The following is a 72,089-nucleotide window of genomic DNA, read 5'->3' as shown; positions in this document are numbered from 1 at the left end:
TTGATCCAAATACCCTCATTATGATCATTTCTAGTACAAGATTCATTCTCATTTTGATCGTTTCTTGTATAAGATTCAATGCCAACACCAATATCACCTTGATGTTCAATGTTTTCATCAACTATTTTGTTAGATAAGAGCACTATAGACCATTTCGTACTTGTCGGATCATTGACATAGAACACTTGTTTAGCTTGAGAGGCTAGAATGAAAGGCTCATCTTTGTACCCTACCCTATTGAGATCCACTTGCAAAAATCCTGACTTATCCATTCGTATGCCACTATTATTTTCAACCCACTTGCAACCAAATACAGGAATCTGAAACTTCGCGTAATCAAACACCAAAATGCGCTCGATAACCCCAAAATATGACAAATTTGCAAATTTCGGATTTAAGTCATTCGCACTTGATATGTGCATTGCTTCAGCTACCAAGGTAACACCACTATTTTGCATAGTACTTTTATCATCCTGTTCTTTGGTATAAAATGTGTATCCATTAATTGCGTATGCGCTATAAGAAGAAAGGGATAGTAACCTGAGTTAAACTTGATGTGGGAGACGGGTAGGTTTGAAACGGCGTTGTATACAAGTAGAAACCAGAGGATTCAAAGTAACTGTAAAATTAAACACACACGATGCAGTTAAATACACCACTACTAACACAATATCAAAAAAACCCCAATCTAAATTGAACATATTAAAGTTAGTTTCTATACTGTAAAATTCATCATAATACCAGTAATTTGAGAAAGAAATTTACTAATAAACCAGATTCAACAATTTAGGAATTTACTGAATAAATTATTTAGGAACTCCTAACATTTGCAACACAAAAGTAAAACAATAAGGGAGACCACATGTACCTATATCAAATGGTTAAAACCAATGAAACTAGTATGACACATCCAAGGCAGATAAGTTGGTAACTATTGTTTTTCACTTCTAACTCTTCTTTTTTATTGATATTGAACTCTACTTGTTTGTGATATTTTTCTTTTTGGTAAACTTTTTAATTAAATTATTTACTTTTGATAACTTCAGCAGAATGAATGCATAAAGAAAGTTCAGATTATATCCCTTTCTTTTGTATATCTCTCAACTCTCAAGTATATTCCAAGTTAATATGACAACTCATCATTTAAAATTATCTAACAAATTCTACAAGAGCATATTATGAATTAGAAAAGTAAAGTCCACATAGAATAAGTAAAAACACTGGCTGCTTAATATATGCTTTGGTGGGTTTTATATTTCTCCTCTATTTCTTTTATATATTTTCTACTGCAAATGTGACAAGTAATAGAAGCTTATTTTTCTACTGCAAATTAAATGTGACAAATAACAATCATCCGTATCAGAAAGCAACAATATGCAGTTCAAATTTCGCAACACTATAGCTCTGTACCATTGCTATTTGACAAACCCTAACGCCAATTGCAATGACTGATAAAACCTTTGCTGATTAAACAAACCCTAATGCCAATTGCAATGACTGTATTCAAAATCAAAGTCGAGCATATATAAAACCCAGCTATGCAGAATCAAAATCAAAGATACCTGATGTGAAAATCAAAATCGATTCGAACTCAGCTATGCAGAATGGGAAGATATGGGTTGCAGAGTGGGAAGAACGGGAATATATGGGAAGATACGGTGGCGAACAAGATTTGTTATCTTCGCGTGTGAACTTTGTTGCTGAGCTACGGTGGCGAAGAGAAGAAGATGATTGTAGGATGAATGTGGTTGCAGTGAAGAGAAGGAGATGAACGTAAGGCTCTACGGCGGCGATTTCGCGTGAGAACAGTAGCAGAGCGAAGGGAGATATGGGTTTCGTTAGCTTAGAGAAGAACAGTACTGAAGGCAAATAGCGTGTTTTGTTAATTTTGTTTTAGAAATTTTAATTTTAAATTAGCTACTAGAGCGCTTTTCAAAAGCGCCTTTGTATCCCCTTCTACACCAGCGCTTTTTGAATAAAAGCGCTTTCGTATCCCCCCCTTTACCAGCGCTTTTGAAAGCGCTTTCGTAACCCCCCCTTTACCAGCGCTTTTTGAAAGCGCTCTCGTACCCCCCCCCTTTACCAGCGCTTTTTGAAAGCGCTCTCGTACCCCCACCCTTTACCAGCGCTTTCTAGAAAGCGCTCTCGTACCCCCACCATTTACCAGCGCTTTTTTCCCTTGTTTTTTTTTTGTTTTTAGCGAAACCTATAACTCTCGTAGGGGTGCTGCTAAAGATTATATTTGTTGTAGTGTCTGATCCTAGTGGAGATCTGGAGCGAGGCGAACCTGATTTTCGAGATTGGTATCACATGCATGTTGCATTGAGTCACATTAGTCGATGTGAAGGTTGTGTTTTGATATGAAATATGTGATAATAGATTTAATTGTTACATTGTGTTATTCTGTTTGATTATCTTTGGTATCTTGAATTGTGGAGCAATGTTGCATATATGAATATATGAAATGTATTGGAAAAAGTTGAATAGATGAATATGGTGAATATTTATTATGCATTACTTCTTATTATATATTTTCACGATATGAATTCTCACCCTTCTGTTGAAATGATGTTTTATACGAAATCACTTAGGTACCGAAAATAGTGGTGCTTTTTGTAAGGATTAGTCGGAGAAGCTAGTTCTTATTTATCTATATTTAGATAGTGAGTCACGTAACACGGGAAAACATTTGAAGTCATGTTTTGTTTGAGAGATAATTGTATTAATCTCTTTATTTGATAATGTTTTATGTTGGAGATTATGTGATGATTGACCTTAGTGCCAAAATGCAAGTTTATGCATGATATTATAATGAGATTCATTATTTGAAATCAATTATGAAATGAAGTTTATTCCACAGTGAGATGCATATGTTTATGGACATGAATTTAAATGCGTCTTATGAGCATGACTGTTGTATGTATTTCTGATTTCGTGAAGTATATGTGATGCTCTCTTGAGATATGTATGCTTAAATTTATTCTGATTATGCCATATATTTGTGCGGGGTTTAGAGTGTGTTACAAATGAGCCACTGGATTGTACTCTTTATAGTCCCCATCTTTTTGTTTTCCCATTTAAAAAAAATATAAAGGTAGAGTTGGATTTTTAATAAGGTAAGAAATGAGTTTAAAATAATTTGTTTGAAATAAATAAATGTTATTATAGAATTATATGATATATATATGGGATTTGGATTTAAAAGAATAATATAGGGTTTGTTATGTTATGGGGGCGGGTGAGTGAGAGTGATTATAAATAAGGAGAATAGTAGTTGTAAGTTATTTTAGAGGCGTGATCTGTGATTCTTTGCAGCCGAACAAATATAGGGTTTTGTTGCCGATGGCGGAAAGCAGTGTTGAAAGAGGTAGGCGGCTGAAACGGAAACGGAAACGGAAACATTTGTTGCAGGAAAGTAGTGTTGAAAGAGTTACCCAGCGGCTGAAACAGAAACATGTTGTTAAAAGAGGAACACCGCTGAAATCAGATTTGACATACAAGAAACTAATCAGATTCGTGGCTGATAGAAAAAAACAAATCAGGGCTAAAATGGCGGCTAGGAGAAAAAATCGATTCGGAACGGTCGAGACTTGTGTATGTATCTCTCTTTAACTTAGACGATTATTTTTGTGTTTTGATGATTAATGTTATTGTTTCTCATGATGAATAATTTTGTGTTTCTTTTGATGATTGATTTTCTCTTTCACGTTGATTCATTCCGGACAACTCAGGCATATGAATATGGTGTTATTGACCCTCCAGCAATAATTGTTAATGGTGTTTATAACCCTCCAACATTTTTTACACCACTTGGTGGTATCTATCCCCTTGACATAGACGGAAGAGATAGCGGTCGTCTAACTGGATATTGTATAACTGCTTTGAAAGCATTCAACAAACACAATCATCAGGTTTTAAACCATTACAAAACTCATTCATTATTCTTATTATTATTATTATTGTTGTTGTTGTTTTAATTTTCTTATTTATCTAGGATCCAAAATTTGATTTTGATGGCCTCGTCAGGGCAAACTGTTTGCTTCCTGGATATTTTTATATTACCTTTAAGGCAAAAAAACAAGATGATGCTTCCCCAACAATTTTCCAGGCCAGTGTTAAGAAGAACTTTAACGGTTCCATTAAGGTCCGCTCTTGTGCCATCCAAAAATCTCGTGCCATCAAAAAAGACTAACCAGGTATTAATGTTTTAGACTTCACTTTTTATAATATCGGAATTTGTTTCTTTTCTTCTTTAAACTCTATTCATGTCTTTTACTACTCTGATTGAATGTTTTACATGGTTTGGTGGTCTCATAGAGCTATATAAAATTTAATTTACACCATTTAGTTTTGTATTTAATCAAACTATCTCTCAATATACTTCATTTTTTTTTTTGAAATTTTGCCTCATTTCATGCAACCTTAATTTTAAAACTCTACAACTCAAGGATGAGGATGTAGCATGATTTTTGAGTTTGTGCCTGACTGGAAACAGATGATGATTTGTTCAGGTCTTCTGAAGCTCAGAATGGTGGACAATCGAAAAGAATGTTATCGGTCAAATTCCTCCATTTATTTCCAACCAAAACTATTGATATGTGCTCATCAAACCAAAACTACTGATATGCGTTTTATTGTCTTTTGTTCTTTTGGGCTTAGGTGGCCACATTCTGTATCAATGCTTCTGAACATGCTGAGCATTTGAGCATTTGAGCAGAAACAATGAATATTGACAATTAGTTTTCAACATCTACTAAGACGTTGTGTGCTATGCTCTATGCTTGCGTAGTACAACTATAGTATTTCAGTTTCTTTTATTTTTATATGAATATGCTTTCGTGGTACAACTACAACATTTCAGTTTCGTCGGTCCTGTTTTATGATTGCAAGGATTTTTGTAGATAAAAACCAATCTAAGATAATAGGTGAATAGGTATAGGAAGTTTGAGTGAGGAACAATTTATCTGGATCTTCTGAATATAAGTTAAGTACATCTTGATCATGGGTAGATGCTGACAAATAATGGATGCAAAGGAAACAATCATTTTTGTAAAAATAGCGGTTCGAGTAAAAATAGCAATACGAGGATGTTTCCTCCCTGTGTCCCAGGAGAACCTTTTCGCCTCGAAGGGTTTACCACCCACGCCTCTTCGAATATTTCCGGGATATTTCAGAACAATTAACCCAAGGCACATACCACATACTGGTCTCCACTACACACGTAGACCCTGACAGTCTCCATGTTGGGCTTGCCCATCCGGTCCAATATGGGGACCTTGGCGCAACACATAAATACGGGGTCATATATTCACTCTTTCATTCTCTTTGCTACTTGTACTTTGAATGCTCTCATTCTTACTTTGGTATCGGAGTACCTTCCAGGTACACACCCCCATTCTCAGAAGTTCAAAAGTTGCAGGCCTTGACGATCTATTCTGATTAGGTACGATCAGTGGCGTCGTATGTGGGAAACACTTGCTTCTCCGTCTTTCCTAACACAAAGACCAAAGCAACTCCATTCATCGACTTACCGATCATCATGGCCAATAACGCCAACAACGATCATTTCCACCTCAATAAACTGCTCAACAACAACGGTGCTGCTGTCAATGAGCAAAGCGACTAAAGGGACAAGCAAACTTCCTCTTCCTCCTCAACACATCATTTGCTACACACCCTCAACCAATAGGATGACAATCAAACTTCCTCTTCCTCCTCAATACATCATTTGCTACACACCCTCAACCAATAGGATGACCACGTCGACGCACGAGGACATTCCCAAAATAAGTGTAGTTTAAGATTGTTGCTAACAAATTAAGGAAAAAAAGAATAAATTTATTAATAAAATTATGAATTTTACTAAACTAACCTCATTAGAAACTTATTTAAGTAGTCAAAGTATGACACACATGCAAGAGTAATTATTGCCAAAAAAATAATTTGTAAAGACACTCAAGAAAATTCACAAGAAAGCGGTAGAAATGTGTTTTGAAAACCTAAAATAATGCTGCTCCTAAGACTATCATTTTTAGTCTATTAATAATGCATGCTCCATGCACTTTCAAAAGCCAAATTGAAATCAAGTTTCAATATTTTAAAGCGATTAGCAAATTCATCCCGGCATGCCAAATTTTCTACTTAACTGTACCTCCAAATTTTGGAAAATTTTCACATGATTAATCTATAAATAATGTAGTACTCGTAATAAAATTTTATAGGATAAAATAGAGAGCGACATTTAGAGAAATAGATCTAAATGTAATTCCTAATGAATTTAATATTGACATAAATCAAAGCTCTTCCATTTCATCAATTCAAAATCTTTTATCAAATTATTTTCCATTCGATCTTAATGATGAAGTATTATTGGAAGATGATACACAAATAGGTGAAATATTACCTAAGCCTCTTTTTATGTTTATCTTCTTATATATTTTTATTTAGGGTTAATAGGTATTTACACCCCTGTAATGTTAGCGAATTTTGTTTTTCCCCCTCCGTTGCCAAAAACAGGTTTTGGCAACAGGTTTTTTCAAAAAAATCGTTGCCAAAACCTGCCTTTGGCAACGGGGGAAGCAAAATTCGCTAACATTACAGGGGTGTAAATGCCTATTAACCCTTTTATTTATGTTTTTTTTTAATTGTTGATTATTATACACACATGTAGATGGTGATGTTAATCAGAGTCAGCCCAACACTTCGTGAGGCCTGGGGGAAATTTTAAATAAAAAATTTCTAATAAAATATTTTTTCCTCTCAAAATTGATATATTTTAGATGTTGTAGAGTGTAAAATATTATATTATTATAATCAATTTTATTTTAATTGATAATAAAACTAACTCATCTAACCACTCTTCTTATTATTTAAAAAAAAATCATAATTGAAAAATAATAAAAAAATATTTAGATATTAAATCTCCTATTATATTAAAGAATTTAAAAAATGTATTATCTATGCGTTTGATTTTTAAATTAACAAACCAAATAATACACATTTTAAATAATTGTTGTTATTATATATTTTAAATAAATTTTAATATTTAATTATTATATAATATAATTAAATTAAAAAAACAATGAAATAAAATTTTATAAATATAAAATAAAAATGTGAGGTCCTCTGCGGTAGACTTGGTGGCCTATCCTTAGGACCGTCCCGGAAACGGATCCTCTGTTGCTGGTTTGGTGCATCAGTCTCTCCTGTTCTAATCATGTTCTAATCTAAAGGTTGAAATTATTTTTTTAAAAAATAAATAGAAAGAAATAGTTTGTATGAGAGAGAAAAACTCTCAATGAATGGCTGAGATTTAAGCAGAATGCTTAGCAGTAGAAAGCAAGCGGGAGAGGATCTCAATCCGACCGACCCTGATGTTAATGAAAGTTTAGATGCTCACATAGTACCATCAAACTCTATTTTTTCCCCTTAAATGATGAATTGTTCGTGGAAGATGATATACATATGGAAGACATATTGCATAAATCAAATTTAAATACCGATATGTATAAATTATTTATTTGTAAATTAATATATATTTTTTATTTTCTATGTTACTTCTTATTGTACAACTTTGTATTTTCTATTTCAGTTAAATGGTGACATTAATCAAAGTCAAGCTCATGCAACATCCATTATTTCTTTATCAATGGAATGTTTTTATAACAATATTTACTTAGGGTCTGTTTGGTAAAAATAGCGGTTGACTGATAAGCTAGCTTATAGCTTATAGCTTATGACTGATGGCTGATGACTGATGACTTATAGCTTATAGTGGATTGTTGAGACTGATAGCTTATAAGCTTATTGAAGTGTTTGGTAAAATTAGCGGTTTAATTAACTTATAAATGTAAAATGACATAAAAGATATTTAATATATAATTATTTTATTTTAAATTAAAATAAATTATAAGGGTTAAAAATGGATATTAATTGAAATAATAAGGATAAAAAAGGAAGAAAAAGTAATAAGCTATAAGACATAAGCTAAAACGCTATTTAAAATAGCGTCTGGAAAATAAGCTATAAGCTAGTAAAATAAGCTATAAGCTCGTGATGAAAAGACCGTTACCAAACGGGTCTAAATTATCATATGAGCTTATAAGACATAAGACATAAGCTATAAGCTCGAAAGTATGTCTTACCAAACAGAGCCTTAGTAAACTTGCTAATACTATTATATTTATTGCAAGAAAACTAAAATATATTATCGAATTTGTAGATGAAAATATCATGGATGAAGTCCCAAATTTAGAATTGTTAGAAGCATCAACAAACACTCACTCTAGAAAAAAATTGTCTAATAATGTGGAAAAAAAGTATTGAAAAAAAATTGAAAAAAAGGTGACTAAATTGGTGGCATCACAATTTTCAGTAACCATACATACTATTCAACGCATTTGGAAACAAGGAAAAGAAAATGGTGTATATGATGATGTATCCCATAGAATGGAAAAAATTGGTATATTTCCTTTTATCACACAAGAGTCGGCTAAGAGCCCTAGTGTTAATAGAGTTGCAAGAACACTAGAGACCAAACCAATAACTTTGGTTAATAAACATGTTATAAAGACGTTTTTGCTTGATAAAGTCTTACCTACTATCAAAGCAAAATGGCCAAGAGAGGATTTAAGTCATTCAATATTTATCTAACAAGACAATGCAAGAACTCACATTGATGGTAATGATAATGATTTTCGAAGAGTAGCTTCACAAAATGGTTTTGATATTAGAATGATGTGTCAACCTTTAAATTCTCCAGATTTAAATATTTTAGATCTTGATTTTTTAGTGCTATTCAATCCTTGCAACATAAGGAGTCGAGAAATCATTTGAAGAATTTTCAACGGTGAAATCAAATCATTTATTTTTAAGTCTGCAATCGTGCATGATTGAAATCATTTGAAGAATTTTCAACGGTGAAATCAAACCATTTATTTTTAAGTCTGCAATCGTGCATGATTGAAATCATAAAAACAAGAGGTTCTCATATGCACAAAGAAATGTTGTAACGACAAAGAGAGTTGCATATACAATCAAAATGCGACCCAAAATTAGTGTAAGATGTTCTTAATTATTTAGGATAGTTTCTTTATTTCTTTAACTAAACTTGTCATTTGAAATGTTTTTAACTATTTATAATAGTTTATTTATTTATTTATTTATTTATTTATTTTACTTTTGTATTTTTAAACTTGTGTGTTTTAATTTAAGATTAAATTTAAGATGTTCACATAAAACCTTTAAACTAACTATAGTATAGATATGTAGTCATGTTGTTATGTTTACTACATACTCCACTTAACTTTTCAATTTGATGAAATTAGTGACATATTTACGAGTCTTGAAGGCAGTATTGTTTTAGTGAAATAAGAACACTATGCTACTTAGGGATGCCATGGAGTATGTAAGCACATGTATACATAATGCTTAAGTACAATAGGCATGAATTAAAATTGGAAAACAAGTACTCCTAATGACAGTAAACAATCAAGTCTATGCGTACAATAAACATGCTTTTATAATGTGAATAGAACATGAAAATGGTAGTACCATCAAGTCTCAACAATCACTAATGAAAAGAGGGAGTAACTACAATGAAAAAGGCACTTAGTTAGTTTCATATCAGTAGTTACAGTCTCCTATTCTGAAACATGGAATTAAGTTATCTTCATCAAAAAAAGTAAATACAGTTTTCCCAATAATAGAGATTGCTTGTTCTTAAGGATTTTGACCCCAATAATAGAGATTGATTGTTCTTCAAGGAATTTTGACCACTTCCAATGTGATATAAACTTTTTTGTTTGAATTAACTCTTCCAAGATAAAGTGAAAAATTTATTAATCTTTGAAATTTATACAATACAGATACTAGATTTGAGCATGAAAATATGAATAAGAGATAACACTTGTTCACTCATTGCTCTTTGTGAAATCAATGCCAACAATGAGATTAGAAGATTCCAACCCAATATTTACAGTTAGCATAAAAACAATATCTTTGGTCCCATTTTAACTCAACATAAAATTAGACTAATCATAAAATGATTTTTTTTACTCAAATGCCACTATTATGAAACAAAAATATCAATATACTACACTTTGAGAAAAGAATTTCAAGATGTAACACTTCAAGAACAAGTTTGTATTTTGAAGTTGGTTCGTGGGTTGCAAAATACTGGTCAGAAAATGTGGTGTCAGGATTTAAGAGGTAAGTATCATCGCAACAGTGGTAATGACGAGATTATTGCGAAATCGGCATATTCATATTAATGGTGGAGTATTGTTAAGATTTGGGCAATTTTGGAGGATAACGTAGGTTGGATCGTTTATGATGGCAGGAAAATAGACATATCCCATGATGTTTGAATAGAAAGCTGGGATGAGATTAGTGGACTATGATTTGTATATCCCAGCTAATTGCTTGCATGACAAGTTGGCTAATTTTGTTCAGGATGGCCAATGGAATTGGAGGTTACTGGCGGATTGACTGCCTGCAGATATTTTAGGTAAAATTGGTGCAATTCTTCCCCTGGGTGACGGTTATAGAAAGGATGAACATGTCTGGTTGTGAGAAGGTATAATGAAGGAGAATTTAACGGGGAAAAGTATGACGTTACAAGTTCACTTTGAATTCTCCAAGAAGGGATGGATATGTATTAATATAGATGGAGCCTGTAAAAATGGCATCATTGGTTGTAGTGGAGTCATTCTAGGGGATGTAGGAGAATGGATTTCTGGGTTCTCCAAATGTATTGCGTGAGGGGATCCTTATATGGAGGAGCTTTGGGGATTATATGAAGGGTTGCAGCTGGCTATGAATTTAAAGTTCGATAAAGTGGAAATTCAGGTAGATTCAACAGTTGTGGTGCAAGATGTCAAAGGTAAGCGGAATATTCAACACAATGGAAACAATTTGGTGTCAACGATCATTAGTTTATGTGTGTTAGATTGGGAGGTGGAAATCAAGCATATTCATAAGGAAGTGAATCAGTTGGCTGATGCTCTGGCCAATTATAGTTTCTTGATCGCGACTTTATGTGTCTATTAGTCGGAAGACTGCAAGTGCACATTCGTGTCGTGTATTTTTAAAAGATATCGAATCCACAGGGACTATGAATTGATCTATCGTTATCTAAGGTTACTATGTAAAGCTAAGACTAGTGATGTTTCAATTGTTCGTAAAGGGGAAACTAAAATCTTAAATCTAGATAAAATATTAATGCGGATATCGATATGTAATTCGTCTAACTTAGGTGATCCGAAGTTTCATTGGCCAGATTCTTTATCAAATCAAAAATCTTTATTAAATACGTTAATATAAAAGTCCTCCTCTCAAATGCTCGCTCTATTGATTTAGACTATGCTCCTAACTCGTAATGTACGCTCTCGTTGTCCCATCGGATTTAGAAACACTTTTTGAAAACAACAGAATTAATAAAATGCCCTTTTCATGTAAATATTATTTACTTAAAAACCTTTGTCTCAAACTCTCGCTCTATTGACTTAGACTATGCTAATATTTCCTAACGTACACTCTCGCTGTCCCGCCGAGTTTAAAAACACTTTTTGAAAATAAATAAATATCTAATTAGTTTTAATACGCTCTCGATGCCCTTAAATCTAATGTCCAGTGTCTACTATCTGGTTAAATATCTCAAACTCTCGCTCTATTGACTTCTAACCTTAGTCCAGTTTTAAAATCTCAAACTTTCGCTCTTTTGATTTTATAAACTTTTATAAATTCAATTAGACACTAAAACCAGAAAAAGGTGATTTTCAATAAAATATTATTTAGGCCAATTTATTTCGGATCCCTTCGGTTAGATTAATTTACATACTGATACCAGATCGATTTAACTAAACTTATTCATTAAATTAAACATGCATAAACAATCATAATTAGTATATTCAGGCATATTCGATAACATCCAGACAAATAGCATGCAATAATATTAAACAAATCAAAGCTATTATAAATATGAAACATGGAATTAAGTAATATTGGAATTAAACTTCAACTTTAAAATACTTGAGTACAAATGCTTGAACGGAGAAAATAAAACAAGGAAAATAAAAACCAGAATCTAACGTAAGGTTAGATCTAGTATAAAGTACACAATAGTCTCCGATATAGAGACTATTGTGAGAAAAGAACCGGAAAAGAAGTAAGACTGGAAAAATAAAGCTGGAAAAATAAATTTTTGGAATGTAGAGAATAATGCTAAAAAACTATGGCTGGGACAAAGCATGGTCCAACCCCTTTTACATGAATATTCCCTTCTTTATATAGTGAAAATGGTGATAACTTCCTTTCCCAAAAATCCGCACGTCTCGGTCTTTTGTTCTTGAAATATAGGCACTTAGTGGAGTTCAACGTGGCAAGAAAATAGGAGGCACTTGAATGAGTTTTGAGACAGGGGTCTCAAGTAATTGGAGACGGGCGCCTTTGGAATGTGGGCCAGACCTCAAGCATGGAGGCGGGGGCCTCAGGTTGGAGGCGGGGGCCTCAGTTGGAGAAGATTTGGATATGTGTATCTCCCATTACTTGAGACGTGGGACCCAAGTCACCTTGGAGGTGGGCGTCTCACCTTTGGGTGGTGGAGACGTGGGCCTTTGTGGCCTTGGAGGCGGGCGCCTCCACTTGTGAGGTGGGCTTCCACTTCGTTCTTGGGCCTTCATCTTGTAATTTGTTCTACTTATTCAACACCCCTCTTTTGCTATTTATACCTCCTTTCATTTCTTTGGATTTTTGAACGATTTCTTCTCGATTTCTTTCCTTTTCTCAATCAATCTTCGAATAACCTAATTAATCAGAAATAGTGAAAATATCAGCATACTACTAAAATAAAATAAAATACAAACATTATTTATGTAAATCAAATTAAATATACTATATAATTTCGTGTTATCATTTCTCCTTGAAGGAAAGTTATAGGATGTCCATGGTTTGTCTAGGAGATATTGAGGATTTACTTCGTGCCAATGAGAATAGAATAGGTGTTCCTAGAGTTGTTGTGTTGTACCCCAAAATTTTCTCTCACCTCCTTAAGATGCATTGAGTCAAGAAGTCTCCTCATACTCATAGGGTGCTCAAGAACTCAAGACATCTCAACGATTTGAATGTGTATCCCTCCTCCTAATCAATGATCTTGATAAGAATGTGAGTAGTAAACTCTCGAAAGCCATTGAAGCTTTGGGAGTGGTGGAGGTAAAGGGAGGAAAGAATGTTGTGGAATTTATAGGTAAATTAGAGACGGTTGAGAGAAAGTGTGTGCTCTCTAGGAAGGAGAATAAAAACCGTGTTCAATGATTATTGGTTCTCTTAATATTAGGGGGAGAGGTAATGCGATCAAGAGGAGAAGAATTATTTGTTTAATCAAGAAGGGCATGAAAGACATTTTCTTAGTCCAAAAAACTAAGATCTCCAAAATGCAAGAATCTATGGTTAAAAGCATGTGGAGTAACACGGATATTGGATATTCCTTTATTAATGTTGGAGGGATTTTCGGGTGGTCTTTTTATTATGTGGAGGGAAGGAGTGGTGGAGGTGTTATATAGCTTCAAAGGGGAAGGTTTCTTGGGGATAAAGATGGCGTGGAGGTCGAAAAACTATTATATTGTTAATGTATACTCTTCTTGTATTTTTTCCCAAAAAAAGGCGTTGTGGAAGGCTTTGTTGGAACTTAAGAAGAAATATTGTGATAGGGAGTGGTTATTTGGGGGTGATTTTAATGCTATAAAAAGTTTTAGAGAAAGGAAAGGAAGGGTGGGGTGGAGGAGAACAGCGGGATGAGAAAGTTTTCAGAGTTTATAGAAGAAAGCTTATTGGTAGATACTCCTTGTAAAGGAAAGAGGTTCTCGTGGTATAGTGGGGATGGTAAGGCGATGAGTAGAATCAATTGTTTCTTACTTTCAGATTCCTTAATAAATGATTGGGGGTGGTGGTTCAACTTATTGGGAAAAGAGATATCTCAGACCAATGTCTTATTTGGATTGTTAAGGATGTTGTGAATTGGGGACCTAAAACCTTTCAAATTTAATAATGAATGGGTTTCTTTCGATTCCTTTATTCTGTTTGTGGAAAAAGAGTGGAATGAGTTTAAGGTGGAGGGAAGAGGAGACTTTATTTTAAAAGAAAAATTTAGACTTTTAAAAGAGAAGCTTAAATGGTGGAATAAAGAGGTGTTTGGTAGGATGAATTTGAATGTGGAGGATAGTGTCAAGGATATTAATATTGGGGATGAAAGGGCGGAAGTGGAGGATAGTGTCAAGGATATTAATATTGGGGATGAAAGGGCGGAAGTGGAGGATAGTGTCAAGGATATTAATATTGGGGATGAAAGGGCGGAAGTGGAGGATATTGCTCTTAATCCCGATATTATTTTTAAGAGGAAGAAATTGTCTTGTCGTTTTTGGAAGGAATTGTGAATCAAAGAAAATATGTGATTGGATGATTGTAGACCCATTTTTCTTATGGGTTGTTTGCATAAATTGGTTTCTAAGATTTTAGCGAGCAGATTGAAAAAAGTCTTGAACAATTTAATCTCTTCTTGCCAAAGTGCCTTTGTTCCGGGTAGATATTTGCTTGATGGTGTTTTGGTCGCAAATGAGGTGGTGGGTTATGCGAAAAAATAAGGAAGGAGTTGTATTCTCTTTAAAGTTGATTTCAAAAAAGCTTATGATAAGGTGAATTGGAATTTTTCGAAGTACATGTTGGAGAGCATGGGTTTTTGATCTCTATGGTTGAAATGGATGGAGTTGTTAGTATTCCAAAGCAAGATGTCGGTGGTTGTTAATGTTAGTCCTACTAAGGAATTTGTGGTGGAAAGAGGATTGAGACAAGGTGACCCACTTTCACCTTTTCTTTTTGTCATTGTGATGGAAGGGTTAGCGGGTTTGGTTAGAAAATCTATGGATTTGGGCGAGTTCGGAGGGCTTAATGTTGAAGGCAAGTGTTGTGTTGATATACTCCAATTTGCGGATGTAACTTTGTTATTGGGGGAGGGGAGTTGGAAACATATTTGGGCTATAAAGACGGTTTTACGCGCTTTTGGAATTGTTTCGAGGCTTGGAATCAACTACCACAAAAGCAAATTAATCGGTATTAATGTCAATAGGGTCTTCTTGAAAGCGGCCTCCTATGTTCTTTCGTGCAAAATTGAAGAAATTAAGTTCTCTTTTCTTGGAATTCCTATAGGGTCCAATCCTATGAATTTTTTTTACTTGGACTCCTCTTTTGGCCAAAATGAAGAAAATGTTACTGGGATGGAAGAATCGCTTTCTTAATCTTGGTAGTAGGATCACTCCTTAAAAGTATATTTTATGCTCGTTAACTATTTTCTCTATGTTATTTTAAAAAATGGTGAAGAAAGTGGCTAATGAGTTTATAAAGTTGCAAAGTAATTTTTGTCGAGCGGAGTGGAGGAAAAGAGGAAGATTCATTAGATTAGTTGGAAAGTGGTGTGTTTGCCTTTTGAAAAAGGGGGACTTGGAATAAAAAATGTGGCGGATTTCAACATTGCCCTCCTTAACAAATGGCGTTGGAGGATACTACAAAGGCCGAAAGCTCTTTGGTTTGATTTGTTGAAAGTCCAATATGGTGATGTTTCCATTAAGGCGTTTTGCGGGGAGGGCAAAAACAATAAAGGTTCTTTTTCTCAATCCTCTTGGTGGAAGGACATTTTGAATTGTGTTTTATTTTCCAAAGTCGACCCAGTTGTGTCTAATAGTAAGTTTTTGGTTGGGAATGGTTTCTCTATCCCTTTTTGGGATGCTTAATAGATAGGGAATTTTTCTCTAAAAGAGGAATTTTCGACTCTTTTTGAGGCTTCGGTTCTTAAGAGAGTTTCAATTGCTTGTATGGGTTTTTGGAGTAATGAGAGGTGGTTGTGGGGTGACTTTGGCATTCCCGTTGAGGTATCTTCTATTCCTAGTTTTAATTCCGATTTGGCTATTTTGAGAAGTAGGATATTGGTTCATGACATGTCGGAAAATGGTATTGATGGTGTTTTATGGGAATATGGTGTGGAGGACCAATTTTTGGTTGCTTCTTATTATGCTTCTCTCTCTTTCTACCGCATTTCTTTCGGACCTTTTAATAGGAATGATGAGGTGTTACTTTTAATTTAGAAGTTGGAAGTTCCTTTTAAAGTGAAGGCTTTTGGTTGGAGACTCCTTGTGGGTAGATTACCAACAAAGGACCTTTTGTGTGGTAGAGGTATGTCCTTTTGTTGTGAAAAACGATACCAATAACGAAGTATAATAGGGAATTAGGGAAGAAAACAAGAACACAAGAATTGGTTATAACTGTTATTCTTTTACTTTCTCTTTAAACAAGATTACAAGTTTACAAGAATAACAAATAACCTCTCTCACCCTAAATTAGGATTTGCAGCTTAGCAATGATGAGAGACTAGTATGCTATTTATAAAAAAACCTAACATACTAACTAATGGGCTTTTTCAGCAAGGCCCATTACACAAGCCAACTTAATAAACAAGCTAACTTAACAAATTAGGGTTTAAACACTAAAACCTAATTTAACATGCTAACAACCCTAGCATCTTCGACATCTGCATGCTAGACCCACCTTCGACTACAGCATGCACACTTCGACACCAGCATGTGAACAATCCTTCGGCTTCATGCTTAACTCTGTCGAACTGTCGAACCAAGAAGCTACCCTTCGACAATACTAGAGTTCGATCCAATATCTCACAAATCTCCACCTTGGACCTAACTCTACAACGTCAAGGAACAGACTAGCTTTTTTCATGCAGCTTTATCAACTGCATACAGTGGAAAAACTTGCAACTCGGCAATGTCTTGGTGATCATATCAGCAGCATTGTCTTCAGTCGAAACCTTCAGCACTTGGACTTCTCCACGCTCGATTACTCCTCTGACGAAATGCAGCCTCACATCAATGTGCTTAGTTCGCTCATGATAGGCTGAATTCTTCGACAGGTGTATTGCACTTTGACTATCACATTTAACAGTGATACCTCGACCTTGAAGTTTCAGCTCCTTCGCAAAACCTTCAAGCCACAATGCTTCTTTCACAGCTTCAACATTGTTGCTTGCTATGAGAATATCATCCACATAAAGCAACAAAATAACAAATGAATTACCAGGTCGAAATCTGAAGTAAACGCAGTGGTCGAACTGACTTCTAATGAAACTTATGCGTGCCATGAACTTGTCGAATCTCCTATTCCACTGTCGAGGAGATTGTTTCAGCCCATACAAAGATCTCTTTAACTTGCACACACAATCTTCCTTCCCCTTTTCGACATACCCTTCAGGTTGCCTCATCAGGATCGTTTCATCTAGATCACCATACAAGAACGCAGTCTTCACATCCATCTGTTCCAGTTCAAGATCGAACTGTGCCACCATGGCAAGCAACATTCGAATGGACCTATGCTTCACAACAGGAGAAAACACATCATTGAAGTCGACACCTTCTTTCTGAGTGAAACCCCTTGCAACTAACCTTGCCTTGTATCTTTTCGACGTCACTCCTTCAATTCCTTCCTTAACTTTGAAAATCCATTTACAGCTGACTAACCTTGCCCCAACAGGTTTCTTGATCAGTTCCCAAGTATGATTATCATGAAGAGATTTCATCTCATCATCCATGGCCTTCAGCCATTCAGTCTTATTTCGACTCCTCATAACTTCCTTATAGTCTCTAGGTTCTTCGTCTAGAACCTCACTTGCAGAGATTAAGGCATAAGCTATAAGATCTGCATATCCAAGTCTCTGAGGTGGCTTGATGACTCTTCTCGACCTATCTCTCGACAATAGGTAGTCATCGTCAGTTTCCTCAACTTCAGCATCTTCTGCTTCTTCTTCGACTTCATCTGGGATATGCAATTCAGCATCAACATGCTCCACCTCAACAGGAATCTCTACCTGTTCCAGCTCTTCGTCAGATGTTTCTGTACTTCGACCAACATCATCAGTTTTCTTAAAAGCCATTTCAGCTTCATTGAAAACTACATCTCGACTGGTGATACACCTCCTGTGACCTGGCTCTAGGCACCATAGCCTATAAGCTTTGACTCCTTCAGGGTATCCCATGAACATGCATTTCAGAGCTCTAGGTTCGACCTTGTCTTGCCTAATGTGAGCATAGGCTACGCAGCCAAATACTCTCAGTTTGTCGAGATCTGGTGGATGTCCCGACCAAACTTCTTCAGGTGTCTTCATATCTAACGCTGTCGAAGGACATCTGTTTATCAGATATGTTGCTGTCGAAACAGCCTCAGCCCAGAACACCTTCTTTAACCCCGCACTAGTCAACATGCATCTGACTCTCTCCAAAATAGTTCGATTAAATCTTTCAGCCAAACCATTTTGCTGTGGAGTACCTGCAGTAGTTCTATGCCTTGCAATACCAGAGGCAGCACACAAACTGTCGAATGCCTCATTGCAAAATTCAAGGCCATTGTCGGTTCTCAACCTCTTGACTTTTCTGCCAGTCTGATTTTCAACCAGAGTCTTCCAACTTTTGAAATTCTCAAAAGTTTCATCCTTAGTCTTCTGGATGAATACCCATAATTTTCTGGAATAATCATCTACTATGGATAGAAAATACCTTGCTCCTGAATGTGATGCACACCTTGCAGGCCCCCAAAGATCAGCATGGATGTAATCAAGGGATCCATGTGTTCTTTGTTTGCCTTTGTTGAACTTCACTCTGCAAGATTTTCCAAGTACACAGGGTTCACAAAACTTCAGCTTTTCGACTTTGTCTCCACCAAGCAGATTTTGTTTCCCTAATTCGACCAGACCCCTTTCACTGACATGGCCCAATCTCATGTGCCAGATTTCTGTCTTCGACAAAGGTTTCGTGGATACAACATTTGTCGAACCACTTACAACTTCAGCCTCAAGGGTATACAAGCCTTGTTTCTTCACGCCTCTCAAGACTTCCTTCGACCCCTTCATGACTCTTAAGATACTTTTCTCTCCTTGGAAAACATATCCTTTCTTGTCGAATTCACCAAGAGAAAGCAAATTTCTCTTCAAATCAGGAACATACCTGACTTCAGTCAACAACCTTATTGACTCATCATGGAGCTTGAATCTCACAGATCCAACACCTGCAATCTTGCAAGCCTTGTTGTTTCCCAGCAATACTGATCCACCATCTTGATCACATAATTCCTCGAACAAGTCTTTGTTTGGAGTCATGTGCCAAGTGCAACCTGAATCCATAATCCACTCCTTCTTAGAGTCACTGCTTGAAACCACAAGAACATCAGATGATTCGAAATCATCTTGAACAATGGCAGCGTTGCCATTATCCTTACCTCCATGATATTTCAGGCGTTCAGGGCACACCTTTCTTGTGTGACCCTCCTTCTTACAATGGTAGCATCGAATGCCAGATGCTTCGCCACCGTAAGACTTCGACTGGCTTTTGCCTTTCTTCTTGTCAAACTTACCATCCTTTCGTAAGAGTTTTCCTTTAACGGCCAAACCTTCGCCAACAGTCGAAGGTTTATGCTCCTTTCGTTCATTCAAGTCCTTAGAGTACAAGGCTGATTGAACTTCTTCAAACGTCAGGGACTCCCTTCCATACAAGAGAGTTTCTTTGAAGTGAGCATGTGATCGAGGCAAAGAACACAGTAGTAATAGCGCTTGATCTTCATCATCGATCTTCACATCAATATTTTCAAGATCAAGAATTAGCTTGTTGAACATATCCAACTGCTCAGCCAATACTTTGTCTTCAATCATCTTGAATGAATACAAAGCTTGCTTCAGGTAGAGTCGATTTACCAGCGATTTGGTCATATACAAACTTTCAAGTTTCACCCATAACCCTGATGCCGTCGTCTCCTTTGATACCTGCCGGAGAACCTTATCACCAAGGCTCAACAGAATTGCGCTGTGTGCTTTCTCGATCATAGTTGTCTTCTCCGCTGCCGTTAATGCAGCATTCATGGCTGCCTCTCCCTTCAACGCTTCCAAACAACCCTGCTGAACCAGTAGGGCTTTCATCTTCAAGCGCCACAGACCGAAATCATTCACTCCGGTGAACTTTTCAATCTCATACTTTGTTGAAGGCATCTTCTCCACGCTCACCGCACCAATTTGTTGTGAAAAACGATACCAATAACGAAGTATAATAGGGAATTAGGGAAGAAAACAAGAACACAAGAATTGGTTATAACTGTTATTCTTTTACTTTCTCTTTAAACAAGATTACAAGTTTACAAGAATAACAAATAACCTCTCTCACCCTAAATTAGGATTTGCAGCTTAGCAATGATGAGAGACTAGTATGCTATTTATAAAAAAACCTAACATACTAACTAATGGGCTTTTTCAGCAAGGCCCATTACACAAGCCAACTTAATAAACAAGCTAACTTAACAAATTAGGGTTTAAACACTAAAACCTAATTTAACATGCTAACAACCCTAGCATCTTCGACATCTGCATGCTAGACCCACCTTCGACTACAGCATGCACACTTCGACACCAGCATGTGAACAATCCTTCGGCTTCATGCTTAACTCTGTCGAACTGTCGAACCAAGAAGCTACCCTTCGACAATACTAGAGTTCGATCCAATATCTCACACCTTTCATAGTGATGCTTTGTTGTGTACTTTTTGTGGAATTGAATTATAAAATAGGAACCACTCTTTGTTTTCTTTATAGTGTGGTCAAAAGGATTTGGAAGGAAATAACCAATTGGATAGGTAAATTGGATGGAATGGAGGATGAATGCCTTTTGAATTTTATGAGTTGGTACAATTTTTGTCGTGTAAAAAAAGTTAAAAAGGAGAAATTAGGGGTCATTTGGCCTGCTTCTTGTTGGATCCTTTGGTTAACTAGAAATGAGGTTTGGTTTCAAAACAGAGTGGAATATTAACAATACAGTTTGGAACATTAAGATTTTAATTTGGAGATGATAATTTCTTTGTGATATTACTCAAACCAATTGTAGTTTTTATGAGTTTAGTAAAGAGTCTTTGCTATATCTCTCATAACTTCAATTGGTTTGTAATTTTTCTTTTTGTCGAGATTGTCCTATTTTTTATGTAAACAGGTTGGAGAACCTTTAGTTCTCCCGATAATATAACTTGCTTGCTAAAAAAATCTATCTATAATTCTTTAGAGAATAAACCTTTAACCCTAAATTAACCACTGAGACCGTTAGTGAATTACATATAGAATTAAACTTTTTGATTAATAAAAACAAAATAGTTTCATGGTTTCATCATTAACTTATACGATAATGAGTAAGAATATTTGTATCAAAACATTATAAGTTGAAATTCATTTTTAACTAATAATTGTATAATAATTAGGGTGATCAATTCCATAAAAGCATTAAACACTAATTAGAAGTAAACCATACATGTTTAATAAACTTTAGATTGTAAATATCGATTTAGAATATAAAGATAATCAAATACATGATGTCACCTCTAACACTATATAATATAGTTACTCATAATTAGGGGTGTTCAAAACCAAACCAACCCAATAGAAAATCGCAAACCAAACCAAACCGAAACCGCAAAAAACTGCATTTGGTTCGGATTAGTTTGGGTCATCTTTTAACTAAACCGCACGGTTTGGTTTGGTTCGGTTTGTGGTTTGTATTTTGTAAACCGAACCAAACCGAATCAAACCACATTATGTTACAACCTAAATTTTACTTAACTCACATCCAACCCAAACTTAAACCTATTATACCTTAGCCTTATGATTACCAACAATTTTCTCATCCTTACACATAATTTCAGTCCCGATCTTCTCAAATCTCTAATAACATTATCGCACCTTCTTTGCCACATACATTTTTTTTCTTCTTCTTCTATATTCTCTACTCTCTTATATTCTTTCTTTTTCACCTTCTCATTTTTATGTAAATGTTATGTATTTCAGTTTCGTTTTTATCGCACATCTTCTTCTCTAATCTCTCAACACTTTTTTTTCTTTTTCATCTTCACTAATCTCTTGTCTCTTATATTTTTTTGTTTCATTATAATAATTTTATATTGTTTTATGATATTATTTTATGTTTAATATTCCACTTTTGTCTAATTTAACTTTTACATATTAAATAAAAAATTGTTGTCAAAATATGACGAGTTTTTTTATTTGACAGTGTATAAATGTCTAAATACAAAATTATGTTGTCATCTATATGTATGTATGACTCAGTCATAATAACTTCAAGTATGAAAATTAAATCAATTAGAAACAAATGAATAATATTGGAATATTATTTGATATGATGAGATCAATCATCTCTTAAATTATTATTATTTTTTAATTTTTATCAATTATAATTAATTAATAATAACTTTGCTATTTTATTTTAATTAATTCTTCATTAATATCCAACCAATTTCCTGTCTATTTGGTTGAACCTTGGTTTAACTAATAGGTGTTTAACTGGTGCTCCAAGAATCCTCAAGAATCTTCTCTTCTTCTCCACCTTGTTCGTTTCTCTTCTCCCTTGATTATTCTACTCTCTTTCTCCACCTTTGGGTGTTATGTTTTTTGATTTGGTTTCGTGACTCGCTTTGAATCGCTTCATCTTGAGTTGTGTGCAAATTGCTTTATTTGTTCTTCGGTGTTGTTAATCTCTGTTATCCGGCTCAAATCTCTGCCTATCAATGGCTGAAGGAAATTCCAGAAACCAACTAAACCAAGTTCAAAATCTGTCAACAACAAACCAAGATTCTGGGGGCAGAGTCATTTGCAATAGCATACATATTCCAAGAATCTCCATACCTGCACAAGTGTTTCAAGAAGAAACATCAAATTCACCCAACTATCAAGATCAACCAGCTTCCACTGATACACTAAATTTTATGTTGTATGAGGATGATGAAATTCATACACCAGGGCAAGCATTTTCCAGAAGTCTTCTTGGTAAATTATTACAGAAAAACCCATTCATAGAGGTTTTATGCAGCAAGCTTTGGCAAACATATGGTGCAACCCGATGAATATGGAGATTAGAGAAATATTATAAGGCATCTTCCAGATTAATCTTGAAAATGATAAAGATTACTATCGGATTCTAAAAGGGAGCCCTTGGATTTTTTGAAATGCCTGACTCATTCTACAGGATTGGGATGGTAAAAAAGCTATGTTTGAACTAGATTTCTCTAAAGCTCCGGTGTGGATTCAGTTTTGGGGTCCGCCATTGAATGGGAAAACAACACAGATGGCCATAAAGATAGGTCAAACTATGGGGGAATTCTTGGAAACTGGGATATTTGAGATGCCAGACAAGTCCATCATTGCTAAGGAAAAAATAAATCTGAAGGTTTCTACTCAAATCTCTCCAGGAATGTACATTGGGAGCAAGAGAAATGGCATAAACTGGATTGATTTCAGATATGAAAAGATGCCCATGTTTTGCTTCTATTGTGGGAAGATTGGACATAATGAAGAACATTGCAAAAAAGATCTAAAGCCTGCTCATGGTATAACTTAAGTAAACCCTCTAGGAACTTGGCTAAGGGCCACTCAATCAGACAGGAAACAAGTGTCAAAGGAAGATAAGAGTTTCAGTAGGATTCCTACAAAAAGCCTACTCTAAGCCAACATAGCCCCGTCCCTAAAGAATTGATTTAACAGATGCAAATGCGGCTAGTTCAGGAAGAAAAGGAACAACATGAAACAGTCAATGAATTTAGAGGACCTATAGTCTCAGGAGCAGGAATAACCAACAAAAAAAGAAGACTTATAGAGAAAACAACTACAAATTCAAGCATTAACAACAAACAGGATAGCATGAAGATCTTAGCTTGGAACGCAAGGGGGTTAGAAACCCCCAAACTACTCGAGTTCTACTACACATGATAAGCTCTCATAAACCTAATATTGTTTTCATCTCTGAAACAAAAAAAATAGCTCTGACAATATTTTTGATAGGACATGCAATAGTAGCTTACTTTCAAACAAATTGGTGGTGGATTTTAATACCAATAATAATGGTAAATCAGGAGGCCTTGCCTTTCTCTAGACAAAGGATACTGTAATACGGTTGAAGAACTGACTTTTTTAAATGTGTGGATAGCAAGAGTCGCCACCGACTTTTATTTTACCCAATTAGGAAAGGTAAAAAGAACGGGAAAGACCTTTTTTGAAAGAGATTGAGTTCGGGGGGTATGTTATACAAAGGGAAGGTGTAAGCACCCTTTGTATCCACGATGTAATACGGTGGGAGAACTGACTTTTAGTTTTGTTTTACCAAAACGATGTTACGGTAAGCTAGAGTCGCCACCGACTTTTATTTTATCCAATTTTTTGAAAGGTAAAAAGAACAGTAAAGTCCTTTTAAAAAAAGATTTGGATTCAGGGGTAAGTTATGAAAAGGGAAGGTGTTAGCACCCTTTTCATCCGTAGTTACCCACGAACTCTTAATTTGCTTAGCTCATTTTTGTTTTGTTTGAAAAGCTTGAAAACGTAGTGTGTATGTGTATTTTGAAAAAGAGGTGCCAGCAGTAAGGCAAGACTTCGCAATGATCCCTGTGTTAGTCCTCAAGGATGTATGCGAAGTGTTTTAAAATTTTATTTAAAAAAAAACAAGTGGTGTGAAAAGCAATTTTTTTATATTTTATTGTTGAGCAAACAATTTAGGAGTAACTTACCCTAATGTTTGGTCTTTCCTAACTTTCTTACTTTCTTTAAGGGATATGACTATCCATACCATTTATGGGTAGGTAACCCTATCTATTGGATTTTTAAGTGACAAGCGAAGGGTCATCTATGGTCATTGAAAGCAACAAATAGAGATTCCTTAGCAATTTAGTGGAACTATCACCATTTTTCGAAGGAACTCCGAGGGACAAGATCTTTTATCGTAGGCAACTCTGAGGGACTATGATCTTTCTATGATGATATTTTCGAGGGTCATGGTTTGCTAAGGTGACATTGGGAGGTACTATCATTTAAAAATAAAACCCAGTAAATTTGACTTTTCCACTTGAATTTCTCAACCAATTAGAATAGGGCATATACCCTAAGATCAAAGTGAGAATAACAGTAAACCAATTATAGCCACATATTATAAATCTGAGACAGCAAAAACCATGATATTTAACTCTCTTTCTCTTGTTCTACATACTTCTTCTTCTACCTCTTCCTTTCTATCCATCTTATTTTCATTTTCTCATCCAAAATCAAATTTTCATTTTCACATCCAAAATCAAACAAACACGAGATAATATTTAACAAGCAAACATGACTTAAACGCATTGAAATTTAACATTTGATGAAAAGAAAAAGTCTAATAAATACCGGTGGCGGATTCCACGGAATTGAAAACGTTGGGAGTTGTTGTCGGTGGTGCGTCGAAAAAATTTAAACTAATTGGACTGATGAAATTGAAGGAATATAAAAGAAACAAAATCAGAATTCTTTCTTTATTTTGTTTTCACCTGTCAAGTACACTTGTGCGTGAAGGCATACATACGTGCATATTAGTGTTTAAATTGTTGAATTTAACTAATTGGAAATGAAGGAACATAAAAGAAACAAAATCAGATTTCTTTTTTAATTTTGATATATCTTAGTTTTCATCTATCTTTAATTATCATAATGCACTCAATGGTCAAGTTTATTCTTGTTTAGTTCTAATTTTTCTCAGGACTTTGAAGTTTATTCTATTGTTTTATCTGAGGCAGACAATGTTATCATCAGATGTTGAAGTACAGAATTCAGATTCGTCATCATCATATCCAAATGTTATTAAACTGCAGAATTCTGTAATCGAAAATGTTATAGACCCTTGGGGTAGATATCTTCCATCTGTCTTGGATCAAGGAGATACAGCAGGTTGCAGTATTTTTGCCTATGCGGCTGCATTTGAAACCATGTGCAAGATAACATTAGAGAAAAGTGTCAGAATATCAAGACAGGACCTATTAAACAATCTTCTCAACACTACTATCTTAAAAAAACATGGGTGTTCAATGGCTAGTTGCTTATATTTGTTGCGAAAGAAAAAGGCTGTTCTAAAAGAGGATTGCCCTTTTAGAGGGAAAATTTCATAAGTCGGGAGCTGAGGATAGAAAGGGAAACATAAGGAAGGTGGTTGCCGAAATTCAGAGATATTATAAAGTAACTGAGCTAGACAGAGTGAAGTATCAAATCAGAATCTCTGGACCAGTGATTGGAATATTCAAGTGTGACAGTGATTGTGTATACTTGAATTCGATACTACTTTATTTATTTGAGTGTTTGTTATTTTTATTCAAAATATATTTTACTAATTTAGTTTTTAAACTGTTTTTGTAGGATTTTATTTACAGAAGAAATTATAAGTTGGAAGTAGATGATCATGTGGTATTGATAATTGGATTCAGAGAGGTAACTATTCAAGGAGAGGAGGTAACCATACTTTGATTACTTCCCCTCCTAGAATAGTTACCTCTCCAAATCCAATTATCAACACCACATGATCATCTCTTCCAACTTTTAGTTTCTTCTGTAAATAGAATCCTACAAAACAGTTTAAAAACTAAATTAGTAAATTGTATTTTGTATAAAAATAACAAACACTCAAATAAATAAAGTAGTACCAAATTCAAGTATACACAATTACTGTCAAACTTGAATATTCTAATCACAGATCCAGAGTTTCTAATCAGATACTTCACTCTGTGTAGCTCGGTTACTTTATAATATCCCTTAATTTTGACAACCACCTTCCTTATGTTTCTCTTTGCTTCCGACTTATAAACTTTCCCTCTAAAAGGGCAATCCTCTTTCAGAATAACACCTTTCCTTCGCAAGAAATATAAAACTAGCAATTGAACACCCATGTTTTTTTTAAGTTAGTATTGTTGAGAAGATTGGTTAATAGGTCCTGGTCTTGATATTCCGACACTTTCCTCTAATGTTATCTTGCACATGATTTTAAATGCAGCCGCATAGACAAAAATATTGTAACTTTCTGTATCTCCTGATCCAAGACAGGTGGGAGATATCTACCCCAAGGGTCTGTAACATTTTGCATTACAGAATTCTGCAGTTTAATAACATTTGCATATGATGATGACGAATCTGAATTCTGCACTTCAACATCTGATGATAACATTGCCTGCCTCAAATGAAACAATAGAATAAACTTCAGAGTCCTGAGAAAAATGAGAACTAAACAAGAATAAAATTGGCCATTGGGTGCATTATGATAATTAAAGACAGATGAAAACTAAGATATATCAAAATAAGGAAAGAATTCTGATTTTATTTCTTTTATGTTCTTTCATTTTATCAGTCTAATTAGTTAAATTCAACAATTTAAACACTAGTATGCACATATGTATGGCTTCATGCACAAGTGTACTTGACATGTGAAAACGAAATAAAGAGAGTTCTGATTTTGTTTCTTTTATATTCCTTCATTTTCATCAGTCCAATTAATTTAAATTCAACAATTTAAACACAAATATGCACATATGTATGCCTTCATGCACAAGTGTACCTGTGGCAAGTGCAAGTGCAAATAAATGCAGTTCTTTGTATTAGCTGGATTGTGATTTCACGTGTAAAAGTTTCAGAGCCAAATAAAGTTAATTGATTCCAATACATACAACATGTACATAAAAAGCAAGAAAAGTTATCTTGTCTTTAAGCAAGTTCATACAAAACAGAGCATATGCATAAAACTGACAGGAAAACAAAGCATATTCACAAATGGGATTTAGGCAATTCATATTGTGTTTTAGCTATAACACAATATAAAGATTCATGTATTATTAGATATTCTTAATATTGTTTATTAGACATTCTTAATATTGTTTATTTGGGGGTGGGCATTTAGTGGCTAAATTCATAAATTAGGACTTTTAATTTAGGATATGTTTCAAAAAAATTTATTAATTTGAACTCAAGGACTGAATAGGCATATTTGAGTGCACTTTCAAGTGAACATCACATTAACCCACTCTCAATCACCAGAAAATAAATGAAGACGATAAATGTGATGTTATCACAAAAATTGGCTCATTGATTAGAAAGTAAATAACTACTACAATTTTAAAAGCAGCAATATGAAACATACGGCGTAAGCATATATGGATCCATCATTGTTGAAAGCACCACAAGGTATGGGCAGACCACACCTTTGCATAGCCTACAAAACACATTAAAAATGAAATATCAATAAATACACTACAAGAAAAATGTGATATAGCCACCTAATTTTGCGACGTGATTATCACGTGGCTCAAAAAAGTGAGTTGCGACATGATAATCACATCACTATAAGTTTTTAATATTAAGAAACTAAAACCAACGTTGGCACATGGGGTGTCAGAAATATTATTTTAAAAAAAACATTTGCGAAGTGAAAAACACGTCGCAAACACTAAATAAAAAAAAAGAAATTCAAAACAGGTAAAGTAGACTGACAAAGGGGGAATTTCAAATTTTCATTTTTTTGTTGCGGCGTGTATATCACGTCGCAAGCGTTTTTAGAATACCACGCCAAGTTATCTGTGCAGTCATGCGTGCAGTTGACTGACACGTTTATTACTGTTAGGCTGTTGCGACGTGATTTTCACTTCGCAACCTAGACACGTGAAAATCACGTCGCTAAAATTAATATACCCATTCGCGTACAGCTCCTCTTCCCAGAACCCCCATTTCAATCTTCATCTTCCCCCAAACCCTCTTCCTCTCCTCCCTCTTCAACCCTCCTCCCTCTTCAATCCACCATTTTCAGTCTCAAATTTTGCATACAATCCCCCATTTCCAGGTATGCAATCAATCTTCACTTGTTCTTGTCCATTTTTTTTTTAATTTTTTGCTAATAATCTGATTTTGATTTAATATGTGTAGGTGAAGAATTTTTTATTTTGATTCAACTATAAGAGCTCACTAAATATTGTTCAAGTTCATTGAGGTATCTTTTTTCAATTTTATTTATCTAATTTTATTTTTTTTTTATGTGATTATATGTTATAGGTTAATTTGATATATAATTTATTTTTTGATGTGATTATATGTTATAGTATGTACTATTTATATGTTATAGTATGTATTATTTATAGTATGTATTATTTATTTTTTAATGTGATTATAGGTTAATTTGATATATAATTTATTTTTTGATATATAGTTATTTTTATATGTCATTATTAGTTAATTTATCTAATTAGAAACATATATAGATTTAATAAAAATAGATTTTATGTTATAATTTTTAGAATGTATATATATAATTTATAAGAATAGATTTTAATAAAAATAGATTTTTATATGTGATCATAGCACTTTTCAGCAACTTCTTGATTAATTTTTCAACATAATTATAAATTCATTTTGCTGACAAAGATGATTGATTAACTAGAGGAGGATATGAGTGATGATAAGAAGAAGAACTATCATTTATAAGAATAATTGATAGAGAAGAAATTGATAAAGTGATCGTGTGTGATACAATGTATTGTATAGTTTTAATGTATTTTTTACTTTAATGTATTTTTGACCTTTTAACTTAATTTAAGGTTTTATTTTAGTCTTTTATTTAATAAACCTTACATATTAATCAAATCATTCTTAGTCAAGTTGATTTTTTCGGTTAAATTTTATAAAAAAACATTAAGTTGTGGTTGTGATAAGGTGAGAATTTAAATAGATTTTATGTTATAATTTTTAGAATGTATATATATATATAAACAGAATATTAGGATGTTATTATAATTATAGAATATTAGGATGTTATAACTTTTAGAATGTTATAATTATAGATTTTATAAAAACGAAAAAATATTATATATAATATGTATTATTTTTATAGAATGTATATAACAAACATATCTACGAGTTGGTGTACACTTACTTGGACTCGGAAAATAAAGTTGTCTTGTTTTATTGTGAATGGTATGATCCAACTAGAGGCACAAAAATAGATAGGACATATGGTACTGTTGAGATTCAAATGGACCGGAGGTACAAAGAGTATGACCCTTTCATAATGTCACATATTATTAGGCAAGTTTACTATGTTCCTTATCCTTCATTTGTGCCACTTAAACGAGGGTGGTGTGTTGTCATAAAAACAAAACCAATGGGTCATATTGAATCTGACGATCTAGTGGAAGAAGATCTTGCTTTCCAAGTTGATGAAGTGGAACAAATTAATGATGTGATTGCAGATGAACAAACTACAAGTTTGTCTGATACAATGGTTGAGGGGCATCTAGTTGATTCGTCTATATTGGATGAAGAGCGTGAAGATATTGCATCTGAGGACAATATCACATCAAATAATGAGAATGATGTGGATGACGAGCATGAAGATTTAGAATAATGAATATGTGTTGTTGAAAATGTATTTTTATAATTTCACTTAATGAACTATGTATTGAATGTGTTAATGACAACCAGTTGTTGAGATTATATTTTTATAATTTTACTTAGTGAACCATTTGTTGAATATATTTATATTAATTGTGTAATCTCTATAAATAGGTAAAATGCCACCCCGACCTGATAAAGGTAAGGGTGTAGCTAATAGTGGTAAGAAGAAGCACCAACGCCCACGAGTAGTAGTATGTCAGTCACCTCAGTTGGCCACGTGTCCTCCCCCGCAGAGTCAGGTTAATCGTATGTCCATGGCCAGTACTCAGGGTTTTCTGCCACTACTCTCCTCTATGTATCCATATGACAGTCCGTCTTTTATTACCCCACCACCACCTGGTTACCCATCCTTCCAGCAGACACAGATGCCCCCATCCTTCCAGCAGACACAGGTGCCCCCATCCTTCCAGCAGACACATGTGCCCCCATCCTTCCGGCAGACCGGAGGATTTGGTTTTCCACCTCCCACACAGACTAGTCCCTCATCTTTCCAGCAGACTGGAGGATCTAGTTTTCCACCTCCCACACAGACTGGTCCCACCCCACCATCTTTCCAGCAGACTGGTCGCACCCCACATCCCCCACATGTGCCCCCACAGGATGATGATCAGGCGGAGGATGAGACTGCGGAGGATGAGACTACGGATGATCAGTTGGATGGGAGCGATCTTCGAGGGGATGATGATCCGAGTCAGATTCATATCATTGACGGGAGATTTTTTATTAGGCCCGAAGGAAGCTCGTAAGTTTCTTATTTATCAATTTTTATTTAAGTATACGTTTCCATTTTTTATAACTTTATAATTAATGTTAATTCAATTAATGTTGTTTAGATTCACGCCGAGTCGGACTGCTGCCAAAGTTATAAGTTATATAATTCAACAAAATTATAAAAAACTTATAAAGACTTTTAAAGATGTTAAGGGAGATGATAGCGAACATTGGTTTACGCATTTTCAGGTATACTTAATTTATTGTTTAAGTTATTGTTATTTAAATGACTTTTTCACTACATTTATCTAACTTTTATTTTATCTACTTTTATTGCAGGAAAAATGTGTGTGGGAACCAATGAAAGAGAGACAGATTAAAAAATATTATTATGGTAGAACTGCAAGGCGACTTTCTGACATGCTACAACGTGTTAGAAAGCGTTGGGAACTTCATGGCATCCGTCCCAGTTGGATAGGAGAAGAAATCTTTCGGGAACTTCTTAAATATTGGGAGATGATGAGTTTGCGGCCAAATCTGAAAATGCAAAGAAGATGAGAGCATATGAAAAGGGTGGTTGCCTTAATGCTGTTGGAAGTATAAGCAGTGCTGAGCATGTTCGACGCATGGTAATAATTATTACCACTTCTTAAAGTTATAATTTCAATTAATAATTGATATTATTAATTATAGTTTATTTTGTTATTTAGACTAAGGAATTAAATAGACCACCACTTATGACCGAGCTGGTTGCGAGGACTCGAAAAAAGAAAACAAGAGCTTTTGTTGACAATCATACACAAAAAGCTATGGTAAGTTATTTAAGCTATCAGTATTATTTTTTTAAGCTATCTGTATTATTTGGTTAAGTTGGGTATTATATTTGGTTAAGCTATCGGTATTATTTGGTTAAGTTGGGTATTATATTTGCTTAAGCTATCGGTACTATATTTGGTTAAGCTATCGGTATTATTTGGTTAAGTTGGGTATTATATTTGGTTAAGCTATCCGTATTATATTTGGTTAAGCTATCCGTATTATTTGGTTAAGTTGGGTATTATATTTAGTTAACCTATCGGTATTATTTTTTTAAGTTATCGGTATTTCTGTAAGCGATGAATTGTGATGTATTTGGTGGCGATTGTGAAGTGCCGATAAAGTGTTGATATATATGAATTAAATTGGTGATAAAAGTGCCGATTCTGAACTGATGTAAATGCTTATGTATGGCATAAATGATAATGTATCCTCTGCCGTGTGCATATATATATATATATATATATATATATATATATATATATATATGTGTGTGTGTGTGTGTGTGTGTGTGTGTGTGTGTGTGTGTGTGTGTGTGTGTGTGTGTGTGTGTGTGTGTGTGTGTGTGTGTGTGTGCTTATATGATAATTGATGATATGATCGGCATATCCGAATGAATATTAACCTGATGATGCAAAAAATATTGCAAAGTGGAAACCATGAATATGTGATTCCTTAATTTGTTGATGAAGTTTTATTATTCTGATTTATTAATTAATTCCGACAGGTAGAATTGGGGTGTTATAATTTTCATGTGGCATGTGAGATGTTGTGGCGTGAAAATCATGTGGCAACTAAATTTGTGGCGTGAAATTCATGTGGCAACTAAATTATATTTAACTTTTTTTGTATGTGTAGGATGATTATCAGGCATTGCTTGTACAATTTCTGACTGTTAATCCTCAGTATACTCCAAGACCGGGAGAGCCGCTTCATCCGGATGTGGATTTTTATCTTTGGAGTAAAGTCATTGGCGGCAAGGGGCCTAACGGGTGTTTTTTTGGTGGTGGAAATTTGGTAGGCACCTTGAGACCTGATGATAGAACTCTATATCAAAGAGTTCTCGACGGGGAAGGAGGCTCACGTCCTGTAATTTTAACAGATGAACAGAGAGAAACCCTAAGACAATTGGCGGTAAATGAGGTGAGGCGTGAGGCGGCGGAACGTGAAGCGGCACTGAAAGCCCAAATGGAGGCCCAAATGATGGCAATGCGGAATGATCATCAGCGGGAAATGGAGGTCATGGCGAAAAGACAATCGGATATGGAAGCACAAATGCGACAATTTATGCAATCTTTTAGTGGAAACCAAAATATGGGGGGTTTGTTATACCCCGAAATTTGCCCGCATCTTTTTTCAAGAAAACTCCAATCTGAAAATTAAGAGTCTCATATAATCATGGATTTTTATTTCAACAAATATCCTGACATATGAAATACTTAGTTTTTAGAATTTTTCTTATACAGTAATTTGGCTTGCAGTTGAATTTATTCTTACGCAAACGCCAAATACTGTTTATTACTTCACACATGCTATTTATTTATTTACAGATAAATAGTACTGACACAATTGGTACAGAGTTAAAATCTTTTTGCAGGCGCAGAATCAGGAAACTCAGACTGTACTGGTAACAAGTAGATTATTATTATCTTTTGTTTCCCACTAATTTTTGTACTATATTCCATTATTTTCAAAAATCTTTTCAAATCTCTTTTTCAAAAATCAAATCCTAACTTTATTCTCTACATCTCTCTTTTTCCCAACACTATCATACACTTTCTTTCAAATCTTACTTCCACTCAAATTTTCCTTTTGTACGGAATCACATCATTCCCCAACGTCTCTATCCTTCTTTCCACTCTATAAATACCTCTCATTTTTTCATAAAAATATCACATCAAATTCTAATTCATCTCTCAAATTTCTACTTCATAATCCATCCTTTCTTCTTCCCCGACAAAATGGCGAAGCGGTGGCAAACGTGTTTTCTTATGGTCATCACCATTGCTACGGTGATCATGTCTTTCTTCTGTCTACATAGCCCGGAACACTGTGGACCTGGGATGCTTATGCTCCCAATCATCTACATGTTACTATTTGTAGCATGGGTTATCAATCGTCATTCTTAAAATTTGCCGTATTTCTTATTTCTTAAATGTACCATTTATTCGTACTATTCAATATAGTATGTAATATTTGTACTGTCAGTATTAAATGTTGTACTATTTGTCATAATATTGCTTAATTACTCAGATAATATTTTGTGTGTTTTCTGCCAGTCAAATATTCATTTTTTCTGTGCATTAAATGATTTTCAGGGTTATTATCGGTAATTTTGCCCGCATACAGTAAATATTAGTTATTTATTATGTCTGTGTTTTTTTAACAAGTCATGTAAATAAACTTTCATTTTTCACATAAAACAAAAAACAAAAACAACAAAAAAAAAAGAAAATTAACTTTGACTGTTGATTTTTCACTCTAACTGCTACGTCAATACCTGAACAGTCAGTTGACAGCCAAACTGCTGGCAGTATAATTCTCAGTGTTTTGTACCATCAATCAAATCAATCTTTTACAATTCAAAATTCCAAGATTTTTGTTCTAGAATTCTTCTGAATATCACGCGATTAGCAGAGACTCAACACTGCACAAAAATCAGGTACGCTTAACTGTCTCCTACACAAACAGTCCCTGACTAGGGTTTTATTGTTTTTACAGGAGAAACAAGTTTTTGATACCTCAAATGGATTTCATGCACATCCGTATATCTCAAAGTACCATCATACAAATTTTCAAACTTCAATTCACACAGACGCACCGTCAGCAGCTCAAACAGTCAACAGACGACCCGTTTGACCAAAAAGTCAACAGACAGTCAAAAATGAAATTTTTTGTCAAAGTCCATATTTTGTCAAAGGATTCATCATTTGATCATTGGATGATCATAATTCATCAAGGAAAGATCAAAAATCAACAAAACCCTAAGATTCAAAATTAGGGTTTTTGCCTGAAAAGTCAACTCAACTTTGACTGGTCATAACTCTCTCATCCTTCATCCAAAAAATTCAAACCAAAGCTCATTTTGAAGGAAATTCAATTATCTTTCAAATGCAATTGATCCCATGGTCATTGCATTCACCATTTGAAAAATATGACCAAAGACATTACAGGTCATTTTCAAAGTCAACAAAAAGACACTTTTTTCAAAAGGACACACAAAGAGCATCAAAAATCATTTTGACATGAGACCAAAGACATTGGTTAGAGGACTCTTTGAGGTTTCCAAAAAGTGCAAGAACTCCTTCATATGACAAAAATTGAGGGATTTACACCTTGTTGAAGTTGGCTAAATTTTGGAAAATGCATAAAACCAACATTGCTCAAAAATGCATTTTTTCCAAATGGGGCCAAGTTTTCATGGTTCAAACATCATTACCATAATATTATGGGCCTCCCACGACCAAGACAAGGCCCACTCCATTTTTTATTCATTTTTGGTTTAATTTTATCACATATAAGATTAAATTAAAAAAGAAAAATGGATGGATAAAGAATAGCTTACAAACCAAGCATGACTCATCAAGAGAATCATTCAACTCTACCCCAAGCCAAGTACAAACAGAAGGAGGGTGGAAAATCAAGCCATGGTGGCTTAAATGCAAAGCTACTCATGTTGAAAAAGTCAAGATTCCACAAAGCTAATGAATGCTTCTTAGCTTCACTTCCAAGCAGCTCTTGGCCTATAAAAGAGCTATCATACTTCAGCAATCAAGGAGACACGAGTTCATAGCCAGTAGAATGCTTGTAACATATTTGTAACAACTTGAATTTTTCAAAGAAATTTAAAATTCGAATTTTAATTTCTAGCTCGTTTCAGTTCAAACTAAACACTTAAATACAATCCTCAATCATCATTGAACATATCCCAATCAGTTTCAAGCCTTGAAGCACTCAGAATCATCCATTATACCTCACGGTTTGTTCAAACTAAAACCAACTTATATCTCATAACACACGCATATCTAGCAAGATGTAGATATATATTTGAACTTAGTGTGGTGTGTAGATCGTTTCTGGAAGTTTAATTGAGCTTTGGATGCTTGTATACGAATCTACCATTTTAGGGTTTTCCAGCTCAAATTTAGGGTTTTTAGTTAGAGCCAAAATCAGAACAAATTAAGAGCATGGTTGAATTCAGTGGAACAAGACGAATCGAATGGACATATCGCGCCAAATTTCTTTTCAGGTTTACCCCTATTCGCTATTTTGCAGGTCTGAAGCTCATCAATTACAGCGCTTTTTTCATAAAAGCGCTATTAAAGGTCCTGGCGAGAGGTTGAAGACGATGAGGTGTCCTCACCTCATTGGACAGCACGCGCGCGTTTTTTTTAAATTAACCTTTGGTTTCAGTGTTTGCAGGCGTGTCACAAGTCGTGGACCCTCACAATCTGAGCCATCAGATCTCATTTATTAATTCATCCAATGCATCAGAATGAAGCCCTATACCATGGACTTTATTTAAATACCACACTGGATCATTAATTATATATTTCTATTTTTATTTTAATTTCTTTGCAAAATTAATTAAAAATAGTTTCAAAAATCCAAAAAATACACAAAAAATATTTTTAAGTTTCTAAAATAATATTTTATTTTCTGAAATAAAAATATTTTATAATTTCAATATTTTGCATAATTAATTAGTATATATTTATATATTTGCTTTTTAATTATTCTAACCAATCAAAAAATCATAAAAAAATTGTTCTTTATATAAAATATTGTTTATATATTATAGACTAATTTTGTACATATTTTGAATAATTTTCTCTTTAAGTTTTAATTATTTGTATAATTATTTGTATAATTATGTATTAATTAGCTTAATCAATTTCAAATCAATTTCAAATCAATTTCAAAAATTCCAAAAAAATTAGTTTTGTTTTAAAATTAATTGACAAATATTTTGTACATATTTTAAACTTAATTTCTAGGTTTAAATCTATTTTCATCTTTTTTCTTCATTTTAATTTAATTAATCATGCATTAATTATAATTAAAATCAATCATAAAAAATCCAAAAATATGCCTTTTATTTTTCTTGCAATTTAAATTCCTAGATAAATGTATAGGATGTCAAAATCATGTAAATAGGCTTAGTTTACATTTCCTGCACAATCGATGTAATAGCGTAGATTTACTTTCCGCACTTTACATTTCCGCATTTTAATTTCCAGCAAATATAAACTGCGTGTATGTCAAAGATAAAATTGAACCGTTAGATCACTAACTTCAAAGATAAAATATCTGAATCCAATCACAATCACACTTGCACCTTTTAAGGTAATCCCTTCTCATTCTTTTCAAAATCAAAGTCAAAATTCTACTGTTTCGAGTACAAAATCGAACCTTTTGTTTGTATCCGGTGAAAGGATAGATTTTTAAAGGAAATAGGATAAAGACCTTACAACTCAGGGTAGACCTCCTAGTTTGCTTGCTCAAATCAAAACAAACAAAATTCTCATACACTGTTGTTTTTCAAAACAAAACTTTCCAAAAAGACAATATTTTGTATACATCCAAACACGGATCATTACGAAGTTAACGTTCTTTTCAAAACATCTTTCGAAAGATAAACAAACATTTTGTATACATCCGCACAAGGATCATTACAAATTCAATTTACAAAGGTATTTGAAACCACATATGAGCATTCTAAAGCAATTGAAAAGTGATCGAAAAACAAGTGAGCTAAGCAAACTTAAGAGCCCATGGATAACCATGGATACAAAGGGTGCTAACACCTTCCCTTTGTATAACCTACCCCCTTACCCAGAATTTCTTAAAGGTCTTTTTTCTGTTTCTTTTATAAACCTTTCCTTAATTGGATAAAATAAAAGGTCGGTGGCGACTCTGTGAATTTTCAAAAATGCGAAAGCATAAGCGATAAAAAAGAGTCAGTTCACGTATCTCTCCCGCTCAGAGGTATGGCCCGAAAAACGGAGGTCCACAGAACTGGCGACTCTGCTGGGGAATCACTTTCAAAAAACAAAATGTTTTCTAAAGGGGTTACCTTAAGAGAATAGATTACTTCGATGTTTTCAATTGTTTGACTTGATTGCTCTATTTTTCAAAGGTTTGTTTGGGTATTTTGCTTGTGTGAAAGATTCTAACCCGAATCTCGAGATACCTTAAGTATATGACAATAGACCAAGGAAACTGTATGGCATGTACCGATACGGTTGATCTGGTAGTCATCGTTAGTGCGATACTTTGGTTTATACTGATGTCCCTTGAAAACGATCAAGGAGTATATTAGGCTTCCGAAATGTCATTAAACACTAATTTGTCTTAGAACCTTTTTAGTTGAACTTGACTTATGGCCTATTAAGTGGCTAGCTTTGAAATTGATCGAAGTTAGTTATCCTCGAGGAATATTTTGATCGGCCGCTCGAGCGCCGTATTGAGATGTTACTTCCAAGGATCATAGAACCCGAATACTATTCTAGGACAGGTTTTAACCAACTCAACTTCAGTGGGGAGGGTATCACCTATCAGCTCCATGCAAGCCTTTAAACCTAAGGCTATTGTTTGATTTGTTTTTGTGTGCCACATGTTTGCATCATAAGCATATCATTTTCTCACAAAACACTTCAAGGATCAAAGAGTTTACCTTTGTTTTTGCAGGTAATGGCTCCCGCCAACCGAGATTACATCCGAATCAACATCTCAACGGTACCATCTGAACTAAAAGACTTAGTATCAGAATTCCCCAGGAATGTTCAATTCACCGAAAGGCATGGTCACCTACTCCATTTGGTTACCTCAAAATTTGAAGAAGACATGATGCGGGTCCTGTTCCAGTTCTTTGACCCTGAACATCATTGCTTTACCTTTCTTGATTACCAGTTAGTACCCACTTTGGAAGAATTCTCTGAACTAATTGGATTGCCTGTTCGAAATCAATTACCTTTCACTGGTTTAGAAAGGATTCCAAAACCTGAAGTCATTGCTGCTGCTTTACATCTGCGAAAATCAGAAATCAAGTCCAATTGGGAAACAAAGAGTGGAGTTAAGGGTTTGCTTGCCAAGTTCTTATTGGAAAAGGCTCGACTACTGCTAGAAAACAAAAGTTATCCAGCTTTTGAGGAGGTTATGGCCCTTTTGATCTATGGGTTGGTTTTTGTTAGAACAAGATTTGTTCTTATCAATTATCTTAGTTTTGATGATAACAATAATATGAATTTTGCTTAAGATAATATGGTACTCTAATCCAATGCAATTTCCCTTTCAGGAAATATATATAAAGAGTACGCATAATTCAGCGCTCAGAAGTTGTGTCTCAAATGGTTCAGCATGCAACATCAGAACATGGTCTGGCAAGACATCAGAAGATGGTCGAAGCAGAATCAGAACATGGCATCAGAAGAACATGAGATCAGAAGCACTGAAGATCAGAAGATGGTATCACGCTCAGAAGCACTTCAAGGTCAGAAGATCAGAAGATGCTATGCACCAAGCTGTTTGACTCTGATGATATTCAAACGTCGTATTCACAAACATCAGATCAGAAGGAAGTACAGGTGGCAGACTACGCTGACTGACAAAAGGAACGTTAAAGCTACTAAAGGCAACGTCAGTAGACACAGCGTGAACAAGGCTCGAGGTAGTTGACAAAAGCGTATAACATTAAATGCAATGCTGTACGGAACACGCAAAGCATTAAATGCACTCAACGGTCATCTTCTCAACGCCTATAAATATGAAGTTCTGATGAGAAGCAAGGTTTACCAATTCTTAACAACTCTGAACGAAAATAAACTTGCTGAAACGCTATTCAATCAAAGCTCAGAATCTTCATCAACTCACTACATTGCTGTTGTAATATCTTAGTGAGATTAAGCTTAAACGATAAGAGAAATATCACAGTTTGTGATTATAGCTTTTAAGAAGCATTTGTAAACTCTTGAATAGATTACATTAAGTTGTAAGGAACTAGAGTGATCGTGTGATCAGTATACTCTAGGAAGTCTTAGCAGTTGGCTGAGCAGTTTGTAACTAGAGTGATCAGGTTGATCAGTAGACTCTAGAAAAGTCTTAGAAGTTGTCTAAGCAGTTGTTCCTGGAGTGATCAAGTTGTGATCAGAATACTCTAGAAGACTTAGTCGTGGACTAAGTGGAAAACCATTGTAATCCGTGCGATTAGTGGATTAAATCCTCAGGTTGAGGTAAATCATCTCTGCGGGGGTGGACTGGAGTAGCTTCGTTAACAGCGAACCAGGATAAAAATAATTGTGCAATTTATTTTTATCGTCCAAGATTTAAAGTCACACTTATTCAATCCCCCCCTTTCTAAGTGTTTTTCTATCCTTCAATTGGCATCAGAGCGCCGGTTCTAAGGTGCAAGCACTTAACCGTGTTTAGAAAAGATTCAGGAAGAGAAAAACGCTTCAGTAAAAGATGGTTGATGAAAGTGAAAAGACTACACCTACACCTGCATCTACATCTGGCTCTGCTGAGCAATACAACGATAACAATGGTTATACTAGACCGCCGGTATTTGATGGTGAAAACTTTGAATACTGGAAAGATAAACTGGAAAGTTACTTTCTGGGTCTAGATGGTGATCTATGGGATCTTCTGATGGATGGTTACAAACATCCTGTAAATGCCAGAGGCGTAAAGCTCACAAGGCAAGAAATGGATGATGATCAGAAAAAGCTTTTCAGGAATCATCATAAATGCAGAACTGTTTTGCTGAATGATATCTCTCATGCTGAGTATGAGAAGATATCTAACAGGGAAACGGCCTATGATATATATGAATCCTTGAAAATGACTCATGAAGGAAATGCTCAAGTCAAGGAGACAAAAGCTCTTGCCTTAATCCAGAAGTATGAAGCCTTCAAGATGGAGGATGATGAAGACATTGAAAAGATGTTTTCGAGATTTCAAACTCTGACTGCTGGATTGAGAGTTCTTGACAAAGGATACACCAAGGCTGATCATGTGAAGAAGATCATCAGAAGCTTACCCAGAAGATGGGGTCCTATGGTGACTGCATTCAAGATTGCAAAGAATCTGAATGAAGTTTCTCTGGAAGAGCTGATCAGTGCCTTGAGAAGCCATGAGATTGAGCTGGATGCAAATGAGCCTCAAAAGAAAGGTAAATCTATTGCATTAAAATCTAATATCAAGAAATGCACTAACGCGTTTCAGGCCAAAGAAGAAGATCCTGAAGAATCAGAATCTGAAGAAGAAGATGAACTGTCCTTGATCTCCAGAAGGCTAAATCAACTCTGGAAGACCAAGCAAAGGAAGTTCAGAGGCTTCAGAAGTTCAAAGAAATTTGAACGTGGAGAATCTTCTGATGATAGAAGATTTGACAAGAAGAAAGTCATGTGCTATGAATGCAATGAGCCTGGACACTACAAGAATGAATGTCCAAATCTTCAGAAGGAAAGTCCCAAGAAAAAGTTTCATAAGAAAAAAAGTCTTATGGCAACCTGGGATGAGTCAGAAGATGATTCAGAAGATGAGCAGGCCAACTGTGCGCTGATGGCGACAGAAGATGACGGATCAGAATCTACATCAGAATCAGATTCTGAAGAGGTATTTTCTGAACTTACTAGAGATGAGTTAGTTTCCGGTCTAACTGAACTTCTGGAACTCAAGTCTCAGATTAGTCTCAAATACAAAAAGCTGAAAAAGCAATTTGAATTTGAAACAAAGAAGCTTGAGTTGGAGAATTCTGAATTAAAAGAAAAACTCTTAAAATTATCCAATAATGTTGGATCCCCTTCTGATTCAGAAAAATCCACTCCTAGTCTAAACCATATTCTGAAAGAATATGATTTAAGTTTCAGGAAGTTCTTATCTAGAAGTATTGGCAGAATTCAGCTAGCTTCTATGATATATGCTGTGTCTGGAAACAAAAGAGTCGGCATTGGTTTTGAGGGTGAAACCCCATACAAACTTGAACCTGTTGATGAAATGAAAATCACATACAAGCCATTGTATGATCAGTTCAAGTATGGCCACTCTCATGATATTAGGCACACTTCACATGCACAAAGTTTTCACATAACACACACCAAGAAGCATGTGACACAACCCAGGAAATATCATGAAACTCATATTAAAAATTATCATGCTGTTCCTCTTATTGCTTATAATGTCAAACCCAAGTTCAATCAGAACTTGAGAAAATCTAACAAGAAAGGACCCAAGAAGATGTGGGTACCAAAGAAAAAGATTATTTCTTTTGCAGATTCTCTTGATAACAAAGAAGACAACATTCAACATGACATGACACCTGGACTCAAGTTGCTCTCAACACTTGAAGGGAAGAAAGATTGTCTTCCAAGTTCTGGTTCTTAAATCTGTTGAAGAAACTATGTTTGTAGGAATTCAGAAAAGAAGCTTATTAGTCTTGGAACCATCTATGATGTTTGCCTCTAAGGCTTTGATGTTTCTTTCTTGAGTATTCTGAATGCTCTAAATGCTACAGAATATACAACATTGAAACATTGATTGTGGACAAATCAATAAACATCTGTTTTGATGATAAACTTGTTTCTGATGAATCAAAGAGCTTAAGAATTTCTGCAGATACAGTTTTGTCTTATCAGAAGCTGCAGAACAAAGAAGTGAACCTCCAGAAGCTGTGTACATCAGAAGTAATGGATCAGAAGATCATTCAGACTTATATCAGCACACTTCAGAAGGAGTATTTCCAGAAGAGAAATTAGATCATTTCAGAAGCAGTAATCAGAATTTGAAGGCGTAAAATCTCTCTGATATTTACAGCTGTCATCTATTATCTGATGATGAACACGTGTCTGTACGGTTTGTACAAAACGTGCAAGTGAAAAGACACCGACCTAGGTAACTGTATTAAATCATTTCATTTACTGTGTTCTCTCTCCTAATGTCATTTCTCATTAAATGCATAATGATTTCTTTTTAAATCTTTTAAATAACCCGCTTCATCTTCATTCCCACTTTTTCTCTCTTTCTCTCTTTTTTGTGCATTCACCTCGTTGCATCTCTCTTCAAACCCTAGTTCTTGATTTGATCTCAAAGCATTATCATAATGAATCCATCTTCTCGTTCATCAATCTCTAAAGATAGTATCACTTCCACACAGAACCGTTTAAGCAAAAATGATGCTCCGTTGAAAACATGCTTAATACCCACGAAAGAACTGGAAGTTCTATGTGAATCGGCTGTGGACGTCAACAACCTTAAAGCAAATGGCTTTCAGTGTGATGCAAGAATCTTTGAGCAAGGATGGTCTAAATATCTTGATAGATTGGTTGGTCCAATTTATCCTGAACTTGTAAAGGAGTTTTGGGTACATGCAACAGTTACCCCAACTGCCATCATTTCATTCGTGCTAGGGCATGAAGTGACTATCACTGAGAAACTCATCAGAAAGCTGTACAATCTTGATGATGAAGAAGGTTGGTCTGAGTTTCAACCCCATACAGTTGACTGGACTTTAGTTGAAAAACAAATCTCTACGGTTGTTGGAACTGATTCTCATTTTACGGGCAACTTAAAGCCTTTTTATAAAGTATGGGCTGAGATTATTCTGGGTTCTCTTCACCATAGAAAAAAGATGCGCTGCTCCTCCTACATCAGTCCGACTCACAAGTATACTCTTTTCTGCATTGGAAAAAAGATAGAGATCAACATCTCTCATATTCTATTTGAGAATCTGAAAACCTCTATCTTTGATTCAAGAGAAGATGAAAGGGCGAAGTACCCTCATATTCCAAGAACAACCATTCCTTTCGGAAGGATGATTTCAGACATTCTGATTGAAAGCAAAGTGGTGGACTCCATCAGAAATTGTAATGCCTCGCATTTTCTTGGAGTAACTCAAGGTCCCATCTTCAATGGTGTTGATCTGTTCGGACTGGAAGTCATTAAGAATGTACCTGTTATGTGCACAAGCTTTCCTGACATTCTGTCAAGAAGAATTGCTGTTGAAGGATTCATATCTTTGTATCATAAAGAACTTGATCAAGTTGTCAAGTTTTACTTGGAAGATTGTGTGAGGAAGCAATCAGACGTTGATCCTGCTTGGATCCGTGGCAGAGTACTTCCATCCAAAGATGATATTCTGAAGAAGGATAAAAAGGAACGTCAGGCAAGGCTAAAAAGAAAGGCACAAGAAAATGAGGCTGAGAGAGCCAAGAAGTTGAGGGTCACCTATGATCCTGACAAGGTGGACTCTAAAGAACGAAGAGATAAAAGGATCAGAGATTCCTTTCGCAGAACCAGATCTTCTTCTTCTTCTGTACAAATCTCCAGAAATGTCTTTACTCCACCTCCTTCTGTCCCTAAACCATCTTTCCAATCACCTCCATCTGAACCAAAAGTAAACTTCACTCTACCAAATCCTTCTCCATCATCCTCCTCCTCTCCCATTCTAAACCCCACACCTTTAAGTATTCTTCCCCCAACTCCTTCTGATAAATCTCTCTCACCAATTCCCTTTACAAACACTCCATCCTCGTCTCAATCCATCATTTCTGATATTCCATCCTCATCAATCATTCTCTCAGATATCCCTTCTTCCTCATCCACCGTACTTCCAACTTCTATATCTCATCCCTTACCTATCGAAAATTCCGAACCTTACTGTCTTCTCTATCCTGACTACAAATTCACCTTCAATCCGCCTGAACCTGAACCCTATACCTTCCTGGAACTTTTCAGACTTGAGGTGATTAGCAGTCTAGACCTTCTGAAGGATGCATTCCTAAATGGTCTGGATGATGTTTCTACAAGAAATCTCTAGAGAAGATTTCGCAAGGATTTTCAAGTAGAAGCAATAGCAGTACAGAAAAGACTAGTGGCTGCTGCCCCTGGTTACCCTGGTTACCTTCTGGAGGGAGATAATGGTATATACTACCATCCTCTCAGAAATTGTGTTGCTGCTGAGGAGAAGCCCTTTGTGGATGAGATGGAACAGTTGAGACTGGCTGCTGCAATGGAAGCAAACCCATGCAGGGACATGGTTATCTGGATTCCTGATTATCCTGTTCTGCTAGGAGATTTCAAGACTCTCTTTGACTATCTGAGGGAAAACCCGTCTGAGAAAGATCCAAACTTGGTCATTCCAGAAGTTGTTGACCCACCAGAAGTTGAAGGTCCTTCTGCTCCAAGGAATCTAGCTGCCATTCTTCAGGCACTTGAGAATGGAGACTCGGAAATTCCTGCTGCAGAATATGGTGATGCTTCTATGCAAGAAGCAGATGCTGAAGATCATGTTGCTGAATCAGACCCTGTTGAGGATATCCCAGCAAATGATACTTCTATGGAAGCTGCAGATCAAGTTGTCATTCCTGTGGATCAAAGCTGTGAAGCTTCTTCTGATGAACCTTCTCGTCTTGCAAAAACGCTAGAAGAAATTCAGAGGAGACAGGATGAGCAAAGCTCACTCAATGATCAGTATAGCGCTTTCATGGTGAGGCAAGAAGGACACAACAATATGGTTCAAGAGATGCTGACCAAGATCTTGTCAAGACTAGGGCCATCTTAGATTGAGTCTGTGTTGTTTCTTTCTTCTCGTTGCATCTGTCTTTGTGCATCTGATCTTTCTTATCTTCATGTACTTCTGTACCTGCTGGTTGAACTTCAATGAAATCATCTTCTTCCTTCGTGTGTTTCGTTTTGTTTGTCTCTGAATCTTTTTTGCTTTTTGATGATACGACAAAAAGGGGGAGAAGATAAATGATAAATGATTTGATTAAATCTATCAGTTGCTGGGTAAAGAGGCTCCCATACATTCACTAACAAGAACTGCAAGTTCTATATGGTTTAAGTGTTTTGCAGGTACAGAGAAGTGAAGTGAATCTTCAGAAGCAAACACTAGAAGCAAAACCATAAGAAGCGTTATTCTGTAAAAGGAATAAGCTCTTGGAAACTGAAGCAAGCTGAGTGCTGTCAAGCTTCAGGAATCAGAAGCACGATCAGAAGCACTGATAATAGAATTTGAATATCATTGTCTATCCTGTTCTGACAAAATTCTATTTGCTCTGATACATATAATGTTATGGCTCTGATACATTATTTGCTCTGATACATTATTTCAGCCTATATGGCTCTGATACATATAATGTGTTCAAACATACATTTTATGTTCTAACTCGTTCATGCTGACTTTTGTCGTTTAGTTTTTGTTCTGTAACATTTCAGGATGTAGAGATGCTCTGATGATGCTCTGGTACATTCAACAATGTTCTGATACAAATCTAGCATGAAGTGATGATTGGTAGACATTCAAAGTTCTGAAGCTATCCGAGGGAAGCAGAAATCAGAAGATGTGAATGTTCTAAAAGATCCAGAAAACTCAAGTTCTGAAGCTGTCCTGAATGGAAGCAGAAATCAGAAGCTGTGAATGTTCTGAAGATCAAAGAAATTCAAGTTCTGAAGCTGTCCTGAATGGAAGCAGAAGTCAGAAGCTGTGAATGTTCTGAAGATCAAAGAAATTCAAGTTCTGAAGCTGTCCACGATGGAAGCAGGAATCAGAAGCTGTGAGTGTTCTAAGGATCTAAAGAAATTCAAGTTCTGAAGCTGTCCAATGGAAGCAGAAGTCAGAAGCTATGAATTCTCTAAAGGCAGAAGCTTATATGATCGTCTCTACCGAAATAATCAGGGAAGTCTTTTATCAAAGTTCTTCGAGTATTTATTTCAGGGGGAGATTATTTATCTCAGGGGGAGATTGTTAATCTCAGGGGGAGACATATTCATATGCTTATGCTATAGCTGTGTAATTTGTCTTTTGCCGTCTACTCTTTCTGATCGCAAATTCATATCATTTATATATGTTTTTGTCATCATCAAAAAGGGGGAGATTGTTAGAACAAGATTTGTTCTTATCAATTATCTTAGTTTTGATGATAACAATAATATGAATTTTGCTTAAGATAATATGGTACTCTAATCCAATGCAATTTCCCTTTCAGGAAATATATATAAAGAGTACGCATAATTCAGCGCTCAGAAGTTGTGTCTCAAATGGTTCAGCATGCAACATCAGAACATGGTCTGGCAAGACATCAGAAGATGGTCGAAGCAGAATCAGAACATGGCATCAGAAGAACATGAGATCAGAAGCACTGAAGATCAGAAGATGGTATCACGCTCAGAAGCACTTCAAGGTCAGAAGATCAGAAGATGCTATGCACCAAGCTGTTTGACTCTGATGATATTCAAACGTCGTATTCACAAACATCAGATCAGAAGGAAGTACAGGTGGCAGACTACGCTGACTGACAAAAGGAACGTTAAAGCTACTAAAGGCAACGTCAGTAGACACAGCGTGAACAAGGCTCGAGGTAGTTGACAAAAGCGTATAACATTAAATGCAATGCTGTACGGAACACGCAAAGCATTAAATGCACTCAACGGTCATCTTCTCAACGCCTATAAATATGAAGTTCTGATGAGAAGCAAGGTTTACCAATTCTTAACAACTCTGAACGAAAATAAACTTGCTGAAACGCTATTCAATCAAAGCTCAGAATCTTCATCAACTCACTACATTGCTGTTGTAATATCTTAGTGAGATTAAGCTTAAACGATAAGAGAAATATCACAGTTTGTGATTATAGCTTTTAAGAAGCATTTGTAAACTCTTGAATAGATTACATTAAGTTGTAAGGAACTAGAGTGATCGTGTGATCAGTATACTCTAGGAAGTCTTAGCAGTTGGCTGAGCAGTTTGTAACTAGAGTGATCAGGTTGATCAGTAGACTCTAGAAAAGTCTTAGAAGTTGTCTAAGCAGTTGTTCCTGGAGTGATCAAGTTGTGATCAGAATACTCTAGAAGACTTAGTCGTGGACTAAGTGGAAAACCATTGTAATCCGTGCGATTAGTGGATTAAATCCTCAGGTTGAGGTAAATCATCTCTGCGGGGGTGGACTGGAGTAGCTTCGTTAACAGCGAACCAGGATAAAAATAATTGTGCAATTTATTTTTATCGTCCAAGATTTAAAGTCACACTTATTCAATCCCCCCCTTTCTAAGTGTTTTTCTATCCTTCAATTTTATTCCCAAATCCCGACCAGTTCATAAGTGTACACATCATCAACCTTTTCCTAATCCGTAACCCGGGGTACCAACATTGCTGGGAGACATTCTACATTCTCTACACACTCGTACCATGAAGAAACGAGGAACTCTCATGTGCTGTATACCACTACTGGCTAGGTGGTTTACATTTCATCTTCCCGATCAATGTTGAGAAATGAACAAAGAATGCAATGGTCTCGCAGGATTATGTCTTTGTCTCATTCAGATATCCGGTGGAACAACTTCTTTCAAAGAGACATTACTATCATTGATCATTGTGGAGAGTGCCCTAATGTACCACTCCTTGGCATCAAAGGAGGCATCACTTACAATCCCTCTTTAGCTCTACGCCAATTCGGATATGCAAGGAGCAACGGTCCTCATGACATGATTATCCGTGGCATTGTGTTTGATTACGAGAATGATTCTCATAGACACCGACGAAGGTTCATACATGCATGGGATAGTGTCTATAGAATAGAAAGCAAAACTTTGGGGCAATGGAATTCTATCCCTATGGAACCTTACCTCAGATGGGTCCGCACTCATGCTCAGAAACTCATTATGCCATATCCCGCTATTCTACCTGTGACTATTGAGCCAAAGGTCGAAGGAGACGAACCCCAAGTTATTCTACACCCGGATATGCCAACTGACCTAGAAGAGTTGCAAAAATCTTGGGTTCAACTAAAAGAGGAAAGAGACACCTTCAAAGCACACTGTCAAGACTATGAGAGAAGGATATTAGAGCTCACCGGACAGCTTCAAGAAGAACAGCAGATCAACACATTCCTGGGGGCAAAGAGAAAGCGTCCATGGGAGACCTGAGGGATCATTCATTTCCTTTATTTCTGTTTTGTAAGCCCAAATGAGGCAAAGAAAAAAAAAGCAAAAAAAAAAGAAATAAATTGTTTAACTAATGTTTGTTTCTTCTTTGTTTTAACAAATCTAAACTCTAAGATCCTTGAAAACATTGCACACACATTTCATTCATATACATTGCACACACATTGCATTCATATACATTGCATTCATTACATTGCATATACATTGCATCCAGTCATACACATTGCATAACAGGTTCACATGACGTATTTCTCATCTTCTCGCTGTTTATTTCAGTCAGAAGAGATGGAATCTAAAATGAGCATCAAGAATCTCGAAGAACAGAATGCCCAAGTTCAAGTGGCAATTCTGGAACTGGCAAAGGGGCAACAAGAACTGAAAGCCCTGATAATCAAGAAGAAAAAGAAGCCCAAAGGATCTGTAGGCTTGAGTCACCTGAAAAGGAAGATCAAAATCCCAGTCAAAAAGTTCAAAAAGCCACCGATCCCTGAAACAGTCGGTGATGGTGAACAAGAAGACAATCAAAGCAACCAGGGTTCTGCTAAACCCTCTCTCTCTTCAAATGAAGAAGATGATCATTCTGGGGACGAACCGGATGATGACAAATACCAACAGCTGGAAGACCGTATGAAAGCTATGGAGATACAAAAAGTACCTGGTTTAGATTTCAATGATCTGGGGCTCATCTCGGATGTTGTTATCCCTCCAAAATTCAAAGTTCCTGTCTTTGCAAAATATGATGGAGTTTCTTGCCCGAAACTACATCTGAGATCCTATGTGAGGAAGATACAACCTCATACAACAGATAACAAATTGTGGATTCACTTCTTCCAAGAAAGTCTGTCGGGTACACAACTCGAGTGGTACTACCAGCTGGAAAATACCAAGGTTCATACTTGGGAAGAATTAGCTGCTGCTTTTTACAAACAGTACCAATACAATGCTGATCTTGCGCCAACCCGTACTCAACTAAGGGGCATGTCTATGGGACCAAAAGAAAGTTTCAAAGGATATGCACAAAAGTGGAGAGATATGGCTGGAAGGGTTCAACCACCCTTATCTGATCGCGAACTAGTCGACATGTTCATGGGCACTTTAACTGGCCCTTTCTATAGCCATTTGCTGGGAAGCTCATCATCAGGTTTCACTGACCTGATACTGACCGGAGAACGTGTCGAAAGTGGCATTCAAAATGGAAAAATTCAAATAGGTTCCTCCTCTGGTACTACAAAAAGGCCCATCAGCGGGAGAAATGAGGTCAATGCAACACAAATTCAGAAAAGTCGCAAAAGTGAGCAGCATCAATCTGTAGGGGCAGTTCTGATCTCCGCATCTGCACCTCAAAAAGATCAACAGCCAAAATATACGCATCGACCAGATGCACCAAGAAGAAATTTCACCAGAATCAACATGCCAATCTCTCAGGCATTGCAGCACTTGCTAAAAGCAGATCTGATCACATTAAAAGGTCCTCCAAAGAATGTCAACACTTCCTCTCCGAATTATCGCCCTGATGCGACATGTGCCTATCACTCAAACTGTCCAGGACATGACGCAGATCACTGCTGGGCCTTGAAAAATAAAATACAAGATATGATAGATGCTGGGGAAATTGAGTTCGATCCTCCAGAAACTCCAAATGTCATCACTGCACCTATGCCAAAGCATGACAAAACTGTTAACGCTATCCTGGACACTGTTTACATCTATGATGTGAACGAATTATCAACTCCACTCTGCGAAGTCAAAGGAAAGCTAATCCAAGCTGGTTACTTTCCAGGGTGTGACCCCGACTGCTTTTATTGCTCATACCTGCCCAATGGTTGTGAAAATCTGAGGATGGGAATTCAAAAGTGGATGGATCGCCGTATCATTATGTTTGAGAGGCTCCCTTCTATGGACGTGTTGTGCGAAGTCTTTGCAAACGGGATGAGAATAGAGGATGCCTCAGTGATCTCCAGCTTACCATTCAAAATCTCTGCCAAGGCTCCATTCAAAATTTCTGCTACACTCAAAGTGGCATCAGTAGTCATTGCTAGTCCAACTCCATTTCCATACTCCTCAGACAAAGCTGTCCCATGGGGATACGACACTAATGTTTATGTTCATGGAGTTAAGCAGGGTACCTCGACTGAAGAGGCCGCAAAGTTAACTACTCCAACTGTGGGTAATATTGTGGGTACCAGCAAGATCACGAGAAGTGGAAGAATCTTTTCACCAGAAATTTCTCCAAATGTTGCTGCTGGTCCAGTCCGAGTCCCAGTTCCTAATCAAGATAACAGCGCTCGAGGCAAAGAGCCACAAGTTGAACAAGTTCAAACCCCGGTGGAGATCACTGCTGAGGATCCATCAAAGCAAGAAATGGAGGAAATATTGAAAATCATCTGCAAAAGTGATTACAATATTGTTGAGCAACTGGGGCACACCGCTTCAAAAATCTCAATGCTATCTCTGCTAAAATATTCAGAAGCTCATGCCAAAGCTCTGATGAAGTTCCTTAAAGCTGCGCATGTGCCTCAAGAGATCTCAGTCGACCAATTTGAGAATTGTGTTGCCAATCTAACCGTGAACAATGGTCTCGGTTTCTCTGATGTGGATCTAACCCCTGCTGGAAAAAATCACAACAAAGCCCTACATATCTCCATTGAATGTAATGGCACCACTTTATCTCATGTGCTAGTAGATAACGGTTCTTCTTTGAACGTGTTACCGAAAACAGTACTAGAAAAGCTTGACTTCGAAGGAATTGTGTTACAACCAAGTGATGTTGTGGTAAGAGCCTTTGACGGGTCAACAAGAACGGTATACGGAAAAGTGAATCTCCCAATCAGAGTGGGTTCTCAAATCTTCGATTCTATCTTTTACGTAATGGAAATTCACCCAGCCTACTCCTGTTTACTTGGACGCCCTTGGATACATGGGGCAAACGCTGTAACTTCTACCCTGCATCAGAAGTTAAAATATCCAGTAAAAGGAAAGATTGTCACAGTCTATGGCGAAGAGGAATATGTGGTTAGTCACCTAAGCAATTCCAAATATGTTGAGTTGGAGGACGAATTCATCGAAACTCCATGCCAATCATTTGAGGTGGTCTCCCCAGATGTCTCTACCACCAAGCATATTCCTGCTACTCCAACTACAACTATGGCTTCTCTCAAAGATGCCAAAGCCATGATTGAACAGGGTGATTGCACAGTATGGGGACAGCTTCCCGATATACCCTACAAGTCTGACAAGCTAGGCCTGGGCTATGATAGTGAAGATCAAAAGAATGATCAAGGTCCTCGTTCTGGAGGATTAATGTCACACTTCGTCAGCCAAGAAGTAAACGCTATTGAAGATGAAGGAGTGTTCTTGAACCATATCATTCAGCCATATCCAGATGAGATTCCACCCATTTCCATGGGAATGTGGGATGCTGTGGGAGAACCAAGTGACGGGTATAATTATCAGTATACCGCACCTCAGAATTCTTATGTTGCTATGGAAGACATTACCCCGACTGGATGGGGTGATCAAATTGAAAATGACGAAAGTTTCACAAGTCCCGTCACTGAGCAATATCAAAATCCACCCAAAGAAGTATGGGACACGCTAGGAGAACCCAGCGGCAAATATGACTATATGGTGAAATATTCCGCTCCTCCGAGCTCACAAATTGCTATGAAGGACATTGTCCCAACTGGATGGGATGAACATTACGATGACAATTTCACTTTTGAAGAAGCCAGGGAAATACCAAATAACGAGGGTTGCTTTCTGTCAGCATACACTCCTCATCAGGATGCACAATTCTCTATTCAAAACATCATCCCGACTGCATGGGACGGCCTTATCGAGCATCTTGCTCAGCCAACAGAGATATCTCAGCCTGGGCTCTCGTATCCAGCAGAGTATATCACTTATCCCGAAGGATCACCGGCTCATTTTCCCACTAATGAAATCAATGCTGTGGAAGATGAAGAAGACAACTGCAACTGGAACAGCTGGATACTCCCTGCTCACAACAGTGGATTGAACAACTGGAAAGCTGAGGATGTGATCTCCTTTGACCAGGAGTAAATGCCATTTCCTGTTTTCTTTGTGTATATTGTGCAAAGATAAAAATGGTTCCTGAACAATCGAACCATGAGCCTGAAAGCCGTGTGCCTTGCCCAAAGCACACTGGCCCTTCTATAAGGGCTTATCATATCATGATCATGTGCATTCAATAAAATCATGGGACGCTTGCATATTTAAAATTTTGTGATCCTTTTTCTTTCTTTCTTCGCTTTCAAATAGCTATGTTTTTTCTTCACACACACTCACATAACTAACATGCAGATTCACATACACTCTGGATCCAGTCAACAACGATTCTGCTATTGCCCGTCATGACTTTGAAAGTCCGATCTACCAAACTGAGGACGAAAGTGAGGAAGATTGTGAAGTGCCAAGAGAAATTGCAAGGCTGCTAGAACAAGAAGACAAGGCCATACAGCCTCACGAGGAGCCAATTGAGGTCATCAACTTGGGCAGCAACGAAGAAAAGAAAGAAGTCAAAATAGGGGCTGATTTAGAACACAGCATCAAGCAAAGACTGATTCAAATGCTGCGAGACTACGTCGAGATATTCGCCTGGTCCTATGAAGATATGCCAGGCCTTGACACGGACATTGTAGTTCATCGCCTGCCAATCAAAGAAGGTAGCATTCCAGTCAAACAGAAACTACGAAGGAGTAGGCCTGATATGTCAAAAAAGATCAAAGACGAGGTTGAAAAACAGTTCAATGCCGGATTCCTAAAAGTTGTAAGTTATCCTCCTTGGATAGCTAACATCGTGCCTGTACCTAAAAAAGACGGGAAAGTCAGAATGTGCGTGGACTACAGAGATCTGAACCGGGCAAGCCCCAAAGATGATTTCCCTTTACCACACATCGATGTACTGGTTGACAATACCGCACAATGCAAGGTATTCTCCTTTATGGACGGATTCTCAGGGTACAATCAAATCAAGATGGCACCCGAAGACATGGAAAAAACAACCTTCACAACACCCTGGGGAACCTTTTGTTACAAAGTAATGCCCTTTGGTCTGAAAAACGCAGGAGCAACCTATCAACGTGCAATGGTAGCGCTATTTCATGATATGATTCATCAAGAAATAGAGGTGTATGTCGATGACATGATTGCAAAATCCAACACCGAGGAAGAACATCTGGGTCATTTACACAAGTTGTTTGACAGACTCAAGAAATACAAGTTGCGACTGAACCCAAATAAGTGTACCTTTGGAGTAAGATCCGGCAAACTCTTAGGTTTCATCGTCAGCAGCAAAGGTATTGAGGTTGATCCCGCCAAGGTTAAAGCCATTCAAGAAATGCCTATACCTCGTACCGAGAAACAAGTCAGAGGATTCTTGGGACGTCTAAATTACATCGCCCGATTTATTGCCCACATGACTACTACTTGTGTGCCGATCTTCAAACTGTTGAAGAAAGATCAAGTGGAAAGGTGGAATGACAAATGCCAGTTAGCCTTTGACAAAATCAAAGAATATCTCCAAAAACCTCCAATCTTGTTGCCACCTGTGGAAGGCAGACCTCTGATAATGTACCTAACTGTGTTAGAAGACTCAATGGGGTGTGTACTAGGACAACATGACGAATCCGGCCGAAAGGAGCACGCAATCTACTATCTTAGCAAAAAGTTTACCGATTGTGAAACAAGATACTCACTACTCGAAAAAACTTGTTGTGCCTTAGCTTGGGCGGCTCGCCGACTAAGACAGTACATGCTAAATCACACCACTTTCCTAATCTCCAAGATGGATCCCATCAAATACGTGTTCGAAAAACCTGCTCTCTCTGGAAGAATAGCGAGATGGCAAATGATCTTAACAGAATATGACATTCAATACACTTCACAAAAAGCAATCAAAGGAAGTGTGGTAGCTGATCATCTGGCTCATCAAGCAGTGGATGATTATCAAGCATTGAACTTTGACTTCCCAGACGAAGACATTATGCTAGTCAATGACTACAAACAACCAGGACCAGAAGAAGGACCCGAGCCAGGATCCCGGTGGACTATGGTTTTTGACGGAGCTTCTAATGCACTTGGCAATGGCATCGGAGCTGTGATCATTTCCCCCGCAGGAGGTCATACACCATTCACTGCCAGGTTATGCTTCAATTGCACTAACAATATAGCCGAATACGAAGCATGTATTCTGGGTCTTAAAGCTGCAATCGATCTAAGAATCAAATTCCTGGAAGTCTACGGAGACTCGGCCTTGGTAATCTACCAAGTCAAAGGGGAATGGGACACGAAGCACCCGAATCTAATTCCTTACAAAGAATATGTGCTGAGTTTGATTCCTTACTTCGAAGAAATCACTTTCGAACACATCCCACGCGAGGAAAATCAACTAGCTGATGCTTTAGCTACCATGTCATCCATGTTCAAAGTCAGGTGGGACAACGAGGCGCCTATGATCACCATTTACAGGCAAGATGAACCATCATATTGCAATGAGATCAATACCGAGGGAACAGAAGAAAAACCATGGTTCCATGAAGTAAAAAGATATCTCGAAGCTCAGGAGTACCCTGAAGGGGCATCCATTAACGACAGAAAGTTTCTAAGGAGATTTGCTGCCAAATTCTTTCTAAGCAATGGAACCTTATACAAACGCAACCATGACTCGACTTTACTTCGCTGTGTAAACAAGAAGGAAGCAGAACAGATCATGAAAGAAATACACAATGGTGCCTTCGGTACTCATTCCAGTGGACATACAATGGCTAAAAAGATCCTTAGAGCAGGTTATTACTGGTCTACCATGGAAACAGACTGCCATCATCACTCCCGAACATGTCACAAATGCCAGATATACGCTGACAAAGTACATGTACCTCCAGTTCCATTAAGCGTCCTGACGGCTCCTTGGCCTTTTGCAATGTGGGGTATTGATATGATTGGAGAAATCAAACCTACTGCCTCCAACGGACATCGCTTTATCCTGGTCGCTATTGACTACTTCACAAAGTGGGTAGAAGCAGCTTCATTTGCTTCTGTTACCAAGAATGTGGTGGCCCGGTTCATCAAATACAATCTCATTTGTCGGTACGGCATCCCTGAACGGATTATCACGGACAATGGCACAAATCTAAACAACAGAATGATTACTGAACTTTGCACACAGTTCAAGATCAAACATCATAATTCTTCTCCATATCGACCAAAGATGAACGGCGCGGTGGAAGCTGCCAACAAGAACATCAAGAAAATCATACAAAAAATGACAGTAACCTACAAAGACTGGCATGAGATGTTACCTTTTGCTCTTCATGGTTATCGCACATCTGCGCGTACTTCAACAGGGGCAACTCCATTCTCCTTAGTCTATGGTATGGAGGCAGTTCTTCCAATTGAAATTCAGATTCCTTCCCTAAGGATTATGAAAGAAGCCAATCTAGACGAAGACGATTGGATTCAAACACGGTTGGACCAGATAAACTTGATTGATGAGAAAAGGCTCGCAGCTATTTGTCATGGTCAGCTATACCAAAAGCGTATGATCAAAGCCTTCAACAAAAAAGTCAAAAGTCAAGCATACCAAACTGGTGGCTTGGTTGTCAAACGCATCATCTTACCACAAGGTGATCCCAGAGGCAAATGGACTCCCACCTACGAGGGACCATTCATAATCAAGAAAATATTCTCCGGCGGCGCCATGTTGCTTACCACCATGGATGGCGAGGATTTCCCACACCCTGTGAATGCTGACATAGTCAAAAAATACTTCGCTTAAAAAAAAAAAAACAGCTCGCTAAGTTGAAAACCTGAAAGGGCAACTTAGGCAAAAAATGAGCGTCTCGGTGGATTGAAAACCCGAAAGGGCGGTCCAGGCAAAAATTAGAGACTAAACAAATACTATCCCGGTAGGCTGAAAACCTGAAAGGGCAGCCTAGGCAAAAGTTAGGGAATGAAGCATACAACTATGTTCCGTTCAGCTGCCTACTCACCATCAAGATTCAACACCTCAAAGACACCGATCAGTCCAATCACTTTCTTCCAACAAGTGAGGGATGAGATGCTCGAAGACAGATTGGCAATAGCAGAATTGAAACTTGACTGGATTGTTTTCACATAGCTATTTATCTTTATAAATATTTTCCAAAACTTTATGACAGTTTCCTACTTCTAGGATTGTTGTCTCCCTGTGCTAATCAGCCTATCATGGCTCTTTTTCAAAAATCAATGCAGCTTAGGCTCAAAAATCACTATTTTCACTTTTTCTGTTTTAAATACGTAAACGTCCCAATGATAATTCTGAATGAACATGTGCATTTGAATATGATTGATGTTTACCAGGAAAAACAGGAATAGCATTCAGGAAATGTCCCAATTATCTGGACATCATTCCATCAGAAGAAAATCCCCAAGAGAAACGCATTTCTCAGCAAATTCCTCAAAAAGATTTTCTCTTCAAAAGAAGTCTTATCCCCCAGCAGGGTTGTTCCAGATTACTATCTTCAGAAGGTGTGATCCCCGCACCCGGACTTGGTCAGATAGTGCATCGGAGGATTATGCATCTTCCTCATTCCCATTTGAAAGGGCATCAGAACTTCCAGCTACCTTTCATTCCCAAGTGATAGTCAAAGATCCTTCAACAGAGTACCATGGTTCTCAAAGAATTTCCCCAGCCGAGGGTACTCAAACAAGACAAAAGATCATCAACAATCACAATATAGTCATATCCAGATGACTGACGGAAATTTATTTTCCCAAATAGAAGCTTGACATCATATTCATACATCACATATCATCATATTCATACATCACACATTCATATTCATATTCATACATCATACATCATACATCATACATCATACATCATACATCATGCATCATGCGCATATTCATACACATATTCATACACAACATAACATGCATATTTCTCCTTTAGCTCGAGAATATCTCACATTACATGCATCATAAACATTGCATATCACTAACTTGATTTTTCAGGTAGACGGATATCTTCAACAAAGATGTTCTCAATCACATGCAGTGTTCACCTGAATTCCATGAACGGTTCTCTCAGATATAATCAAGCCGAAGATTCATTCTGATCACTTATCAACTCAAAAACAAACATCGAAGATCTAAAGTTGATACCTCAGACGGTTCCAGAACGATCTAACATCGCAGATCTAAAGTTGATACCTCAGACGGTTCCAGAACGATCTAACATCACAGATCTAAAGTCGATACCTCAGACGGTTCCAGAACGATCTAACATCGCAGATCTAAAGTTGATACCTCAGACGGTTCCAGAACGATCTAACATCGAAGATCTAAAGTTGATACCTCAGACGGTTCCAGAACGATCTAACATTGAAGATCTAAAGTCGATACCTCAGACGGTTCAAGAATGATCTAACATCAAAGATCTAAAGCTGATACCTCAGACGGTTCCACAATGATCAACTTTCAAAATCTAAAGCAGGAAAAACTTTGGACAAGTTCCGTAGCAATCATCCTCCTAGACTTAAAGCGGTAACCTTGGACGGTTCCGAAACAGTCAACACAAAGACTTTCAAATCCTTCATCAAGATATAATCAATGGATTCATTCTGATGAACAAACCATCAACCCATTTACCAGGTGGCATCTGAAAGCCCATCTCAGGTAATGTTCCAATCTGCCAACAACATTTCGCAGACGACATTCAAATGCAACTTCCAACATCTCTTCTGATCAAGGTAAGTGCAAATTTTCAGGGCATCTAAATATTCAATCATCTTCTACCTTCAGATTTCAGACAATCTCTTCAGGTTTAAGAAGATTGAATAGGGGCAACTGTTATACCCCAAAATTTGCCCGCATCTTTTTTCAAGAAAACTCCAATCTGAAAATTAAGAGTCTCATATAATCATGGATTTTTATTTCAACAAATATCCTGACATATGAAATACTTAGTTTTTAGAATTTTTCTTATACAGTAATTTGGCTTGCAGTTGAATTTATTCTTACGCAAACGCCAAATACTGTTTATTACTTCACACATGCTATTTATTTATTTACAGATAAATAGTACTGACACAATTGGTACAGAGTTAAAATCTTTTTGCAGGCGCAGAATCAGGAAACTCAGACTGTACTGGTAACAAGTAGATTATTATTATCTTTTGTTTCCCACTAATTTTTGTACTATATTCCATTATTTTCAAAAATCTTTTCAAATCTCTTTTTCAAAAATCAAATCCTAACTTTATTCTCTACATCTCTCTTTTTCCCAACACTATCATACACTTTCTTTCAAATCTTACTTCCACTCAAATTTTCCTTTTGTACGGAATCACATCATTCCCCAACGTCTCTATCCTTCTTTCCACTCTATAAATACCTCTCATTTTTTCATAAAAATCTCACATCAAATTCTAATTCATCTCTCAAATTTCTACTTCATAATCCATCCTTTCTTCTTCCCCGACAAAATGGCGAAGCGGTGGGAAACGTGTTTTCTTATGGTCATCACCATTGCTACGGTGATCATGTCTTTCTTCTGTCTACATAGCCCGGAACACTGTGGACCTGGGATGCTTATGCTCCCAATCATCTACATGTTACTATTTGTAGCATGGGTTATCAATCGTCATTCTTAAAATTTGCCGTATTTCTTATTTCTTAAATGTACCGTTTATTCGTACTGTTCAATATAGTATGTAATATTTGTACTGTCAGTATTAAATGTTGTACTATTTGTCATAATATTGCTTAATTACTCAGATAATATTTTGTGTGTTTTCTGCCAGTCAAATATTCATTTTTCTGTGCATTAAATGATTTTCAGGGTTATTATCGGTAATTTTGCCCGCATACAGTAAATATTAGTTATTTATTATGTCTGTGTTTTTTTAACAAGTCATGTAAATAAACTTTCATTTTTCACATAAAACAAAAAACAAAAACAACAAAAAAAAAAGAAAATTAACTTTGACTGTTGATTTTTCACTCTAACTGCTACGTCAATACCTGAACAGTCAGTTGACAGCCAAACTGCTGGCAGTACAATTCTCAGTGTTTTGTACCATCAATCAAATCAATCTTTTACAATTCAAAATTCCAAGATTTTTGTTCTAGAAGTCTTCTGAATATCACGCGATTAGCAGAGACTCAACACTGCACAAAAATCAGGTACGCTTAACTGTCTCCTACACAAACAGTCCCTGACTAGGGTTTTCTTGTTTTTACAGGAGAAACAAGTTTTTGAGACCTCAAATGGATTTCATGCACATCCATATATCTCAAAGTACCATCATACAAATTTTCAAACTTCAATTCACTCAGACGCACCGTCAGCAGCTCAAACAGTCAACAGACGACCCGTTTGACCAAAAAGTCAACAGACAGTCAAAAATGAAATTTTTTGTCAAAGTCCATATTTTGTCAAAGGATTCATCATTTGATCATTGGATGATCATAATTCATCAAGGAAAGATCAAAAATCAACAAAACCCTAAGATTCAAAATTAGGGTTTTTGCCTGAAAAGTCAACTCAACTTTGACTGGTCATAACTCTCTCATCCTTCATCCAAAAAATTCAAACCAAAGCTCATTTTGAAGGAAATTAAATTATCTTTCAAATGCAATTGATCCCATGGTCATTGCATTCACCATTTGAAAAATATGACCAAAGACATTACAGGTCATTTTCAAAGTCGACAAAAAGACACTTTTTTCAAAAGGACACACAAGGAGCATCAAAAATCATTTTTACATGAGACCAAAGACATTGGTTAGAGGACTCTTTTAGGTTTCCAAAAAGTGCAAGAACTCCTTCATATGACAAAAATTGAGGGATTTACACCTTGTTGAAGTTGGCTAAATTTTGGAAAATGCATAAAACCAACATTGCTCAAAAATGCATTTTTTCCAAATGGGGCCAAGTTTTCATGGTTCAAACATCATTACCATAATATTATGGGCCTCCCACGACCAAGACAAGGCCCACTCCATTTTTTATTCATTTTTGGTTTAATTTTATCACATATAAGATTAAATTAAAAAAGAAAAATGGATGGATAAAGAATAGCTTACAAACCAAGCATGACTCATCAAGAGAATCATTCAACTCTGCCCCAAGCCAAGTACAAACAGAAGGAGGGTGGAAAATCAAGCCATGGTGGCTTAAATGCAAAGCTACTCATGTTGAAAAAGTCAAGATTCCACAAAGCTAATGAATGCTTCTTAGCTTCACTTCCAAGCAGCTCTTGGCCTATAAAAGAGCTATCATACTTCAGCAATCAAGGAGACACGAGTTCATAGCCAGTAGAATGCTTGTAACATATTTGTAATAACTTGAATTTTTCAAAGAAATTTAAAATTCGAATTTTAATTTCTAGCTCGTTTCAGTTCAAACTAAACACTTAAATACAATCCTCAATCATCATTGAACATATCCCAATCAATTTCAAGCCTTGAAGCACTCAGAATCATCCATTATACCTCACGGTTTGTTCAAACTAAAACCAACTTATATCTCATAACACACGCATATCTAGCAAGATGTAGATATATATTTGAACTTAGTGTGGTGTGTAGATCGTTTCTGGAAGTTTAATTGAGCTTTGGATGCTTGTATACGAATCTACCATTTTAGGGTTTTCCAGCTCAAATTTAGGGTTTTTAGTTAGAACCAAAATCAGAACAAATTAAGAGCATGGTTGAATTCAGTGGAACAAGACGAATCGAATGGACATATCGCGCCAAATTTCTTTTCAGGTTTACCCCTATTCGCTATTTTGCAGGTCTGAAGCTCATCAATTACAGCGCTTTTTTCATAAAAGCGCTATTAAAGGTCCTGGCAAGAGGTTGAAGACGATGAGGTGTCCTCACCTCATTGTACAGCACGCGCGCGTTTTTTTTAAATTAACCTTTGGTTTCAGTGTTTGCAGGCGTGTCACAAGTGGTGGACCCTCACAATCTGAGCCATCAGATCTCATTTATTAATTCATCCAACGCATCAGAATGAAGCCCTATACCATGGACTTTATTTAAATACCACACTGGATCATTAATTATATATTTCTATTTTTATTTTAATTTCTTTGCAAAATTAATTAAAAATAGTTTCAAAAATCCAAAAAATACACAAAAAATATTTTTAAGTTTCTAAAATAATATTTTATTTTCTGAAATAAAAATATTTTATAATTTCAATATTTTGCATAATTAATTAGTATATATTTATATATTTGCTTTTTAATTATTCTAACCAATCAAAAAATCATAAAAAAAATTGTTCTTTATATAAAATATTGTTTATATATTATAGACTAATTTTGTACATATTTTGAATAATTTTCTCTTTAAGTTTTAATTATTTGTATAGTTATTTGTATAATTATGTATTAATTAGCTTAATCAATTTCAAATCAATTTCAAAAATTCCAAAAAAATTAGTTTTGTTTTAAAATTAATTGACAAATATTTTGTACATATTTTAAACTTAATTTCTAGGTTTAAATCTATTTTCATCTTTTTTCTTCATTTTAATTTAATTAATCATGCATTAATTATAATTAAAATCAATCATAAAAAATCCAAAAATATGCCTTTTATTTTTCTTGCAATTTAAATTCCTAGATAAATGTATAGGATGTCAAAATCATGTAAATAGGCTTAGTTTACATTTCCTGCACAATCGATGTAATAGCGTAGATTTACTTTCCGCACTTTACATTTCCGCATTTTAATTTCCAGCAAATATAAACTGCGTGTATGTCAAAGATAAAATTGAACCGTTAGATCACTAACTTCAAAGATAAAATATCTGAATCCAATCACAATCATACTTGCACCTTTTAAGGTAATCCCTTCTCATTCTTTTCAAAATCAAAGTCAAAATTCTACTGTTTCGAGTACAAAATCGAACCTTTTGTTTGTATCCGGTGAAAGGATAGATTTTTAAAGGAAATAGGATAAAGACCTTACAACTCAGGGTAGACCTCCTAGTTTGCTTGCTCAAATCAAAACAAACAAAATTCTCATACACTGTTGTTTTTCAAAACAAAACTTTCCAAAAAGACAATATTTTGTATACATCCAAACACGGATCATTACGAAGTTAACGTTCTTTTCAAAACATCTTTCGAAAGATAAACAAACATTTTGTATACATCCGCACAAGGATCATTACAAATTCAATTTACAAAGGTATTTGAAACCACATATGAGCATTCTAAAGCAATTGAAAAGTGATCGAAAAACAAGTGAGCTAAGCAAACTTAAGAGCCCATGGATAACCATGGATACAAAGGGTGCTAACACCTTCCCTTTGTATAACCTACCCCTTACCCAGAATTTCTTAAAGGTCTTTTTTCTGTTTCTTTTATAAACCTTTCCTTAATTGGATAAAATAAAAGGTCGGTGGCGACTCTGTGAATTTTCAAAAATGCGAAAGCATAAGCGATAAAAAAGAGTCAGTTCACGTATCTCTCCCGCTCAGAGGTATGGCCCGAAAAACGGAGGTCCACAGGGTTCTGCGCCGACTGATCAGAAAAATCTAAATGAAGATGAATTTCCCGACCCGGACTGATTGTTAATTTAAGTTAGTTTTTATTTTGTTGTTACTTTTGATTTTGAATTTTGTGTAAACTATTAATTAAATTATAATTACATTATTTAGTAATATTTGATTTATAATTTTAGTTTCTTAATTTTTATATTTTAGTATATTTAGTTTATTGAATTAATTTATAAATTTTATTAATTTTAATATATTTAGTTTATTAATTTAATTTTATAAATATATATATATATATATATATATATATATATATATATATATATATATATTTGGTTTTTAAAAAAAAAAATATTAGTGACGTGATTTCCATGTCACTAAGTAGTGACATGAAAATCACGTCGCAACATAAAACATATTAATTGCGCTTTTCATTTACTCCTAGGCAACTTTAGTGACGTGATTTTCATGTCACTACTTAGTGACATGTAAATCACGTTGCAACTAAAAATGCTTTTTCTGACCCAAATGCTGTTACGCCTGCTCTGACTGAAAGTGCAGGAATCTCTGGTCCAAACTTTGCGACGTGATTTTCACTTCACTAACTAGTGAAGTGAAAATCACGTCACTAAAAGTTGCCACATTGCCTCCTGCGACGTAAACTATCACGTCGCAAATATTGGTTTGTGATGTGTTTTTTTGGTTTGTGGCGTGATATTCACGTCACTACTGAGACTTTTTTTTGTAGTGATAACTTCATAAAGACAGCCAAAGGTGGAAAGAAAACTGTATTGTTTTCTAGATTGATACATAGTTAATACAGAAATTGTAAGGATTCTAGAATAAAGGGAAACTAGTGCGGTTAAAGTAGTTATTAATAGTTAGGGTAATTAGTTAGTATGTTGGTTAGCAAGTTAGGTGGTTGTTCAGGTGGTTAGTTTGTTATGCGACTGTTAAGCCTATTAGAAAGTCTTTAAATAGCCTTCAGTTGGTATGAAGTACATACACAACTCTAAGGAAGCATTAGCAAGTCTTTAAACATGATGTCCTTCACACTAACTCTCTAACTAATACAAACTAGCAAGGAGTTACTTATCATGTTTATATCGGCCATACAAAAAACTATTGTGTTTTGGAATTACATAGATTGCATTCAGACAGAAAATACTGATGAAGAGGAAAGTTTAGGAACAAAACTAGAACCTTGACTCGCTGTTTACTGTCCTCATCTCAGAAATTAAACGCCCCATCAGATCCGACAATTGCAAAAGTGTGATGCACCTGGACACAAAGACATCAATTAGATCGTATATAAAAGAATATAAAGTAAACAAAATTTAATTAATTTTGATATTATGAAGTGTATTACAGGATGGAAACTTAGAGAGTTGACTGAAAATATGTCACTGCTTTCTCTGTGGCATTTAAAAGTAAAATTCTTGCTCGATTGCGCATCATCAAGGTGATGTACTCCAACCCTTTCCTTCTATTGAGCCCACCTACAGAGAAAAAAAATAGTTAATACTCAATAGTATCAGTATAGAAATCAGTGTGTATATACCAAGGATGTACGTGATAATAACACCAAGAAAAAACCTAATAGCATAAAAACGCAAAACAAATTAAAATTATGGTTTTTGAGTTTGGCTTGAGTTTGTAATGTACAAAACAAATGCAACATACAGTAATGTGAACATAAAATTCAATTTTCACACCCTATATGATTCTATCTCGATAAAAAAGGCCTCGATGTTGTCATTATATAGTATCAGTGCAAAATTCTTCTAGCAAATAATGCAGTGATAACCCAATTGTCTAAAGAGTGCAATATAGTTTACCAAATCAGAGCATCACAAACTTTAAAGCCTCTTCACAACATGCACATAAACGCTCCAATACAAGTGGAGAACTGGCCCACATCATTGCATTGATGGAATAAAATAAAAGGGTAACAATTAAGATTGCAGACTTCTATAACTGTACTTGAATGTGACTGAGGAGTGAATACATACCAGAAAACCTTCTTGGTCTGGAAAAGCAGCAACACACCTTGTTTGATATTTCAAGCGCGATACTATTCTTTTGTACTCCGTCTGTTGTGAATTCCACACAAGTTACAAGAAAGACAATTAAATCATTATTTATCGAACTCAATAGCTCATCAATTATTAAAAATCAATAACTCAACATCTCCGGTATCCACGCAACCTCTTTGATGAGAGCATCATGCATCGCAACAGTCACCGGTTGCCTATCAATGGCTGAAGGAAATTCCAGAAACCAACTAAACCAAGTTCAAAATCTGTCAACAACAAACCAAGATTGTGAGGGCAGAGTCATTCGCAATAGCAGACAGATTCCAAGAATCTCCATACCTGCACAAGTGCTTCAAGAAGAAACATCAAATTCACACAACTATCAAGATCAACCTGCTCCCACTGATGCACCAAATTTTATGCTGTATGAGGATGATGAAATTCATGCACCAGAGCAAGCACTTTCCAGAAGTCTTCTTGGTAAATTATTACAGAAAAACCCATTCACAGAGGTTCTAGGCAGCAAGCTTTGGCAAACATCTGGTGCAACCCGATGAATATGGAGATTAGAGAAATAACATAAGGCATCTTCCAGATTAATCTTGAAAATGATAAAGATTACTATCGGATTCTAAAAGGGAGCCCTTGGATTTTTCGAAACGCATGGCTCATTCTACAGGATTGGGATGGTAAAAAGCTATGTCTGAACTAGATTTCTCTAAAGCTCCAGGGTGGATTCAGTTTTGGGGTCTGCCATTGAATGGGAAAACAACACAGATGGCCATAAAGATAGGTCAAACTATGGGGGAAGTCTTGGAAACTGGGATATTTGAGATGCCAGACAAGTCCATCATTGCTAAGGCAAAAATAAATCTCAATGTTTCTACTCAAATCTCTCCAGGAATGTACATTGGGAGCAAGAGAAATGGCATAAACTGGATTGATTTCAGATATGAAAAGATGTCCATGTTTTGCTTCTACTGTGGGAAGATTGGACATAATGAAGAACATTGCAAAAAAGATCTAAAGCCTACTCATGGTATAACTGAAGTAAACCCTCTAGGACCTTGGCTAAGGGCCACTCAACCAGGCAGGAAACAAGTATCAAAAGAAGATAAGAGTTTCAGTAGGATTCCTACAAAAAAGCCTAGTCTAAGCCAACATAGCCCCATCCCTAGAGAATTGATTCAACAGATGCAAATGCTGCAAGTTCAGGAAGAAAAGGAACAACATGAAACGGTCAATGAAGTTAGAGGACCTATAGTCTCGGGGGCAGGAATAACCAACAAAAAAAGGAGACTTATAGAGCAAACAGCTACAGATTCAAGCATTAACAACAAACAATTTCTCCTAATAGACCAGGAGACCAGGATAGCATGAAGATCTTAGCTTGGAACGCAAGGGGTTGGGAAACCCCCAAACTACTCGAGTTCTACTACACATGATAAGCTCTCATAAACCTAATAATGTTTTCATCTCTGAAAACAAAAAAATAGCTCTGACAATATTTTTGATAGGATATGCAATAGTAGCTTACTTTCAAACAAATTGGTGGTGGATTGTAATACCAATAATAATGGTAAATCAGGAGGCCTTGACATTCTTTGGACAAAGGATACTGAATTAAACATTTTACATGTTAATATGAATTACATTGAATTTTATGTGGCTGACTATAATAGTAATGGTGATAATATGAATTGGAGAGGGACAGGCTTCTATGGTTCCCTAAAAATAATATGAAACAGTTAACATGTAATCTCATTTCTAATATGGCCCAAAGATATGACTACAATAAATGGTTAATCTATGGAGACTTTAACATTGGTATGAATTTGAATGATAAAAAGGGGGAAATCCTGTAGATCAAAATTTATTTATGAACATAAATGCCATGTTGGATGACGGTAGGCTTCAGGATTTGGGCTATAATGGGTATAAATTTACTTGGAATAACAAACATTCTGATAATACTTATATTGAAGCTAGACTGGACAAATTTTTAGCCAACTCTGAATGGATAAACCAATTTCCCTATTACTATAACAACCATTTTTCATGTGTTTCTTTTGACCACATGCCTATGCTCCTCAGTTTTAGTAGTAAAGAGAAGCATAAAAGTTGGACCAGAGATAGGCCTAGGCCTAAAAGATTTGAAAATCTCTTGCTGGAAGACCCTAAACCCTTGACTATGATAGAGAATAAATGGAAAAGATACTCTAAAGATAACATAGCTAACCATCTGAAGGCCATGTTTGATGATATATGGTCCTGGGGCCACAAGAAGTATGGAAATCCTAGTAATAAAACCAAAACTCTTAATGATGAAATCCTCTTTTACCAAGACAGGAACACTAATAACCAGCATGACAACATTATTAGAGAGCTTCAAAATCAATTCAATGAGACTCTTAAGCAAGAGGAAATATGGTGGTCCCAGAGGGCCAAAATGCACTGGCTATTAGAGGGTGATAAAAATACTAGGGCTTTACACCAAAGAGCTAACTCTAGAAACCACACCAACAAGATTAAGCAACTCCTTGTGGTTGAGGGGAAAATTACTAACAAGAAAGAGGAAATTGAGTTTACTTTAACTAACTTTTTTGAAAACCAATTCAACTCTAGTAATACCACCATAAATGAGAATTGTTTTGTTGGGTATAATTTTAAGATGAGTATTGAGATGCAGAGGGACCTGCGTAAACCTTATACTAAGGAAGAAGTTGCAAACTCTTTGCACAATATGAAAGGCAGGGCTTCTCCTGGCCCCGATGGCCTCCCTCCCAGTTTCTACCATAAATTCTGGCAAATTATAGGGGGTGACATCACCAAAGCTGTGCTAAACATCCTAAATGGTAATGAGAGCCCTGATTTTTTGAACCATACTTTCATTAGCCTTATACCCAAAATTAAGAATCCTAATAATCCTAAGGACTTCAGACCCATTGCTTTATGCAATGTTGTTATGAAACTCATTTCAAAAACCATAACTAATAGATTAAAACCTATTATGCCTACTATCATCAGTGAAAATCAGAGTGCATTTGTTCACCAAAGACTGATAACTGACAATACTATGATAGCTTTTGAAGTTTTCAATCATATGAAGAACTCTAGGAAAAGAAAAAATGGTTTCATGGGGTTAAAACTAAACATGGAAAAGGCTTATGATAGGTTAGAGTGGAATTTTATTTAAAAAACTCTAGAAGTGATCGGCTTTCCCCCTAATATGGTCAGAATTATTATGCTTTGTATCAAATACTGTGTCTTTTTCCATCTTAATTAATGGTATTCCTTCTAAGGTTTTCTACCCCACTAGAGGTATTAGACAGGGGGATCCTCTCTCCCCCTATATTTTTATACTATATGCTGACATCCTATCCGATATGATTAGTTATGCCAATTTGAACAAAGATTATTCTGGAAGAAAAATAACCAAAAATGCTCCTTCTATTACTCATCTTTTCTTTGCTGATGATAGCCTTTTGTTTGGTAGGGCAGAGGTTAAAGAGGCTCACAAAATAGCAGACATACTTAAGATTTACCAGGAGAGCTCTGGACAAAAAGTAAATCTTGCTAAATCTGAGATGATGTTCAGTAAAGGGACTCCTCAGGTTAAGCAAGATAAGATCAAAGATATTCTGGGATTTCAAATTGTTAACCAGATAAAGAACTATCTTGGTCTGCCCACTATTATACATCACAATAAAAACCAAAGTCTTAACTATCTTATGGATAAACTTCAGCACAGAATTAATAGTTGGAAGGATAAGAAACTTTCTTTTGCTGGCAGGGAAGTGCTTATAAAAGCAGTATTACAATCTATGCCTACATACATAACGAGTTCATTCCTTATTCCTAAAGGCATCTACATGAAGATGGAGAGTATGTTGGCTAGGGATTGGTGGGGGAATAAAAGGATTCATTGGATTAAGTGGAACAAGCTTTGTCAACCTAAGATTAATGGTGGTCTGGGTTTTAGAACTTTCCAAGAATTCAATAAAGCCTTAATCACTAAACAAGTGTGGAGAATATGCACTGATCCAGATTCTTTGGTAGCAAAATATTGAAGGCTAAATACTATCCTAATGGGGATATTCTTAAGGCAGGTTTGGGGTTTCATCCCAGCTAACTCTGGCATAGCATTCATAGCTGTACAAAATACCTTGAGAAAGGGGCCATCTAGCATGTAGGGAATGGGCTAAATATTAACATTTGGGAAGACAGATGGATTCCACAACATAAGGACAACAAGATCTTCACAAAGAATATGAATATGACTAACATTAACAAAGTTGGAGACCTAATAGATAAAAATATGGGCACATGAAAAGAAGATACTCTAGGGAAGATTATTCTTCCAATAGACAGGGAAGCAATTCTTGAGATCCCTCTTTCAAACACTGATGATCCAGATTGGATGGGATGGAAGGAACAAAGCAAGGGTGATTATACAGTAAAATCAGGATATTATTGTATTTCTAACTGGGATAGAAAATAGGACCTTTGCCAAACTTCAAACATAAATTCTGACAGGAATATGTGGAAAAAGCTTTGGAAGTCTAACTTGCTGCCTAGACACAAGAATTTGGTTTGGAGGATATTGAAAAATATCATACCAACTAAAAGTAGGCTACAAGAGAATGGGATAACAACAGATTTTTTGTGCCCTAGATGTGTAGACAAAGTTGAGACACTTGAGCATTGCTTCATAGAATTCCCTTGGGTTCAACAATTTTGGTTTGGAACAAGTGTCACTATCAAATTTAATCAATAAAAGCAAACAACTTTCAGGGTTTGGCTTCAGTATGTTATTCAGAATTGGACTGTGGAGAACTTGAATAGAATCTGTCACAACATAGACATTATATGGTTGGAGAGAAACAACATAGTGTTTAATATAGTGCATAATCCAGTGGCTATTGCTATATATAATTCAGACAAAGCCAGCAGTCTATATCAGGCTATTTCTATTTCAAAAATTACAAAAGGCCCTACAAGTACTGAAACAGACAAGAATAAGAGTAATCATCAGCACAATGTTGTCTACCAGGATAACAGGAAAATAGGTAAGTCTAAGGACAAGCTGAGTCTTACCAATCTTAAAGCTATGATGAGAATCCAGAATGGTCATAGAAGTAAGGAGACCACAAAAGATGTTGTTAACCCCATTACTGATCATATTCACTCGAAAGACAAACAGGCGGAAGACATATTTGGAAAACCCGAGAATTAAATTAATAATGGAAACTTTAGATTGGTACAGAAAGGTTCCGGATCTAATTCAAATTCCTCAATCATTGCTAGAGAAAGTGAGTATCTTACCTCAAACCACAGAAAGCAATCTTCGATAAAAGTAAATCGGGTCCAGGGAAAGACAACTCTCAATGATACCCCTACAAATAAACCAAAGAACTCTAATTATCACAGATATGAGAAACCTCAGTTGAATAAAGGGAGCAAGTACATGTGTTTCACTGATGCGAGTCTTGCCACTACCGGATACTGGGGGCTTGGTGTCGTCTTCAAGGAAGATAATTCTACTGATTCTTTGGTCCGTGCTTGGAAGATATGTGGTAACAATAAAGCAAAAGATGCAGAAACTATGTTTCTTAAGCTTTCTTTGGAGTATGACATTGAGGAAGGTCTCACTGAAGTCACCTTTCTCACTGACGGTAAGGAAGTAGTGACTGATATTCACGGTCAGGTTGGGGGAGAGCTGCTATTGGTCCGTACATTCATGGGTTGAAGAAGATGCTTTTTCAAAACCAGGGTTTCGCGGTTAACTTTATTAGGAGACATTTGAATGTTCAAGCTCATGAGCTAAGAGAATTGATGTATCTGGGCTGTTTGGTCCTGGAACTTAGTTTCCTTGGGCTTTGTTTATTTTTGTTTTTGCTTTGCCTTTTGTTGGGCCTTCTATCAAATAAAAAATAAAAAATAAAAAAATTTCCTGTCTATTTATCTATTTGAGATAGATATTTTTGAAAAATGATGTTAAAATTTTAAATAATTAAATGTTAAAATTACCCTTCAAATTTATAAATAGCGAGCATTATTTTTAATCTAATTGGACTGATGAAAATGATGGAATATAAAAGAAACAAAATCAGAATTCTTTCTTTATTTTGTTTTCACCTGTCAAGTACACCTGTGCATGAAGGCATACATATGTGCATACTAGTGTTTAAATTGTTGAATTTAACTAATTGAACTGATGAAAATGAAGGAATATATAAAAGAAACAAAATCAGAATTCTTTCATTATTTTGATATATCTTAGTTTTCACCTGTCTTTAATAATCATAATGTACTCAATGGCCAAGATTATTTTTGTTTAGTTATCATTTTTCTCAGGACTCTGAAGTTTATTATATTGTTTCATTTGAGGCAGAATTCAGATTCGTCATCATCATATCCAAATGTTATTAAACAGCAGAATTCTGTAATGCAAAATTGTTATATACCCTTGGGGTAGATATGGGGTAGATATCTCCCACATGTCTTGGATGAAGGAGATACAACAGGTTGCAGTATTTTTGCCTGTGCGGCTGCATTTGAAACCATGTGCAAGATAACATTAGAGGAAAGTGTCAGAATATCAAGACAAGACCTATTAATTAATCTTCTCAACACTACTAACTTAAAAAATATGGGTGTTCTATAGCTAATTTCTTATATTTCTTGCAAAAGAAAGGTTTTGTTCTAAA

At 36.0% G+C, this 72,089-nt stretch overlaps 1 protein-coding gene and 1 pseudogene across 3 annotated transcripts; one reads left to right on the top strand and one right to left on the bottom strand.

Annotated features, from left to right (window-relative positions):
* The first annotated feature begins 3,238 nt into the window (after positions 1 to 3,238).
* Positions 3,239 to 4,845, top strand: LOC131600415 (uncharacterized). 3 transcript variants are annotated; one of them, XM_058872580.1, is made up of 5 exons: positions 3,239 to 3,594; positions 3,732 to 3,911; positions 3,995 to 4,027; positions 4,070 to 4,196; positions 4,512 to 4,845. In XM_058872580.1, the coding sequence occupies exons 1-4, from the start codon at positions 3,343 to 3,345 to the stop codon at positions 4,190 to 4,192; spliced, it is 588 nt and encodes a 195-aa protein (XP_058728563.1). In that variant the 5' UTR covers positions 3,239 to 3,342; the 3' UTR covers positions 4,193 to 4,196; positions 4,512 to 4,845. The 3 variants fall into 3 exon arrangements, with proteins under 3 accessions (XP_058728563.1, XP_058728561.1, XP_058728562.1); XM_058872578.1 differs by having other exon boundaries at positions 3,995 to 4,196; XM_058872579.1 differs by having other exon boundaries at positions 3,995 to 4,196; positions 4,496 to 4,845.
* A 22,048-nt stretch (positions 4,846 to 26,893) lies between these two features.
* Positions 26,894 to 65,716, bottom strand: LOC131598399 (protein RAE1-like; annotated as a pseudogene).
* Between the last annotated feature and the right edge of the window lie 6,373 nt (positions 65,717 to 72,089).

Source organism: Vicia villosa, linkage group LG4, assembly GCF_029867415.1.
Source record: "Vicia villosa cultivar HV-30 ecotype Madison, WI linkage group LG4, Vvil1.0, whole genome shotgun sequence".
Lineage (NCBI taxonomy): Eukaryota > Viridiplantae > Streptophyta > Magnoliopsida > Fabales > Fabaceae > Vicia > Vicia villosa.
This window is presented reverse-complemented; position numbering and strand designations above follow the sequence as displayed.

Coding starts and splice junctions, on each gene's coding strand:
- LOC131600415 (XM_058872578.1), top strand. CDS start 3,343: ATGGCGGAAAGCAGTGTTGAAAGAGGTAGGCGGCTGAAACGGAAACGG. Junction 3,595..3,731: donor TCGGAACGGTCGAGACTTGT/GTATGTATCTCT, acceptor CGGACAACTCAG/GCATATGAATATGGTGTTAT. Junction 3,912..3,994: donor TCAACAAACACAATCATCAG/GTTTTAAACCAT, acceptor TTATTTATCTAG/GATCCAAAATTTGATTTTGA.